This window comes from Pteropus medius, unplaced genomic scaffold (genome assembly GCF_902729225.1).
Source record: "Pteropus medius unplaced genomic scaffold, Ma_sr-lr_union100, whole genome shotgun sequence".
Lineage (NCBI taxonomy): Eukaryota > Metazoa > Chordata > Mammalia > Chiroptera > Pteropodidae > Pteropus > Pteropus medius.
Genome location: NW_024340699.1, coordinates 46635 through 118723, shown reverse-complemented (window position 1 = coordinate 118723; position 72089 = coordinate 46635). Strand labels below are relative to the sequence as shown.

The following is a 72089-nucleotide window of genomic DNA, read 5'->3' as shown; positions in this document are numbered from 1 at the left end:
ATTATAAAATGTAAAAAAGAAAGAAAAAACAACAAAAATTAGCATTTCCTCATGATTTTTTTTTTTGGCAGCTGCATCACACTGACTCATTTCGAGCTATTAACACCTAAGCTATTTTCACAGCTGTGTGACTGGTCCATTTAAAGATCGGAGCTGTACACATCATTTCTGGGCAGGTTTATGTAATAAAACCGGTCACTATATATATATATACAAATTAGAAAAAGCAGCCATATAAAAACTACACATAACATTTTTGTACCCTTATGTATGAGTGTATATGTTATAAAAGTCATCTAACAGATGTCTTTCAAATTCTGACCATTAAGACACGGTAAGATTTTGATACCATGATCCAATACACACTTCTGTGAAACAACACTATTTTACTACATCCAATATGCTCGGATATTTTGTGTTCTTTGTTGATCTTAAATACAGTATATAGACCACATCATAGATTCAATAATCCCTTTAAGATATCAGAGTTCTCAGTTGGAAAAACAGCAATCATTTCTTAGCCACCTCTGAGAATATATGCATCTTGATTTAGTACTTCAATTATTGTTCTAGATGATTAATTTTTGTATTTTATTACATGAGGCCCTTGAAGGAGACTAGTCTGACTTTTTTCTGAATACTGCTTAGGCTCTACCTGCTTCCTAAACCACCATTCCACAACTTAATAGCTCTGGAGGCTTCTGTTCATTCCATAGGTTATGTGAAGGGGGTCTGGGAGGTGCCAATACCCAGTCTTAACTGAGTGTAAACACACATGTTGCCCATACTTTTGAAGTGGTCTGCTTTTCTCTTATCATGTTATTCTTTTTGTAGCAAGGTTTCATCAAATGACTTGAAGAATGGAGCTTTGGAAAATGCAACTGTGGTGCACTACCGAGCAGATGAGAATATCTACTTTGAGAACAATGTTTATGACACGCATTAAGATCCAGTGGCTCTCTAGGGCTTTGTGCCCTTAACTGCAGAAGACAGTGACCATGTAACAGCATGTCAGAGTCTTTTTAAGTTCCAGGATGATTTTTTTTTTTTGGTCATTTGCCCATGTCAGTGGTGTTGGGTAGAGTGTGTCTAGCTCTTCTACTTGTGTAGTCAGCCTCGTTAGTAATATAGTCCTCATTGTTTATATTGAACCGACTCAGCCTTTCTGGTTATGGCAGTGCTCTCTCCCAAATATGAAATGAACACTTCAGAGATGTATATTCTCTTTAGATATTATGAATCCTGCATCCATCAAGAATTATCACTGGGGAGACAAGAAAACTTCACTTTGGTCATCGAAGCTCTCAAGAAGAGTTAATTAGGACTTAAAATTAACAAATCTAATTTGGTACTTAAATGACTTTACTTGGAAGCATTTCATGATTATCTCTTATTTTTTATCTTGCAACTTCAAGTATTACATTTCTTAGGTCCCCCAAGGTTTTTAAATCATGGCAATGCACAAGTTTTTATTTCCCTCATAGGGAAATTAAGTCAGTGTGATTTCACCAGTAGATCTTTTTTTTAATGACTCTGAACACATAAGGTTTTAAATGCTTTCCCTGGGACTAGGATGGGTATTGTAGCAGTTAAAAGAAGCTGGGACAGTGTGTGGACCAATTAGATCGCAGGGTAAGAAAATCCATTGCCATGTGACTTAACACATGTAGCTGTGTCTGCTATATCTGTGCCATAGTTCAGGCACTTATGTAGACAACCATCAGGGAATCTAAACTAATTTTTAGAATGATGTAAGGCAGAGATAGATAAAGGAAAAAAAAGGGGAGAGAATAGGGAAAAAGACTTTCTGAGTTAGAAAAGTAAGTTTGCACATATAACTGAAATTCTAAATTGTCCCCAAATGACTTTGATTTTTAAAATTGTTTTGCAAGGATGAAGTTTTTTGTTTTTATGTCAAATCAATTTCAGTGCTATTCCTTTTCTGCAATTGAATTTTTGGTTTTACCAAGAGAGTTAAACAAAAGTTAAGGATAGTTTTAGCCACCAGAAACATTTCTGTATGAAGAGTTAACAAGGCTGGATATTAATTTCAATTTGATTTAACCCTGAAATAATTCATGCTTGTGGTTCAGAGCTACTGAAACCATTATGGTCTAGGAGAGCAGTCTGCAGAATTCTAAGAAATTAATAGTACCGCTGAATAAAGGTTATACAGACAAATAAGATTGTTATGCATTGTGTTAGGTTCCCAACTGAGGCAAAGCTAGACTGGTCTAAAAAATTTGGTACAACTGTAGTGTTTTTCTTTTAAATTCAAGACAACATGCATAACCATGGAGTTTTCAGATTAAAGCCCAGATTTGTAGCTTCTCTGGAATGTCCTGGCAACAATGGACTGCAGTTGATGCAACCAGGACCCCATTAGATGGCATCTCAACCCCTTAGCGCCCCCCGCCCTCCCCCGCCCCAGTCCTTGCCTTGCCTGCATGCGCGTGTTTGTTACCTACTTTGTGACTTTTGTGGGCCTTTGGATTTATGACGCCTGCTCTATTCCCTGTACCTTTCCTGGAGATTTACGATGGCACATTAAAGAAATCTGGTTAACTTTGTTTAATCCAGCATTTCCAAAATGCGTTTGAAACCCATGAGCGCAGTGACTACTAGCTTGCCCAGTAGCATTCTGTGAAACAATATGCGGGGTCCTGGAGAAAGCAGGTGACACAGAATTAGAACCAGGACTTGAGTTCTAATCCTAACTCACAATAACGCTGATGACATTAGGGCAAACTTTTTGATGCCAATTTTTTTACGTCTGTTAGAGATTATTATTTCCAAACCTACTTCAGAGTGTATGACATGTTACTTGTGAAAGTCTGCAAAGTGAAAATCTCTACAGAAATGCAAGTGGTTTTTTTAGTTGAGTTTGTAGTACTAGCAGATCTAGCATTAGTGCTCAGTAGATAATGTCAAGTGTTGCTTTCATTAGTCTCTTGCTATATAGAACATCTTTTTTTTTTTTTAATCTTTGAATATTTCTTTTATGGAAAACTTTATTGGATAATTTTTTCTTTCATTTTATGCCATAGAAAATAATTGTCAATAACCAAGAAGAAAGGAAGGGAAGGTATTTGGTGAATATTAAATTCTGGCTTTAAATATATCAATCTTGTAGAATGTTTCAAATTTTCCATTTTTTACAATCTGTCTTGGGACATTAGGACACAGGTATAATTAAGACCATCTATTTAAACTTGGGAAATTTTATACATCTTTAAGTAGTAGCAGAACCAATCGTTCACTGATGGCTGTGAAGATAATTTTGTGAGTGTGCCAAAGTGTGAGGGTGTCCTAGGTTCATTATGTGTTCACTGTCCAATAAACATGATTTTCATTTTCCTTTTGAAAACTGACTTCTCTTCTGGGCTCATCTATTCATCGGGGCCAGGCATCTTCAAATCAGTGTGGACTCTCCAGCCAAGGGCAGGGAGGGTCAGGTGTGCCTGGCACTCTAGAACGACCCTGAACTCCAATTCCCAAGGAGCTCCTATCTAGTAGAGAGGAACTGTCCCCCGCCAGAACCATCAATGCTGGTACTGATTAATGCTGCGGAGAAAGGGAGTAGTGAAAGAGCCTGGCTTCTCAACCATGGCATTTGGGGCCAGATAACCCTTTGTTGTGGGGGACTGTCCTGTGCTTTGTAAGACGTTGAGCAGCATCCCTGGCCTCTACCAACCAGGTGACAGTTGTGCCCCTCCAGTTGTGACAATGGCAAATGTCTCCAGACCTTACCTGATATCTCCTGACAGGCAGTGTCACCCAGGATTGAAAACTACTGTGATAGAGGATGCCTGAGGGTGCGAGGGATTTGGAGAGTATGGGAGTGGTACAGGGCTGGTCAGGAGCTGCCTCTGGGAAAGAGGTGACATTTGCATCGGAACCAAGAAAGGCCGCCACTCGAAGGAATCCCACCAAAAGCAGGGGCCTTGGAGCAGAAAGAAGCTGTGTACTAAGAAGGAGAGACTAAGTTGTGTTCCAAGGAGTAAGAAAGCCAGTGTGGCCACAGCAAAGTGAGCGAGAAGGTTGACAAAGAACGAGGCTGGAGGCGTGGGTGCGGCTCCTCACAGGGTGTTTGGGCGAACAGGGCTCTGTGAACACAGCTGTTTGAGGGGAGTCCCATTCTTGAAAACAGCACTTTTGCACATTAAGGGCTAAAACTGCTGTGCATCACCAAATTATATTAACCCTTTTATGTGCTTCAGTGACACTGTTCTAAGTTCGCATGTAAAAGGCCGGTTTGGTTGGAGTGACAGAAGGGGGTACTAGGGGAAGGGTAGGAGGAGAGGGGTACGTGCTGGTGGCGAGGGGCTTTCCACAGGACAGTATGAGGGCCCCCAGGCCTAGAGGGAGGGTTCCTGGAGGAAGAGGGAGAGGGTGCGAGAGTTTTGCTCTGATGTGCCAGGTAGAGCAGCGGCTGAACCCACTCTTCCCAAACTTGCAGGTGGAGTAGTGGAGGGATTCAGGGGCTGCTTTCAGTTGTTACATGATGGATTTAAAAAATAGATGTGTGTTTTGATCTGTATTTTTAGAAAACAATGCATCAAACCCATAATTTAATGGATTAATGTTTGGGGTGACTACAATTTTAAAGTTAATGAATCTGAAACAACTTGTGTGAATAATAACAAAAGAGCAATGTGAATATGGCAGAGATGCTGTAGGTACCTGAAGGAGGGGTGACAATAGGTTAGATCAGCTGGGAACTTGTTAAAGTGTAAATTACTGGGCCCAACTGCGGGAGATTCTGACTTAGTAGGACAGGTGATACCTCTTTTTGTTTGTTTCAATTACAGAAGACAAGCTATTACACACTGTTTTACATTTCAACAAAAACATTGAGACTTCATGAAAAAATATGTAGAAATAAGAGCAAGCAATAATTCTTCATTACTTATTTCAGAAGTAAAAGACATAAAATAAACATGAATACTTTATATTTAGTCTGTGTTGGTATTGCAAAGCTATGTTTGAGACTAAACAAAATTCCTCACTCAGAGTCTCCAAAATATAGGAAAACCCTAAAAATGGTATCAGAAGCATATTTCCACTTTGGATTTCATAGCCTAGTTGTTCAGAAATGTTTCTTCTAAATGCATTGTGCACTCTGGAAGGAAAGCGATAAGTTTGTCTTGTTCTCCGGACCAAGGTCTTTTATCAGTTGGTTGTGTGCAGCTTTGAGGGGTCTCAAGATACACCTCCTCCCAAGACAGTCTCTTCTTTGACTCTTGATCACATCAGATTATCCGAGGAAGTAGCAACAAAGTCACTGCTTCACCAGTGGACAGGTAATGATAGCCAACAAAAGTAATGTGGTGCCTTTGGTAACCCTGACTATGAAATATGAGCCTGGTATGTGTGGGACAGTGGGCCTTAGAGACTTAGAACTCTTGAGAATCTAACTGCAAAGTTCCCTTGGGGATTCTCGAGGTCCCTAAGCGCCTTTCCAGCTCTGACTTGAGTGTGTGGTGGCCAGTGGTGCCTTTCCCCAATGTCCCCTAGGTCCTTCCTCCACACGGCCAGTGGTGTAGTCCCAAAACCAAGATCTGTTTGTGTTACATGTGAGCTGAAATCCTCTCAGTGCTCCGCACTGGAGTAGAAGTCTCTGCTCTGTGGTAAGCCTTTCAAGGCTTCTCCCTTGCCTGCTTCATGCAGCCCTGCCCCGCTATGCCCCAGTGGAGATAACTGCCTCAGACCCCCACTCACCACTCCCCAGTCTAACCCCCCTTTTTGGTATGCTTGTCTCCTGTCTCTTCACTGGGCATGTCATTCTTCAAGGCTCAGCTCAAACGTCACCTCTTTAGGCCTGCTGGACCGCATTCCCCTAGCCAGAATTAGTCCCCTCTTATGAAAACTTCATGTAGCCTTTTTTGTCACAGGCTGGATATGCCAGGCGTGGTGCTAGTGCCTAGCTCAAATCATTCTACAGGAGGCCAGCATGCTACCCAGCATGCGTGGCACCTTTGGGTGAATTACAAAGCGACCCCCTCATTTTTCTGGTTGTCGCATCCCTGAGCCAAGGCAGAGGTTTGTCAAATGGAGTCTGTCCAAACTGCGGCCACCAGCAGGGACCCTGGAACTTGGTCGTTCATGTTAGAGATGGTCGCACTGATGATCTTTGTCCTCTGAGCTTTTGGAGGGCGGTGTCTCCGGTCTGTCAGCACTCAGCGTCCCCATAGTAGGTGCTCAGTACATATCTGTGAAAATCAGTGAATACATTGAAAGCATGCTTGCTAGAACTTTTCTACGTGTGCTGGGTTGGGGCAGGGGAGAGATGAGCGTCTTTCACAGTCTTTCATGAGATAGAAATAACTCTTCACATGACTGGCTGGAGTGTTGGAGTCTGTGTACCCCTCAAGGGCTCTCCAAGACCGGTGATTTGCAGCCCTGGCTGTACGTTAGAATCACCTGGGAAGCTTGGCCCACTACGCATGCCGAGCCCAAATGAATCAGACTCTCAGAAGGTGGGGCCCAGGTAGTGTTAGTTGTTCAGTCTCCCCAGGTGATTTCAATGAGTAGCCAAGATTGAAAACCACTGACCTAGAGACACTTGGCGAGGGAAGGTGACAGCATGTTTTCTTTGTGACCAGAGCTCTGGAAAAGCATAAAAGATACAAACTGAAACAGAATACTGTCAATGATGGTCTGGGACAGGTGAACAACCAGGTCAGGGAAGGGCATGATGTGGGGGACAGCAGATCCGTCCTATGTCTGTCTTTGGTAGGAGCCCTGGGAATAAGAAGTTGGATGCGGCCACGTTTTGAAAAGCTTCTCAGGAAGCCAGCCCACAGCTGTCTAGCTGACTGTCCCTGGGCCTTCTAAGAACTAGATGTTTTCTTCCACAAATTATAAAAATAAGCAAAGAAGAAAGTCCCATTTGGCCTGCGAGGAAATGCTCTAAGGTAACCTTCTCTGTTTTATACTGTGGACTGCTGGGATGGGATTTGCTTTGTCTGGCAAATGCTGCACCTGCTTGAGTCTGAAAAATACTTGTGTGATGACTGATTCACATATTTCACAATAGACTATTTTTTAGAACAGTTTTAGGCTCACAGCAAAATTGAGCAGACAATATAGAGAGTTCCCACATAACTACCCTCCTCTCCCCAAAACACTCAGTGTCCTCCACCATTAGCATCTTTCCCAGGTGAGGTACATTTGGTACAATTGATGACCCATCATTGACGCATCATTATCAACTGAAGTCCATACTTACATTGCAGTTCATGCTTTGCGTTGTACATTCTGTGAGTTTTGATTAATGTGTGATGATATGTATCTACTGTTACAGCCCCATACAGGATAGTTTTACTGCCCTAAAAATCTATGTTCTGCCTGTTCTTGTCTCTCTCCCCCAAACCTATGATAATCCCTTACTTTTTCTTGTCACCATAGTTTTACCTTCTCCAGTACGTCTACAGTTGGACTCATACAATAGGTAGCCTTTTCAAATTGACTTCTTTCACTTAGCACTATGAATTTAAAGTTTCTCTCTTTCTTTTCATGGTTTCCTAACTCCTTTCTTTTTATCATGGAGTGACATTTCGTTGTTTGGACGTACCAGTTTATTGATTGATCTATTGAAGAACATCTTGGTTGCTTCTAGGTTTTTGCAATTCTGAATAAAGTTACTATAAATATTAACACGTGGGTTAAAAAGTGGGATTGATGAGTCGTATGGTAAGAGAATGTTTGGTTTTGTAAAAAACTATTAAATTTCCCAAGTGGCTGTACTATTCATCATTGCCATTGGCAATGATTGAGTTCTTGTTGCTCCATATCCTTGTCAGCATTTGATGTTGGAATTTAACTATCTCTACACAAGCAGTGTATCTCATTTTTATTTTAATTTGTATTTCATTCCCTTATACCATATGATGTTGAATATGTTTCCATATGTTTATTCACCATTTGCATGTCTCATTTGGTTATGTGTCTATTCAGATCTTTTGACCATTTTTATTCAGACTGTTCATTTTCTTATTGTTGAGTTTTAAGTGTTCTTCATATGTTTTGCATAACAGTCCTTTATCTGATATGGCTTTTGCAAATATTTTCTCCCATAGACTGCATTTGATTGTTATGTCTTGTGGGTTCTTCTCATCTAGAATAGTGACTCCTTTTTTCATGACACTGACTTGTTGAAAAATTACATGAGTTGTCCTATAAAATGTCTCATATTGTGCACTTTCAGATTGTTTCATTTCCTGTAAGCTGAAAAAGCTCATGTTTTGATTAGATCCAATTTCAATATTATTGAAAGCAATATTTCATAAGTGGTGTTATTAAAATGCTGTTTCCTATGGTAAAACAAAATTTTGGGGGGGAAATCTCACTATCTAGTAAAGGGAACTAATTTATATAAATTATGCCATATCCATACAATGTGCAACCAATTCTAAAGACATTAAAATATGTGCAACAGAAGAAGATTTAAATTAAAATTTGAGATTATAAACCATGTTCATGGTGCAGTAAAGGAAAAAAGCTGGTCACCAAAGCATAGATATGCTATGTGCAATTATGATCGGCAGGGTCTATGTTACAGCACTATCGATTAGTGTTGGGATCATAAATTAGTTGCCCTGTTTTTCCTATTAGGAAATAAAGAAAAGAGAAATGCATACTGATCATGCATTGCTTTGTAATAATGCTAATATATAACCAACCGAAGTTATCTTGCAGAACCATATTCTAGAAATAAAATGGCGTGAAGAGTGTGTAAACCTCTAGGCTTCCTGCAGGTTTCTCAGCTCCTCCAGACCACTTTCTTTAAAGAGGCAGGGCATGGGGAAGCAAAGCGACACAGGACTGGCTTCAGAGCAATCTTACACTAGGAGCCTGGAAACCGGAAAGGGAGATGACAAGACAAAGGAGAAACAAAATGTAAATGTCCTGTAGTTTAACAAGTGGGGTTGTTAGCTGCTCCTTTTCAACCCAGAGATTCAGGGATCCCTCAACACGTGAATGCTCCACCTCGTGACTGAGATACAGTCCATCCAGACTATCACGTGGGTACCCCTCCCCCATGCCCATGGTAAGGGGCACCAGAGGCCAGCTAGGCCACAAATGTGGAAGGAGAACCTGACTCTGGCGCCTTGCCTTGTCCCTTTTGGTCTCCTTCTCCTTGTGTGGCCACCCCACCTTTCCCACTTCTTATTTCCAAAAGACTTCCTCCTCCCAGACCCCTCACCATCCCCTTACTGTATATTCGAGGCAAGGTGGGTGGTGACCAGGTTTCCAGGCCCTAATCAGACTGAAGAGTCAGACTTTACCACTTATTAGTATGCGTCCTCAAGCAAGTAATTAACAACTCGCAGACTCAGTTTCTCCAAAGTGTCAGAATGTAGACTTGAAGGTTTTCCAAATATTTAACATCCAATTCTGTTTTGCTAGGTTTCCAATGGCAGGATTTGCAGCTGAAGCCGAGGTTTTTTTATCCTCTACTTTCTCCTCTCTATTTTCTAACTAAGTTATTAGCAGAAAACAGTATTAAAATAATTTAAAATATTTTCTCCTGAACTGTTATGTAAAATTTAACTCAGTTAAAAGAAATCAAAGGAACAGATAACAATTATTCTTTTTTCTCTTTGCTTACACCCCCTATCCCATTTAGCAAGGGGAAATTGCCATTACCTGACTATAGGCCAAGGTTGCTTCTCTGTACTTTAATTTTAAAAGAAATGCACTTATGAAAAATTCATTACACTCTATAGAGCCTTACATTTTACAATGTATTTTACATACTTTGTTGAGTAGTATTTTTTTTTTAAGTTCTGATGTGTGCTTTCAAAAATAGCTCTATTGAGGTATAATTTACACAAAATAAAATCCACTCATTTTAAGTATGCATCATATTGGCGAGTGCTTATAATTATGTAACCCCCGTCACATTGACGATACAGACATTTCCATCACTCCAGCAAGTTCCCACGTACCTCTTTGCAGGCGGTCTTCTTCCCTCACTGCCAGCCTCAACCAATCAACTATGACCTCCTTTCTGTCACTTTGCTTTTGCTTCTTTTTAGAATTTTATATAAATGGAATAGTATAGTATGTAATCTTTTGTGTCCAGAGTTTTCATTTGGCATAATGATTTTGAGATTTCATAAATGCCGTGGCATGTATCAGTAGTTTGTCCTTTTTTATTGCTAACTCGTGTTTGGTTGTAGGAACATTCCAATTTTTGGCTAGTCTGTAATGCCATGGACATTTATGTACAAATTTGTGTATGGACATGCTTTTATTTCTCTTGGATAAATATCTAAGAGTAGAATTGCTGGGCCTGATGGCAAGTGTATGTTTAACTTATTGCTAATTGTGGGAGGACTCATCGCAAAAACTCCATTCCAGAGGAGGGCAGTTCTTCTTACCTTACAGGTAATGAAAATGAAGCATGAGGAAAGTTTTCTATTAGACTTGGGACACGCTAAGATTAGGACATAGATCTCTAGTGCTCATTTGCTTTTTGGTTTATGTTTTCTTTTTAAATTTTTACTTTAACACAAGAATGTAAGCTAATTCTTACACAAAATTTAAAAATATGAATTTATAGCAGTAAAGGAAACAAAAACCATCTGTTTCCTCTGCTCAGTGTAGACCATTGTTAACATTTTTAATATCATTTCAGGCTTGTCTGTGTATGTGTGTGTTTCTTCTTACTAAATGGGTTGATATTGTACATAATCTTTTGTGTCTTGATTGTCACACTCAATCATGAAGATCATTTTTCCTCATTTCTATCCTGAAGATCTTTTCATATCAATAAATATACACCTACAACATTCTTTTTAATGGTTGCTGAATCTTTATATTGATGACTCAGTATGAACGTTCACATTAACGGTGCATGACACTCAGGTTATTTTCAATTTTGTATTATTACTATAAATAGTCTTATATTCACTTTTAAGAATTTATTTGGATCTCCACCTATTTCTAAGTCATATTTTTGCATTTTGAGATAATAATTTGATTTTAAGATTTGCTGTTCTTCAAATCATAACTTCAGTTTCTTTCTAAGTTACCCTAGAGATGTTGGTGAGGGAACTGGACCTTCTGTACAGATGGAGAAATGGGACTCAATTAAGTGAAGAAGTATGTTTGTTATGCAAGACACTCAGGTGATGGGTTTTGTCTCAATTTTTGTCTCAATTTTTATTTATTTTTTTGGATATGAGGAAAAAAAACTTCCTCCCTCACAAAAGAGGAACTTTGAGTAAAAATTTGGAACAAAAATTTGGAACAAAAGAGGAACTTTGAGCAAAAGGTCTGAAAGAACAAGTTTCCTTTAGCAATGCAACTCCAGAAGTTTCACTTCTCTCTCTCCCTCCTCTCTTCCCAGACTAGAAAACTTCACATTCAGGGACCCAATTGTAAAGAGCCTCCATATTAAAGTGAGGGTAGAGCTAATGGCAGAGAAAGAACCAGTCAAAATGACACTGTAAAAATAATCCAGTTCCTCTCTAAAATTGTCCATTCACAAATTGTGTTTGTAAATTTATGTGGACTAAATTTACTCCTCTTGAGTTTCCATAAAAAATAGCTGTTCTCAAAGTCTCTTTGCTAGAAAAAAATAATAGAATAGGAAAGTCAATAGGGGAGAGTCATTCATACTTAATAATTTTTTCTACACCCACTCTTCATTGTCTAAAAGGTGTATGTTCAGAGGCTTGAGGAAGATGGAAGTTTAGATATCATTTAGTACAGTTTCCTCATTTTATAGATGAGGAAGTAGGTGGAGAATATAACATTTAGATTTCATCCTGATTTGTTTTCTTTCTATTCTGAAGGATTAGTTTTTCAATTCTTGGCTTATGTAACATTTTTGAGAAGGGTTGTTTCCCTAGTAATTCCTTGTTTCTCAATGACTAAACTGGGTTTTCTAATAGAAAAGCATTTAAGAGATGAGGTTTAAACTCCTGAGAACAATTTCAATTTCAGGAATGAACTGCGAACTTCCTTCACTTAGTCCACTATATTTTTCTCTATCTTTAACCTTTCTTGTTTCTGTCCCTCCTGTTCTAGAGGAACAGATAGCTTTGTTCTGGCAAAGGTGAACTTTGTACGTGTTCTTTTATCCTCCTTTTGTTTTGTAAAAAATTTTTGGGAAATAATTCATATTAATTGAATACAAAATAGAAAGTAGCTAGAATGAGAATAGCAATCTATCTCAGTAATAATTATCTAGAAAATATTAAATTTCAGGTATAGCTCACATTAGCAATAAAAAGCATAGAGTATGTAGTAATTAACCTAATCAAGGATGTACAAAACCTTTATGAAAAAAAATTAAAATTGTTAAGGAACACAAGAAAACCTGGCATACCAAGTTCATGGATGGACAATTTGACATTTGTAAAGATATTAATTCTTCTCTAATCAATCGCATCATTCAATCCAATTCCAATAAAAATCTAACAGTATTATTTCCAGTTTTATTGAGATATAATTGACATATAACATTGTGTTAGTTTTAGGTGTATAGCATGATGATTTGATATGTGTATATGTTGCAAAATAATCACCGTAAGTTTCATTAGCATCTATCACCTCACATAGTTACATTTTTTTTCTTGTGATAAGAAATTTTAAGATCTACTCTCAGCAATTTTCAAATATACGATAGATACAGTGTTGTTAACTTTAGTCACCAGGCTGTACATCATGTCCCCAGGACTTATTTATCTTACAACTGAAGTTTATACCTTTTGACCACCTTCACACATTTTTCCCATTCCCCATCCTCTAACAGGACCATTTTTAGTACTCAAAAACTTATTTTAGTATTTTCATGGAAGTATAAAGTATAAAATAGCTTTTAAAAAACACCAAAGGCAGTGGGAGGGTTTCAACTCACCCTTATGAATATTTAAGCCTGTTACAAGCCATCATAGTAAATAATGTGATGCTGGTATAAGAACAGCAACAACAACAAAATCACCCCAATGCAACAGAATAAACAGAGCAGAATGCACACATTCATATACATATATCTACCTGTCTAATATTCTACATGGCATATGATAAAGATGGTATTACCAATCAGTCAAGAAAGGATGTACTTCTAATAGAAAGCAGTGAGAAAAATAGCTTATTATAAAAAAAAAGTTGGATTCCTAACTCATGCCATATATAGTAGTGAATTCCAGAGGGATTAAAGACCAATTGCAAAAGTACAACTAAAAATTTAATAGAAAAAAAATGTAGGCAACTACAGTGATCTTGGGTAGAAGTGAAACTCTTAAATGAGATCCCCAAAGCAGAAATCACGAGGATAAAGCTTGAAGGATTTTAATATATCATTGTTAAGGATTTGAGTTCAATGAAGTGAATACTGGGCAAAGTTGGCAGAGGGATGATGGAGAAGAAACTAATGTTCAAAGATGACATTACATGCACACACAAACACAAACCAATTGAACAAAGGGCAAAGATAAGTCATCTCACTGAAGGGAAAACATAAACAGTTAACTGATACATTAAGAGATGATTAAACTCACTAGTTATCATAGAAATCCAAAGAGAACGAAGTAGCACATTACATCCATCAGCTTGAAGAAATTTAAAGAGGAATAATATTGTTAGCAAGGATGTAAAGAAACAGAACTCTCATGCACAGCTGATAGGAATAAAACTGGTTGGTTTTTCTGGAGAGAGATTTGGCAGTACTTATTGAAATTAAGTGTGTGACTAGTTTAAGATTTAACAATCCCTTTCCTGGATACCTACCCTTAAGAAATTGTCAGGTCCATGTAAGAACATGTTTGAGGTTGTTCATTGAAATATTTTTTGATGTTGATGGGGAGTTGGAGGCAAACTAGATGTTCATCATTAAAAGCATGGATGAATATAAAAGGGGATATGCCTACAATGATATATTATGCAGCAATTAGAAGCTATAAGAGAATCGCGCATAAGGTAACACAGTTAGATCTTAACATAGGGTTGAGTGAAAAAGGAAGCAGAAGATCTATAGCAAAATATTTTGTAAATTTAAAACATAATATACAAAGCAATACTGTGTATCTTTCAAGGAGAATTACATACCCAGTAACATTTACTGAATATATTGGAGAAAAATTGGAATGGGCATGAAGATATCAGGGGAAATAGAGGCTTAACAGACATGTGATGATATTGTGCCTTAAACTATATGATGAACTCAATTCTGTACCTGTAACTCCACATGCAAAAATTATTCACTCAACAAATACTTATTGAGCACCTGCCGGGAGTGAAAAAAATATACCATCCAAATATTACCATAAAAAAAAAACCACTTTTGACATTTTGTACATTTTTCTCCTATTTGTGAATCCTTAACTAACAAAAATTATACTTTTCTGCCAAAACAGATTTCTCTTTGAAATGATCTTTCCCAATGCTACACAGTTGGCTTTTTTCCCCCCATCCTAAAAGTAACCCATTCCCTTGACTGTCATCATCTGCCTTTCTATTTCTTGTGGCAAGACGACATCTACAAATAGTTAAGCAAACGTACTTTCACATTCACTTTTCAAACTAGAAATGATTGTCATTTCTTCCATTCTTCTCTTAAAACTGTTTTCTCAAAGGTCACCAGTGGTTTCTTAATTTTAATCAAGCGGTCTTTTCTCTGTTTAAATAAATAATATGTGATATATACTTTGATGTATAGTATGATGCTAGGATCTGTGCTAGGTGCTGGGGCTACATGAAGATTTTAGTTTAGTCCCTTTGTTCCAGGAGATGACACTCTGGTTAGAAAGTAGGTATGAAAATGGAGATAATCTTGATGTCATATTCTAAGTTGTGCCCATGTCGCTACTAGAGCTCAAGTGGGCATTTTGGATTCAAGAAGACTTTTTGGAGAAGATTTAGTCTGTGTTGAAGGATGAACCAGTTTAATAAAGTTAAGGAATTCTAGACAAGTGGTTCTCAAACCCAGCTGCATGTTTAAGCTTAAAATACTACGCCTGCCCCCCCGCCCAAAAAAACAATAAAATCATAATGTCTAGGGTAGAAACTAGGCGTGGTTCTTAGAAGTTCCTCTTGTGATTTTTAAGGTGCAAACAGATTTGAGAACCACAGATACAGACTGATTGAGGGACAGGAATGAAGCTATAGGGACGTAGTATAGTAGGCCATACGGCTAGTGAGTGTCAGAACCTCCAGTCCTCACTTCAGAAAATGTTCTTCACCACTCCTCATTATTGTTTCCCCATGACTGAGGTGGTATTAGGAGGCATTACATTAAACCACTAAACAAACAGTTGGTTTAAAACAATAAAACTTTTTTTTTGTTTTTGCTTGCTTCCACCGAGGGTCGTTGGGGAAGGGGTTCCTGCTAAATGCCATTCTCAGAGACTCAGGCTTGTGAAAATTTCACTATTTGGAGACAGGTGTCGGGGAAGGGAAAATAATGAATCGTACACCAATTCTTATAGGTTTCCACTTGCAAATGACCCATGACACTTCTGCCCACACGTGCTGGCCAAATCAGGTCATGTCTGACGTCATGGGGGTAGTAGATGCTACTCCACCGTGTGCCTGGAAGATAAGTGGAATATTTATAAAAACAACTGTTGCTAAGTTGTATGAAATCAAATTGAACTCAATTACCAAAGGCAGCCAGCTATATTTATCTGAGTTTCCACAATATAACGTGACATGGAAGTAGTGATTTCACTATATTTGAACCAACTAGGATATCCCCAGCATTGCTGAATTTGGGATTTTTTTTCATTCTTACATGTAACGTACTTTCAATTTCTTAACCCAAGTCATGGCCTTGCCAAAAGAATAAGAGTCGGGTTTCCAAGATTTCAGCATTTCTCAGATGATTCAGATGGAAACTCTTTTATCTTCAGAGCTCAGTGTAACAATGACTTCTTGAACTAATCAGAATGTGATCCACCCAGGCTTCATTTCTCCTTTTCTATTTGTGGAGGCCCCTACGTGAAGATGATTTTAAAAGCCAATTGATTCATGCCAGCTTCCTCCTATCTTGGTTTCCAGTGCTTATAAAATCAAAACAATATTTTCCCAATTCTTTATGATTTCAAAAAACTTACCCGTCTTGTCTCAAATACCCAAATAAACTTTATGGTGAAGGGATTATTCAATCTTATATTACAGATGAAGAAAATGAGGTTCAGAGAGGTGACACAAGGTCTCACAGAGGTTTCTGAAATATTTCCATCTCCTACAACCACTCTAGTCTTCTTTCTACTTTGTATCAGTTTCTCCCTTTAATGAGTCAAAATATTTGTTGATTCATTCATTCACTTATTCATTCATTTATTTATTCAAAAAGATTTTGTTACCTATTGGAAGCCTAGCATTGGGCCCACCACAGGGCGTGTATATATGGGGTCCCTTGTCCTGTAGGAGTGCTCTGATAAAGAAGATGCTATCCACTGTTCAACCCACAGCCTTTCCATTTCCTAACATAACTCTAATTTTTTTTTTCAGGAAACCAGCATATTTCATCCCTTGCTCTCAAAAACCTTAGGTCCCTATCTCGGGCTCAAGAGATGGCCCTGATTGGTCTCAAACAAGTCATAGATATCTCATAGAATAGATTCAAAAATTGGTTGGCGAATTCGTTCTGGATACTAAGTTGTAAAGAGAAGTCTCTTAGAAGGACTTCTCTTCCCAAATAAGTCAAGGAATAATAATATAAAAGCCCTCATGACTTTCCTGCTCCCTTCCCAAAGGTAAATTTGATGTCCAGAAGCACATCAGCCCTCCTCTGGCCATTTTGTGAAAAAACCAACATGAAGGAACAACAAGAGAAGAGCCTGGATCCTTGGTGATATTTTTGAACCCCTGGGTCGCCTACACCCAGACTTATTGTTATGAAAGAAAAACAAACCACTTAAATGTTTAGGATTTTCTTTTATTCACAGTTGAATAGATTCCTAAGTAATTCAACTGACTATTTTGGTGACTGACTCATAAACAAATTCTTATTTGTACTAGAGTTCTTAATCATTGCTGGCCCTCCCCCCGCCCCCGGCCACTTCTCAGGGACTGCACTCTCTTCATAGCTTCCAGTTCCCAAATTACAAATGGAACGCATCCTTCTCCCCGTTAATATGGCCGATCCTCGGGTAGCCAACCCATGAACTACAAGCTGAGGTCTACCATGGTAAATGAGGACTGGAGGGGCTGGAATTCTGTTTCAAGAATTTAAAATCGAAAGAATGAGTCAGTGAGCTCAGAGAGCTGAGTTGAGGGTCACAGAGATGATTTGGAGCTGGGGTGTATCACATGGACCATGCGTTAACTGAAATCATGAGAAAACTGGCAGGGGAGAGGTTCAGAGAGAGGCAGAAAGGGATGCCTGAGAGAAGAGCAGAGCAAGTGATACCTTGGAGGTTCTTGAGAGGTTCTGTGCTGATTCCAGGAAATAGGTTAAAATGAATGGTTATACCTAAGGCATATGCCCGCCCTACTCATATGCCAGACTGGATCCTCACAGATTGAGCAAGGACTGGTTCCACAAAGGATAGGATGTTGAGCAGACAATGAGACATGCCCACTAAAACAGGTCATTCTGTCTTTTGTACTCTTCTAATACTACCTAAGTAACTACTTGAATAATAGCTAACATTTGTTGGGTATTCACTATTTGCCTGGTACTCTGCTAAACACTTTCCATGGTCCGTCTCATTTAGTGCTCACAGCAATTCAAGATGTAGGTAATATTATCTCCATTTTATAGAGGGGCAATTGAGCACAGAGAGGTTAAGTAAATTGCTCATCACCACATAATTGGAATGTGGTCAAGATGAAACCCAGGCAGTCTCATTTCTCATCTCATAGGAAATCACAGAAAATAAGGAAGTTAATGCAGAGGTTATAGAATAAGAGGAAGATTGCCGAATAGTCCCCCATGATTGACGAAAAGCTGGAGAAGCTACCCTTCTATTTCAACTAAAAACAAAACAAACAAACAAACAAACAAACAAAACTCCTAAAAAAATAGCCCCCTTCCCCAGTTGAAGTCATTTCCTGATCTCAAGAGAATACACAGTCATGGACAGCCCAAGGTAGAGGAGATTTAGAGATTTTAGATTTAGTTGGTTTTGGACACCATTTTAATGAAAATGCTCCTAATGGTGAAATTCTTTCTTTCAGAAGTTTTACTCTCAGGTTCAATAATCATTCACAAAAAATGGGTTCCTCTTTGCCCTCAGACAGCGACCATAAGCCTTCATGTGGACGGTGCCCTTCATGACTGACCCCAGCCTGTGTTCAAGCTCCCTCACTTGGTACTTCCACTTTTTCCTTCCTGATTTGAGGTCACAGTGAAATTCACACACACACACACACACACACACACACACACACACACACACACCACACAATCATAATCCTTGGTTCACTACATGGTCTCATTGTTGGTCTACACATAGTCCTGTTTTACTTTATTCTATTCATTTCTTCATTTACTTTTTTGGGGGAGTGATTACATTTAAATTCTACATTTACCTTTAAATACTATAATAAACACCTGTAAAGCTGAAATTCTTCCGTCAGTCTAAAATGCCTTGTTATTATAACCATTAAACTTTTAGATGCTTTTCACTTTGCCTGAAATTCTTTCCACCGCACTCCAACCCTCTTCAATGTCCTTTAGGTCTGTCTATATTTTAAAACTGTCCTGACTCTCTTCTTCTATCTTCAAGACTGGGCTAGAAATCTACTCCCAACTCTCCTGTAGTGTTCTGACCTTTCCATGTCATGTCTTATCACACATGCTGTCTGTTAACTTGCTTTTCTCTCACTAGGAGGCACTAACCTGTGAACTTATTAAGAATAAGAATGGCTGGTCTAATATGCAGTCTCAGTGCTTATCATAGTGTTTGGTGCACAGCATGAACTCCATAAATCATTCAGGGGTAGGCAAACTCTTTCTGTTCAGATCATACAGTATCTTTGCATTTATATAACTCTGTCATTATAGTGTGAAAGCAGCTATAGACAATATGTAAGTATCTGGCCATGACTGTGTTGCAATAAAACTTTATTTGCAAAGATGGATTTGGTCCATGGGCCATCGTTTGCTGACCTGAGCTATAATTGATAGAGAAATGAACAAATAAAAATAAATAAGTGGGATTACATTTAACCCCATTTATCAGAAAGGAAGTACTTGTTACCGCAAAGAGCTCTTTATCAGAAAACGTGGATTCATTTTCTTCTTATTACTTAACGGTCTTCTATCTATGGCCTTCTCTTTAAAATGGGGCCTGATGAGAACACCTCTGCTTAAAGATTTGAAACTGTCAGGTCCTTAAGAGCAGGATCTATGCCTTATTTATCTTGATTCCTAGAGCCTAGTGGAATTCCCATGTCTTAGAGTATAATAGGTTGATAAGCACTTGCGAATGATTTAAAGGTCAAGGTGAAGCTGGTATTTGGTGAAGCAAGTAGTTGGACCAGATAATAGTTGTAAACTCTTAGGATTGGAAAAAATTTAGTCATCAGCTGAATTACTACTATGTAGAGGTCTTTCTAGGTTTAAGAACTTGGGGTGTTCTGATTTCAAATTAAAGAAAACCCAACACTAATTGGCTTAAGCCTCAAAGAGAATATATTGTCACATTTGTGTGTCTCATTTTAGGGACTCGAACTGTGTTCAAAGACCCAGGCCTCTCTATTTCTCCACTTGCCTTCTGCCTGATAAGAGAACTTATCAAGGTGGCACAGTGGCTAACATTGGATTCAGCCTCATATCCTCACAGCTCAAGAGACCAGTAGAAAATAGAGAGGGTCCCTATCTCTCAAAAGTCCCAGTAAACATGCTTAGATTATGTATCGTTGGCTTTGTTTGGATCACTTGTTCATCCTTGAGCCAAAAGCCATGGCCATGAATGAAATAACACCACCTGAGCTGCACTGACCGAGAATGGGGGAGGACTGGCTCTCCAAAGCAAACCCCTATATGCAAAAAAGAAGGTGGTGAAGACATGAAAAACCTAGAACTGCTATGGACCCTCTCTCAAGAATGATATGATTTAACACAGTAATACAAATCGAGCATTCAACATTAGGATGTTTGTGAATTCTACGATACCTGTCCATGGACCCTAACTTAGGAAGAGAAGAAAATCAAGCTTAGTCTCTTTTTTCAATGTATGACCCCTTCCAGATACCAAATTACTACTAACTTTTGCATTTCTAAAATAAAAGAATGTGTATTTAAAAAAAGTAAACTTTATTTTAGAACAGCTTTAGATTTACAGAAAGATTATGAAGATAGTACAGAGAGTTCTCATATACCCCACACCTAGTTTCCCCTCTTGAACATTAATATGCCTTATTTGTTACAATTAATGAACTGATACTGATATATTATTTTTAACCAAAGTCCAAAGATTTTCTTGGTTTTTAGCTAATGGCCTTTTTCTCTGCCAGGATCCTATCCAGGATACATTACATTTTAGTTGTCATTTCTCCTAGGTTCCTATTGGCTGTTATTCAGACTTTCTTTGTTTTTGATGATCTTGACAATTTTGAGAGTATTTGTCAGATATTTTTTCTTCTTTTTAAAAAAAAAATTTCAATTTTTCAGTTATAGTTGAGATACAAAATTATATTAGTTTCAGGTGTACAGCATAGTGTTTAGAGATTTAATTTACAAAGTGATTACCCTGATAAATCTTGTACCCATCTGACACATACATAGTTATTACAATATTATTGACTATTTTCCTTATGATATGCTTTCCATCCCCATGAGCATTTTGTAACTACCAATTTGTACTTCTTAATCTCTTCTCCTTTTTCACTGCCCCAACCTCCTCCCATCTGGCAACCATCAAAATGTTCTCTGTATCTGTGAATTTGTTTCTGTTTTGTTTTGTCAGATATTTTGTAGAATGTCCCTCAGCTTTGTTGTGTCTGATGTTTTTCTCATGCTTACGGTGGGACTATATTTTTTGAAAGGAAAACCATAGAGATAAAGTGCCATTTACATCATAACATATCAAAGGTGCATGCTATCATGACTTGACTTATCTCTGTTGATGTTGACATTGATCACCTACCTGAGGTAGTGTTTGTCAGGTCTCTCCATTGTAAAGTTAGCCTTGTCTCCTTCTCCATACTGTGGTTTTTGGCAGGAATTCACTATGTCCAGTCCACACTAAGGAGGGAGAGTTATGCTTTACCTCTTTGAGAAGAAAGCAAACTATTTGGAATTCTTCTGGATAGATTTGTCTTTCTCTTTGACTTATTTATTGATTCAATTATTTATATCAATATATATTTGTTTTATACTTTAGGTTATAATTCAGTTCTACTTTACTTATTTTGTTGCTCAGATTGTTCCAGCTTTGGTCATTGGAAGCTCTTTTAGTTGTCTCCTGTGTCCCCTAAAAATCCCATCACTGTGATTTGTTTGTTTTTTTTTTTTAGCACTTCCATACTTTCTAGCACAAGAAGATGCTCTAGACTTATTTAAAACATTTCCTGCCCAGTCCTAGAATTAACCGTTTCTCCAAAGAGCCTTGATTCCCTCTACTGGTGAGTGGTATTTAGAAACTAAGATCTGGGTGCTAAGTGTGCTCAATATGTACATTTTAAAAAGTAAAATTTAAAAGGTTTATAATTTTAAAAAAAAACAATCAATTCCTTTCCCATTCCTTTCCATAAATTTTAAACTCTTTTGAAATTTTTCTTTTGTTTTTTTTTCCCCCCTCTTACTAATAACATATTCATGCTGGTATCGTTCGCTTGATTTGCCTGAGACATTATCTCCTAACCTCCTGTAAGAGTGAATAGGTTTGGCTTTCTTGTACTCCCACCCCACTTCCTCTCTGCCTATCTTTCCAATGTAGTCATATCACAATTTTATGTTAAACCAGTAACCAGAGTTTACATTATTATGATCATATAATTACCAATTCCATATTAAACAAGCGTACCACAATTACATAGTTTCATACAATATTTTATCTTTCCTGGTTATAATAATGATCTCATTTGTTCCTTTTCCTAATTTCCCAAGTGTCCATCAAAATTTAACCCAAATATTCCAATCTATCTGTCAAAGACCTATCAAATCTATTTTAAAATATCTAAATGCATCAGACAATCTATTAGTTACACTCACTACCACCACCCAAAATATTATTCCTTTGTTCTTCTGTTCCACCCTGGTTTGGTTGTTTTGGTAGCTAGCTGCCAAAGATATTTTCCCTCCAAAGGTTCTTCCTGATCCACTTGGAGTGCTCATTTTTGAGAAAGCCAGATCTTATGTAAGAATCCATCTACTTTGAGAATGCCATACCGTAATACTGTAAGGAAGCCCAAGATGCTATACAGAAGGGTCATATGGAGAGAGGGGGTTGCCTGTCCAGCCACTCGCTCTTTATCTCATCAATTGTCTAGACATGTGAGTGAAAAAGTCATCTTGGACATTGCCTTTGTATCTGTTTCATGTTGAAGATTTTGCCCAAATGTCTGGTGATCCTTGGGTATGTATTTATATTTAAAATGACACACTGAAAACAAGTTAGGAGAGGTGCATGTATGATCAAGGTGCATGCAAGGTGACTTTACTGATGAGAAATTGGGTGGTATTGTTGGGGGACTCCCGTATATCAATATCTATAAGTATTTTTGGGGGGCCATTCAGTTTTATCCAGATATTAAATGTTGTAGTTTCCTTGGAATAGCATCCCACAGTTCCGTGGGCATTCAGTGGAAAGATTTTCTCCGAATCCTTCTATTTTCATTCCTTCCCCCTGTTTTCTGGCTTCTCTGAATCCAGAGCCTCACCCAATACTTATATTTTCCGTGTAAGCAATGTTGAATGTTTGGGGTTTGTTTGGTTGCTTACAATCAAATGAAGATTAAAAAAAATCTGGAACATTTGTGCATCCTTAAATTCTCTCTCTGGGGCTGGTTCTGAACTGGTCAGTGATAATAGCTGGTCTCATGGCTGCATCACACTAAGGGTTACGGGTCAAAGGAGAGTCTATTGATTAAGAGCATGGGCTTTGAGATCAGGACGTCTTGACCTTGAGCTGTTTCTTACAACTTCGTAGTTGTGAATATTATTTATGTGACTCTCTTAAGCCTCGGTTTTCTCATCTGTTAAGTGGGAATTATATTATCTATTTCTTAGGGCTATGATAATTAAATAATATATCAGTATTATTTAGAAGAGTGCTTGGCATATAATTAAGCATTTATTAACTAATAATGATGGTTTAAAGCTGTTTTAGAAAACACATCTGGTTGGCAAACATTGATTTGGTTACTCCTCTAATTGGCTCTGCGTTCTTGGATATCTCATTGAAGCCACAGAGTCCAGAAAGGCCATAAATATCTAATTCAAGCCCTAAAATCTGGTTAATGAATTATCTTTTGTGCTCTTCCTTATGAAGTTGCTTCACTAACACGTGATGGAATTGAGCCCAGACCTTGAACTTTTTTGTAATGATCACAGTATACTTCTTCTACTGAACCTCTTTTTCCCTTGCCCAGTAAACTCTAATGGTGTTTTTGGCTTATGTGATAATTGACTGCAGCCCTGCTTTTCTTTCTCCATTATCAGGGCAAGGAGGGCAAGGGTGTGAGTGAGGGAGGACCCAGAATGGGAACAGAGTCAAATTCCAACTTAATTTTCCTTTGGCCCCTATACGGAATCTATGTGTAAACAGCTACCAGTGGAGAGAGTTAATTACATTTTATTACAAGCTGCCAGCCGGCAGGAGGACCACAGCTCATGCGCAGCTTACACAAGCACATACACACAGGCACATGTACCGATGCTCGTGCACAGCAGGAGATCCCCCAAATGCATGGAGTACCTGTGCCCACACCATCACCCCACCTATTTATACACACACACTAGTGTCCAGGAGAAAAGTGGTCAGCACATTTTATCATACATCCCAGATTAAGGGAAGCCATTCAGGATGGGGGAAAGGGAAGATTTTGAGGCAAAAAGAGAAATGAAACCAAAATGTCCCGCCCTGTCAGCATTAACTAGAATATAAGATATGGACTTTGGACAGAGAGACAGACTCCTGGGGTCTGCCAAGAGTCAAAATGTCCAAAGGGCCTCTCATTCTCTGGCTGCTGATTGAGCTATGGCAATTTTATCTGAGTAAGTATCTAAACCGTTCCATGCAGGAATCCCTGGGGGGCTTGGCATCCTGCGATGGGTTTCCATGACTGATTGGGCCTCAGCAGAGCAGAAGCCCACTTCATCTCTGCATCCCACCTCCCTCATCCCCACCAGAGTTTCTTCTTTGGAGATTCTCTTTCTTTCTTGTTACACTGGGTTTATCCTGAGACTAGTTTGGGGGGTTGGGGGTGGGGCAATTTGTGTCCATATAAGAAATGACAATTTAAGAAGAAACACAGAGATAAGGAGTCAGATGAAATAGGGGGGAAAATGTCCTCTGTGGATATTATTAGCACAGTCAGAGCCAGGAGAATTTGTTTTGGTGAGAGCTTTTATCATATTTTTTATTTTGCTCTTTATTTTTAGTTTTTTGTTGGCTTTTTGTTTTGTTTTATTTTGCTGGAGTTGAGACTTCAAAATAAGATTTCTCTCTGCACATTGTTCCCAGGTTTTGGACCATGCAAATGTATATATTCAGTTTGGGTCAGTTTAGACTTTCGTATCTTGGTGGTGTAAAGTGCTGTGCTGAGCTGCAGTTGTGTCTCGGTCACTAATGGTTGCCATTGGGAACATGTCTAAACTGCTCTGGCTCTTCCATGTATGGAATAAGGGACGTAGATAAGACCAGTTTTAACAGTTCATGATTCTAGGACTAGACAATGTCTAATATCCCTTGCAGTTGTAAAAGTCTATAGTTATTTGAGCATGAATCTTGCAAATGTGCTGCATGAGAAAACACCTACATTTCAAAGAAAACAAAGGTGTTCTTTTTACCCCTCAAGCCTCTGTCATGCTGTTCTTTCTGCCTTTTTTCCCTCTCTAACTCCATGCATCCTCAGGTCTCCACCTAAGTCAGGCTTTTCCTGAGCATTCAGGACTGGTTCAGGAGTTTCTGCTGTGAGGGCCTGTCCTTCTGACAAGTCAGAAGACTTGTCACCCTGTAGTAATTGCTCACTGAATTGCTCCTATCCCCAGATACTCTGTAGCATTAATGGAATGAAAGCAATCCCTATCGCTTTCTTTATTAATTTAGTATTATTTTTTTATTAAGTTCATTGGGGTGACATTTGTTAATAACATTGTATAAGTTTCAAGTGTACAATTCCATAATATGTCATCTGTGTATTGCATTGTGTGTTCGCCACCCAAAATCACGTCTCCTTCTGTCACCATGACCCCTTTTACCCTGTCTCCTTCTGTCACCATGACCCCCATTGTCTCCTAACCCCACTTCCCCTCCAGTAACCACCATACTATTATCTGTGTCTATGAGTTTGCTTTGTTTGTTCATTTGTTGCTTCCTGTTTTATATCCCACATATGAGCGAAATCATACAGTTCTTGTCCTTTTCCATCCGATTTATTTTGTTTAGCATGATTCTCTCAAGATCCATCCATGTTGTCAAAAATGGAAATATTTCATCCTGTATTAGGGCTCATACAATATTTTATCTTTCCTGGTTATAATAATTCTCTCATTTGTTCCTTTTCCTAATTTCCCAAGTGTCCATCAAAATTTAACCCAAATATTCCAATCTATCTGTCAAAGACCTATCAAATCTGTTTTAAAATATCTAAATGCATCAGATAACTATTAGTTATACTCGCTACCACCACCCAAAATTTTATTCTTTTGTTCTTCTGCTCCACCCCAGTTTGGTTGTTTTGGTTGCTAGCTGCCAAAGATATTTTCCCTCCAAAGGTTCTTCCTGATCCGCTTGGAATACTCATTTTTGAGAAAGCCAGATCCTATGTAAGAATCCATCTACTTTGAGAATGCCATACCGTAATACTGTAAGGAAGCCCAAGATGCTATGCAGAAGGGTCATATGGAGAGAGGGGGTTGCCTGTCCAGCCACTCGCTCTTTATCTCATCAATTGTCTAGATATGTGAGTGAAAAAGTCATCTTGGACATTGCCTTTGTATCTGTTTCATGTTGAAGACTTTGCCCAAATGTCTGGTGATCCTTGGGTATGTATTTATATTTAAAGTGACACACTAAAAACAAGTTAGGAGAGGTGCATGTATGATCAAGGTGCATGCAAGGTGACTTTACTGATGAGAAATTGGGTGGTATTGTTAGGGGACTCCCGTATATCAATATCTATAAGTATTTTTGGGGGGCCATTCAGTTTTATCCAGATATTAAATGTTGTAGTTTCCTTGGAATAGCATCCCACAGTTCCGTGGGCATTCAGTGGAAAGATTTTCTCCAAATCCTTCTATTTTCATTCCTTCCCCATTTTCTGGCTTCACCCAATACTTATATTTTCTGTGTCCTTAATTTGAGAACCCTTTGAGAACAGTGTTAGATCTATCGTATATGTGTAGCACATCTTTACCCAATCATCCATCAATGGACATTTAGGTTCTTTATCAATGATTTTAATGGTCTTTATCTTGTCCTGGGAACTTGCGGTGTGGAGGGTTTTGTTATGTTGAAAGCTGCCAGAGTCTAAGTTCACATTTCTTGCTAATGGGTGGGCACTGACTGAGCTGCTGGTTAAGCTAGCGCAGCTTCTTGGAAGAGGCAGCACCTGGTGAACTGTCTGTTTTTCATTTGTGCCTTTTCTGAAATGACTAATTTAGAAGGGAGTGACTGCTCAGAATCACTGAGGATCAATCAGAGCTGCACATGTTCTTAAAAGATGCCGAATCAAACACTTCACTCTGTAGATGGTGAAACTGAGACCCAGATTGGGGAAGGGCGTTTCTTTAAGGACACCAGCTGGAGAAGGAACCAAACTGGCATCAGAACTTAGGTTGTACCCACCATCCTGGGTAATTCCCAAAAGGAGAATTGACTTGATACCAACACTTTGCTCCAGGATACTTTTATAATTGGAAGGAACAGTTTTCTGTCCTGTTTCTAAATTCTGAAGTGCTTGGTTACTTACCTGTACTAATACTTTATTAATTCCATGTGACATCTGATACTTCATCTCATGAGAAACTTAGAAACACTTTCTGAGGGGAGTTGTTATCTGTCCCCTTTGTCGTATGATGATAATGCAGTCAGGATTATTGTGGTTTTCCTCTAAGAACACAAAAGCGATAACTGACAGAATGAGGGTTACAATGTAAGCCTAATGAATGTTTTTCTACCTCACCAAATTTTCTGCTTCCTTTTTTTTTTTTTTAACATTAATGTTTAATCAGATGAGTAATACAGAAACACCCTTGGCGAAAAAAATAAAAATGTTATAAAGCTAAAAATCCCTTTTGATGACTACCCCCAGCCCCTCCCTGTTCCTTTCCAATGATCATGAAGGTGACTGACACAATGACTTGGGTGAATATCCTACTTTTCTGTGCTTTTACCTTCATACATCTGTGCCCGCCAAAAATTACAAACTGCTTGGCTTATTTTATCAAATAGTTTTATATTTTATGTGTTGCTTTGAAATTTGCCTTTTTCATACATTAATACGGCTTGGAGTTTTCACGCCAACTGATATAGATCTATCTAATTCTAACCGTCTTCTACACATGATTCCATCAAGTAAATATGCCATAGTTTTGCCATTTTCATATACACATTGTTCCTTCCATTCACGTGTATATGAGGGCCGCAGTGAACATTTACAAATAGGTTTTCTTGTGCATGTGTGTTTTTCTAGGGTAAATAAAACATGAAATTGTGTAGGGTAGCTAGCACACACACAGACTGAGTATAATAGAAACTGTCAAGTTGCCCCAGAATGTGGCTGTACACATTCACACCTCATCTCATTGCTGTTTACTCTGGTAGGATATTTTTCCCTGGGTCCCTGTCTGGCCAACACTTGACGTTAACAGCATTCTAAATTTTTGCCAGTCAAATAGGTGAAATTTACTGGCCACTCATATTTCCTCTTCTATGAATTGCCTGCTATCTCCTTTCCAACTTTTTCTATTGTGTCTTTTCTTATTGAATAATAGGATGCCTCCTTCTATACTATGATACTTGGGAAAATAAACAAATTATTTCTCCAGTAGAAATAATTCTTATATATATTTTTTATTAATTTTCCAAATATTCATAGGAACAAGCTCATATTTGAGAAATTACAAGTTTTAGGTGAATGTGTTCTGTGTCGCTAATGCAGCTGAGGGTTGTGACAATGAACTTTTTATCTTCTTCCCTCGTTTCATGATGAGCAAAATGAACTTTCACAGCATTTATGATCTGTGAAACATTTTCACTGTAGCTAAGTGAAGAGACTGTGAGTTCACGGAAGGCTCCAGGCTGGTCTGAATTTAGAATGTCCTTCATCGTGAGAGCCAACTGTGAAAAACCCATGTGCTTACCCTCTGGGTGTCTCTTGGGGTTCTTGCTCATCTCTAAGACAGAGACACCTGTATGTGTCTGATACTTGGTCAGGGAGGAGCAGGGGACTGCTGGACATGTCTTATACAACTTAGGTAAATGAGTCCAAAAAGTTAGTAAATGGAGAGTCTTAAGGGGGTGTTTTTTGAGGAAAACAATAAGCAAGGACCGAGGTACCCCAAAAAGTTGTTGCTGGATATAGTTCTGATGATCTGGAGCTTCAGCTTGCTTGGCCTTCACATCAATAGCATTCTTTTTTCTTTTGGTTTAGTACCATCACTGAGGTTCAGCTAAACCAGTAGGCTTAACATTTGCAGCAGCTGAAAATGTTTCGCAGCGTCTCAGAGATGGATATAATCTTAGAAGAGCTCGTCCAGTGCTCCTCAAACACTGGGTGAGTGGCCAGTGTCTTCAGAATGACCTGAGGAAATTGATTATGTCCACCTCTGTGGGCTTTGCCCTCAGAGATTCTGACTCAGGATTGGACAATAAAATATATATTTTTAACAACCTTCCCAGGTCATGCCAATGAGGAGCTGAAGTTGAGAAACACAGATACTTAACTTTAGAAATAGTGATACCTCCAATCTAACCCTCCAGCATTTTTGTATGTCACAGCTGCCATTCTACATAATTCTCGTGGTCCCTTTCAGTTCTAACATTAAAAAAATACTCAAACTCCACCTGACTTCATATTGTCTAACAGCAAATAAATGATCCAGAGCGATTAATTTCTATTTCTAGTACTGAAAGGAGAGAAAGACTATGGGATATATTCCAACAGCCTATCTTCCTGCCATAGCACTCTCTCGCTTAGAAGACAGAGGGGGCCCATTTGAGGCATTCAAGTCAATAGCACATGATCACTGCTTGTTGAGATACAGTGGGTACAGTGCTGTTTTTAGACCTGTTTATATGAGTTAGTAGAGTCGACTTAAAGGGTTCTTTTCATTGGAGTCAATTTTCCATTGGAGAGTTTATTGGCTTATTGAATGGTACTCAAGGTCAAAGTTTTTAAATCGGCAAAAAGGGCTTGATGTGGAAATGAGTTCAGAGACTCAGGTGGGTCAACTGTCTCTACTTGGAAGGATACAGAGTTAGAGTGTGGCTGTGGTGAAGGGCACATCAGAATTTATACTAAAGAAACATATACACTACAACTCTTCATCTTCCTGGAAGCACCTATTTATACAATCACTGTGTAGCATATCCGAGAGATTTTAATAGTTCACGCCGAGTTTTTTATCCTTCTTTACAGCTCCAGCTGCATCAGAGACGGTCGTGAAAGCGTTTTTGGGTGAGTCGGTGACCCTGCCCTGCATATACGCATCTTGGTCTCACAGCAGCAACAGCATGTGCTGGGGCAAAGGCACGTGTCCCAACTCCAGATGTAACGAGGAGATTCTCTACACTGACGGGACGAAGGTGCTCTCAAGGAAGTCGACAAAATATGAACTTAAGGGGCCGATCTGGAGAGGTGACGTCTCCTTGACCATCTTCAACACCAACAAAGATGACGAAACTCTGTACTGCTGCCGCATAGAGGTGCCCGGCTGGTTCAATGACGTGAAGAAGAACATTCGTTTGAAGTTAACACAAGGTGAGCACATGGAGGAGCTCATGTCTGTGGAAGGAAAGAGTCAGCAATTAGTGGGCAATGGATTCAGTGGGTGGTGGTGGAGAGGCTTTAGTTCTTTAAGCAATGAGTGGGCAGATTAAATCGGGAGGTGTTGCCTTTACTAGAGGAACTATGGTATAAAGCAAATGCTCGCGGTGGCCAAGAAAGCCACAGATTGAGTGAGTGGAGTGTGTTGGGTGGGGAAGGGAATTGCAAGGTCAGTCTGAAGAAGGTAGCTGCTGCTTATCTAGGGGGTTGTCAGTTTGCAGGAGTTTGGGCCCAGTGTTTCAGATCTGTCAGTTTGCGTGTGTGTGCGCGCGTGTGTGTATGTGAGCTGTGCTGATTTTTGCATGTTGGCAAATATTTCAAAGTTTAGAAAAATGTATACTGTGTAAACTAAAGCGTCCGTGTGTCAGCTTCAGCCTGTAGGCCAGTAGTTTGAAACTTCTGGCAAAGGGGAAGAGGTGTGGGATTTGGAGATACTTATAGTCGTTTTTAGGTGTTCTTTCCTTCTGTGACTGTCAGTTGCTTTTGGTGAAATTTGGAATATAGTGAAACTTTAAAAGATTTGAACTATATGGAGGGAAGCCTATGTTTGAAGGATGCTAACAATAGCCACCTTTCCTGTTTGTCTGAAATGGAGCCTTTCAAAGTAAGCCCAGTGTTCAACTTGCCTCAGTTGGAGGGTTCCTGGGCTCCATTCCTAACTGGATGGGCATCTTGGAAGGCAGGGTGTGGATATTCAGATGCTTAACAAGCTTCTCAGGGGACTCCACTGCACTCTAAAATTTAAAAGTAACTGATGTGGATTCTTCAATTAGAGAACTTTCATATACATTAGCATATTTTTCCCAACAACTTTGTGAGATAGAAGTTACTACTATTTTGATTTATTGAAGTTAAATGATGCCTATCCAAGTCTTCTCTTTTCAAGCCTGGTATAACTAGCTATTATTTTATAAAATATTTGTTGACCTCAATACTCTATGGGGTCATTTCTAAGTTCACTTGAAACTAATGGTATCTTTCTGGTCCATTAGAGTTCATGGAAATCTGGCATATTTGAATGGGTGGTGTCTATAGAATAACTGTGACTAATGAACCCAAATTCAAATGTTTAGGGAGCGACTGGTACTGGTGTGAACCAATCTTTAAAATCTGAAATAGACTACATTCTCTACCTATGTTGCACACTTTGGGCCGAATTTTTTAGATTGTAATTTTATTTTATTTTGCAAAGAAAACCCAGTGTGAGTTCAACCATCTTAACACATATTCAAGACTATGATACATTATCATTAACTGTAGATACAAGGTTGTACAGCAGATCTCTAGAGTTTATTCATCTTGCTTGACCAAAACTTTATGTTTGGGCTCACTTTTGATGCAGTCCTCTATTTACTCATTGATGTTTTTGGAATACCTACTATGTGATCCATACTGTGGCAGGTATTAGATTTGTATCAGAGAACAAAATAAATATCAGATTTTCCCTCATGGGGCTTACCGTCTAGTAGAAGAAGTAGATATTAAACAATAATCATCAAATCAATATATAGTTATTTGTGTAGAAATGCAACAAGTACTGTGAAAGTAAAGTATGAGAATGCAAATAAATTGCTATTACAGAATACAGATGACCTCAATGCAGAGGTGTCCTTTTAGCCGAGATTTGAGGGTTAAGTAGGAATCAGCCTAATGGAGAGAGATACTAGGAAGCAGCAGGTACAAAGTTTCTCCACCCAGAAGGTCACTAATGTGTTCAGAGAACTGAAGAAAGGCTGGGGAAAATGAGAAGAGCAGAGTGGAGACATGAGATTGGTCAGGTGGAGCCTTGCGGGCAAGGTTGGAGGGTTGGTTCTTTATCTTAAGCCAAGGAGGACCCAGCAAAAGGTTTAAGCAGGAGACAGATAACTAGATTTGTCATTTTAAAAGATTACTCTAGCCAATGTGTGAAGAATAAACTGGAAAGGCCAAGGCTAGTGGCAAGAAACCCTATTTTTATGAGCATTACAATGGTCCAGGCCAGTGGACGAGGTGAGGGCAGTAGAAATAGACGGGAATGAATGGATACCACATATATTTGTGTTGTTTTCCTCCTCCTCCATCTCCACATGGTACCAGACATATCTTCTGTTGGTTACAGCCCCAACAACCACTCATCGCCCAATCACCACTACTGAGATGACAACAACCACAGCTGTGCTTCCAACAACAGCCATGACTACGCCTGACCTCACAACCAGAACGACGCTTCAGACAAGAACCACTGCCGCCCTCACAACAGCTACCACATGCCCTCTGACCACACCGAGATCCCTCCCTGAGACAACCACAAGTCTTTTGACTGCTGAGCCTTCCACAGAAGGGTCCGCCGATGCAGGTACATGGTACCATGGCCATTCTTTCCTTTCTGCTGGTCGGATGTATCTTGAGTCCCTTGGAACGGGGTACTTCCACTGAATGGGCAGCCCAGAGACTTGCCTTCAGGTCTGCGTGTGCACGTGTGTGTATGAGTCCGTCGTGTTAGTTTTCTAGGACTGTTATAACAAACACCACAGACTGGGTGGCTTAAACAATTAAAGTTTATTTTCTCGCAATTCTGGAGGCTACAAGTCTGAGATCAAGGTGTCTGTGCAGTCGATTTCTTCTGAAGCTTCTCTCCTTGGTTTATAGACAGCCATCTTCTCACTGTGTCTTCACATAGTCTTTCCCTTGTGTGTGTCTGTGTCCTAATCTTCTTTCTTTGTAAGGACGCCAGTCCTCTTGGATTAGGGCCCATCCTAATGACCTCATTTTACCTTAATCACTTCTTTAAAGGCCCCATCTCCAAATATATTCTGAGCTATTGGGGATTCGGGCTTCAACATACGAACTGGGGAGGAGCACAATTCAACTCTCATAACAGTGCGTGTGTGTATTGTGTGTGTGTGTGTGTGTGTGTGGTGTGTGTGTGGTTTCACTAAACTGTTCCTTTTTTTTTCTGCTTTATCTGGTTTCTTTTTTCTCTGTTTTTTCTTTTCCTTTGTGTATTTTAAAAAGTCAGCTTTTTTTTGCTTCTCCAGTTGACCTCCCATGAATCTTAGAGATGTTTATTGAAGAACCAGGTACTCAAGTTCTAGCCTGCCAAGGGTTCAGTCTCTGCCTAGGCATTAGATTGATTGAGAAAAGGCCTCCGGATGCCTTACAATATTTTCTGATGGTGAACTCGTTCTACCCTCTTTCTTTTTTCTTCCTTTCCCCCCGCCCCTGAATCCTTCTTGATCCTATACCTTGGAACTCTCACTGAATTACTAGCTCCATTACTTATGGGGGCTTATTAAAGCTCCCACCATGTTTCAATCTCATATTCTGAGGATAAAATTATTAGAAAACAATCAGAAGATGGCTTGAAGGCTTTCTTCAGCATTTCATCTGCATCAATTAGGCCCAGATAATTTAAGTAGCTTTATAATATTCAATTGGCTAACTCTATTATACTCTGAGTAGTCACCTAAAATCCATGAACCCTAACCCAATAAATTTTATATGTATTTTTTATTCCTTTTGCCTTTAAAATAATCATCTTAAAATGCAACATTTGTAGTTTTTGCCTAGATTCTAAAAACTAATTATAACCTTTGAAGAAAACCTGAAATATATAGAAAAGCACAAAGGCTTTTCTATAGTCCCATATCTCACTACTCAGCACAAACATTTATTTTTTAGCTTCCTTTTATCAAACTTTTTTTCTCTTCCAGAATCAGAAACTTTCTTTCTCACTAGTAACTCTCCGAGAAGCACTGAGGAGACTTTTGGAGGCACTGCCTTGCCCACATCCAAAGGTTCGTGGACACTTGTTCTCTTTTCTTTCCTTACCTTTTCTTAGATTGAGGAGAAAGAAACACTGAATAGAGTGTCATTGAATCAGATGAGTAGAGATGACTTTTTGACCCTGTGTGCCATGACGTCTACCTGGGACAAACTGATGTCAAGGCAGCGTTCGCTTCTATGGGGGAAGGAGAGGGAGAAACAGAGACGGACACAGAGAGACACAGAGAAGTACTGATTTTGATTCATTTCTGCAATTCTCCATGGCAACACATCTCTAAAAGTTTGCCTTTCCACTCTAGGCAAGGGGGTGCTTATCTGTGATCTTGATTTGAAGCTCACCAGTCTTTGTTGAAACCCCTAAAGGGTGTACCACCTTGACTGGTTGGCTTTTTATAGTGGAGGGAGGAATCTTTCATTCATGTCCTTTCATACATCTATCAAGCCTTCTTTAGGTATTTTCTAAGACCCAGGGGGCAGTGGCTACCCTAAAAATAAGATGATTTATATCGTTGGGTGCTAGAGAGGACTTCCTGGGCTTGACTCCCAGTTCTACGACTTTTTGCTAGGGGTCCCTGGCCTCGGTTTATTCTCAGCTTTGTTGTGGACTTGTGTAACTTCATGCATGTAAAAGATCTAGCCGAGTGCCTGGCACATTAGTAAGCACTCAAATGGTAGTTGTTACCTTAATGAGGCTTATAATCAAGTGGAGGAAAACAGACATGTGAGGGGTAAATAAACCAATGCTTATGATAGTACAATACAGCATGGTAGAGTGGTTCATGTGTGTGTACTGGTGCCATGCTGGCTGGGCACAAAACCTCCCTCTTACCTGCTGTTTGACTTTGAGAAAGCTACTCAGCCTCTGGGACTTGGTTTCCTTGTTGGTAAAATGAGAATAATAATAATACACCTTTCCTATATGTCTCTTTCTGAGGATTTCGTGAAAATATGCATGTATATCACTTAGAGCAGTGTCTGGCATGTACTAAGTGCTCAGTAAAAATTATGGGTTTTGTTGTTGTTATTTGTTTGTTTGTTTGTTTTATGACAGATGTCAGTTTAGGGGACAGAGGGGCACCAAAAATAGGAAGACAAGCATTTACCTAATTTTATTCTCTCTTTTCCTTTGCTTTTTCCAGAGTCCAAAGCTTGGGCTCTCCAGTCAACAACCCAGGCATCGACATGGGAAATGAATGACTCAGTGACTTTTCCTCAGCCAAGAGGTACAGGTCTGTGCTCTTATGAGTGGTTTTGTCTTTGGCGGTGGGAACAATCTGTGTCTGCCTACTTGTCTTGGGATTCAGTTATTTTGAACTTACATCCTCCCGCAAGCCAGGATGAAAGTGAAACATGCTAACAGCATCGGGCCTGGCTTCTTCCCTCTTTGGCCTCATTTCTGAACCCCTCTTCCTTAGCCATTTTGACTTGAAGCTAGGAATGCTAGTCGCAGAATCACCCATCACTTTTCAAAACCTTACTAATTCATTTTAAATTACACAAATATTATACTGATGTATTTTTGTGAGGGATACATTTTTAAAAAGTAGAAATAAAATTCTCTTTGATTCTCTTTTTTCCATTCCCTTATATGTGTGTATAGATGTAGAAATATGCAGAGTTTGTGTGTGTGTGTGTGTGTGTGTGTATGTGTGTGTGTGGCTATTTTTTTTAATGGTGACATTGGTTAACGAAATCCAGTAAGTCATGGATTTCAATTCAACAGTAAGTCATGTATTTCAATTCAACAGTAAGTCATGTATTTTGCAATGTATGTTCACTGCCCATAGTTGGATTTCTTTCTGTTACCACATATTTGACCCCTTTTACCCCATCTATCTCTCCCCTCTCCCCTCCGGTAACCACTAGTCTATAGTCCATGTCCATGATTCTCTGTTTGTTTGTCATGTTTGTTTATTGCTTTTAGGTTTATATCTGTGATGTAATATAAGCTATGTCATGTGGTTTTCAACTTTTTCTGACTGGCTTATTTTGCTTAACATAATTATCTCAAAGTCCATCCATGTTGTTGCAAACGGCAGTATTTCATCTCTTCTTATGACTGAGTAATATTCCATTGTATATATTACCACATCTTCTTTAGCCAATCATCTGTCATAGTACATTTCGATTGCTTTCATGTCCTGGCCAAGATGAATAATGCTGTTATGAACATTGGTGTGCAAATATCTTTTCGGACATGAGTTTTCAAGTCTTTGGGGTAAATACCCAGTAGAGAGATTGCTGGATCATATGGTAGACCAATTCTTAGTTTTTTGAGGAAACTCCACACTGTTTTCAATAGTGGCTGTACCAATTTGCAGTCCCACCAGCAGTGTATGAGGGTTCCTTTTTCTCCACATCCTCTTCAGCATTTGTTATTACTTGTCCTGTTGATAATAGCTAGTCTAACAGGTGTGAGATGGTATCTCATTGTGGTTTTGATTTGCATTTCTCTAATAGCTAGCGATGTTGAGCATCCTTTCATATGTTTGTTGGCCATTTGTATGTCTTCGTGGGAGAAGTGTGTGCATGTGTGATTTTTTAAAAAATGCTATCATACTATATGAAGCCTTCTGCATTTTGTTTTAGTCACCTCATATTATATGTTGGATCACTTTCTCCCTCAGTCCATGTAGATCTGCATCAGTATGTTAAATTACTGTATAATATCTTATACTATGGATATGTATAGGATCCATTGTCCAAAGAGGGGCATTTCAGTTGTTCCAACGTTTCATTATTGTAAATAGTCTATAGTGAACACTCCTTATGTGAGTGCCTGCTTAAGCGTTTACGCAAGTGCTTCTCTAGCTAGGGTGGTGACCAAAAAGGAGAAATCCTAGGCTGGAAGAAATGTACACTTTTAAATTTAATAGCTATTACAAAATTATTCTCTGGAAGGGCTGTGCTGTTTCCTTTTCCCACCCACAGACTATCTGCTTTCCCATATCCTCCTCACACTTTGATATGACCATTTGTTTAATGTTCTTCAATCTCCTGAGAAGAAAATGTCATCTCATTCTTTTACTGTTCCGATTAACAGAGAGTTGTTTATTAGCCATTACATGTCTATTAGCCAGACAACAGCCATCCTTTAACTCCATGAGGGAGTCCATGTAACACCACTTACAAAGTCTCAGAAGGTAGAATGAGAGGGGATAGACAAGAAGAGTGGAAGGGGGATAGGTTTTAAAGGAAGACTATAAATCTGGATGAAATGCAAGCGTGAACTAGTGTTGAAAAGCTTCGGCATGCACTAACTCATACAGCGGGAAGACAAAAGCTGGACTAGATATAAATAATTTAAGCAAAACTAGGTGCCAGAGAGCCAAACCTCCTTTGTCTGTGGGATGGGCAAAGTTGGGGGGCTATTTTCTGTCAGAAGAGAAGTTAGCAACTGAAAAAGTGATGGAGGGTGGGCAAGGAGTTGTCAAAATGTTATTTATTTCATTTAGGTCTTAGACTAATTTACACTGAATTGTGTTAGATCTAAATGAAATAAATAACATTTGTGGTAGATCTAAATGAAATAAATAACATTTTGAAAACTCCTTGCCCACTCACTCTCCATCGCTTTTTTACCCTCTTCTATAACATCCCTGATGTTTCATTTCACTCCTCCTTGATAATTCCTGGGAGAGAGAGCACACCTACTCCCATATCCAGAGGCTGCTCTGCTGAAGAGGAACTTTTCATAAGAAGGTTGCTCAGTCTCCATGTAACATGTACTCATTATGGAAGAAACCAGGGTTCATTGAGTACATATCGTGTGCTGGCTTAGTGCCCAGCTCTTCGCATGGGCCACTTCATTCAATCCTTTTTAGCAGGTGTTCACATTCCTATTTTATGTAGCCTTCCCAAGACCACACAGTCTCAGGTGCCAGACCCTGGAAGTCTAGCTCTGATTCCATGCTCTTAGATATTATTTTATTGCTTTCCAGTCTGAAATAAAAGGTTGTGTTCTTTCATTTGCTGTTCTCTCTTGGGTTTGGTAATAAAGCATTCATAATAATAATGACAGTTACCTTTGACTAAGGACTTAGCTGTTAGTTGCTGTGCTATGGATTTTTAACATGCATTTTCTTACTTAAGTCTCACAATGACCTCCTAGTCATGTACAGATATTACCCCCATTTTACAGATAAAGAAACAGAGGGCCAGAGCATTTATTAGAGAAGCTTACACCTACTAAGGTCTATCTTCGTTTTAACATTATACATTTACGTCCATTACAGCCTTTGATTTTTCACAAAACCCTATGAGATAGATATCCTTATCACCTCCATTCAAGAATTTGTGATGGTTCTAACACTTGTCTAGGAAATGACGAACCTGGATTTAGCCAAGTCTGCTCCACTCTGATGCCCCTGACTTCCTTGCTGGAGGCTCTTATAGAATAAGGCAACTTCTTCATTTATATGTAAGTGACTTCAACCCATTTCAAAGGACCTGCATGCCTCTGTGGGTTTTTCCTTCCTTGGCTAAATATCCCCCAGTCCATCCTCATTTCTTCATGTGAATTTTGGATGGCAAAGCTTTTTCCTTGGTTGAGGGCTGGTTTAAATCAAAAGAGGATCTTGTCAAAATTACTATTCCTTAAAACTAGCATTACCCAGAGAGGCCTAGAATTGAGTTCAGAGATGTGGGGTGATTTGCCCAAGATCACACAGCTGGAAACACAAACAACAGTAAAAATGACAATAAGAACCCTCACAGGTTCTCACCCCAGCTACAAGCTCTTAACCCCTCCAGGTACCTAGAAATTTAAGTCTTTCCATATAACCTGAGGATTAATTCGTTTCTTGCTGGGCAGCAGGAATGTGTGAAATGGTTCCAGAGTGTTCCCTAAAGACCCAATCTCCACTGGGTAGGGACTCTGCAGCCAGGGCAAGCAGAGCCACATCACTATGTCATTTCTTAAATAAAATCTCATACATGGAAGTGTTTTATAAAATAAATAACACAAATCTTAATTGTTAATCCTCTGCTGATTATGCCTCAGGCTCACATTTGCCTTCTTGATAATATCCGGAATTCTTTCTTTCTGGTCGTTTCTTCTCACACTCTCCTGTGTAGCATTGGGTAGGGGTTAGAGGAGCTGTGTTGGGGAGTCCAAAGCCTCAGGGTTATAGTCCAGCTCTGCCAATTTGTGCTGTTTTTTCCCCTTATAGAATTTCAGGTGAGTGACTTGTTCTATCCTCTTCTAAATCTCAGAATTTCTTCAAAATGTAAAATCGAGACAATAGTAGTACTTACTTCATAGAGCTGTTAAGTGAGGAATGCATGACAAAAACCTAATATGTGATTACTGGCTAATAAATTATAATCATCATGATGAAATCCTATTTTTCTCTTCCATACATCTCTGTGCTATTCCTACACTTCATTTTTAGGCCAATCCAGCTAGGTACCCAGTGGCTACTTCCAAAAGCTCCCAACTGACTTGCTCTTCCTTATAAGTACATGAGCACTTTTTGGCTTTATGATTTTTTTCAAACTGCTATTCATACCAGAGAAACAGCTGATGAGTGACAAAATTATAAACTTGGGGAAGCTACAAAAGTTTTTAAAATCTCGTGGTAATAATTCCCTACTCAGTATTAGAATAAATCTGAGATCCTGAAAGCTTTTTGCTGACTCTTTTTTTAGATGGCTCTACAAAACTCTCAATTATTGGTTTTATTCCTGTGGGTGAATATCTTTAATCTTCTGCTGTCTCTCACTTGTTTTGTCCTTCTCATGTTGCTCGGGCTACGGAGGCTTCAGTCTATAATTTAGGCTTGGAAATCTAGTTATGGTTGAAAAAGGGCTGTGGTCGAATCTGCCATGCAAGGCTTTCCAGGTTTGTGTCATTCATTTTACAAGACACTTCCAAGTACATCTCTCCACTTCAGTGCCCTCTTCCATTCTGAAGGTGTCTGGTTTGCAGACATCATCTGACAAAGACCTACCCAGGGGTACAGACCTCTCCATAGCTGCCTAGAATGGAGCTCAGAAATGTGGAATGAGGGGGTGACTCCCTAGTGTAGTGGTTAGCACGTCTGCTTTAAAAAAAAAAAAAAGAAATATGGAGTGACTTTCCCAAGACTACATGGCTAGACATAGGGAGAAAGGGAACTCACACCCAGCTTTCAATTTGTGTCCATGAACTCTTGAGGAGTGAAGGATCGTTGTCTACGGAAAACTGGGAAACTGAGGCCTAGAAAAGTCCAGCAAGGTGAGAGAAGACTTGTAGTGAGTTAGGAAGAAAGCTGAGACCAGAGGCCAGCTCTCCTGATCCCATGTACAGTTGGCTTTTGTTCCAGGACTGGCAGCCACTGTTTCTCAACAGAGCTTCCCTGAGGGTAGATTTTCACATTTTATTCTAAAGTATTAGGATTCACTTTTTCTCAGCCCTTAGGTGGATCATTATACCCATCAGCAGCATGAAGTCAAAGCTGCAGACAACTTCAAATTTAATGCACCCAAACATGCATGAGGACTTTGCTGTCAATCCAGTAAAATTGAAAGAAAAAAGAAAGAAAGAAAGAAAGAAAAGAACATTGCTCTTGTAATAATAACATTTTTCTTTCCTTGAAATTTTTACAGTAGTTTCTGTTGGTTCCAGGGTTAAGATGGTGAAAAAGCAGGGAGGGGCTGCTTTCAGTAATATTCATTCTATTACTGTATGTTTTTGTTTTATAAAGCCAGCCCCTGTCTCATGGTCCAGAGCAAGCTGGCCTTTCCATGGAGTCAAAGGATTCTCAGAGAGAAAAGTGGTTGGAGATGGCATTTTTTATCTTTTCTTTTCTTAAAAGGATCATACTTTAGTGGGATAGAAAGGCTTGTATATTCCAATCAATCATCCAGTATGCTTTGTTTTGGCCAGAAGTATGAAAAGATGTCTTGAGGGCCCGAAAAAGAAAGAGATAGATTCTATCTTTGAAAAAAGGGCCAGGACAATTTCATTCAATGACCTTTGAATTGGTTCTTCAAGGAGAACATTTCACTGAGGAGGGAGTATGGAGGAGTGAATATGGAGGGAGAACAGCATGAGCAAAGATAGGGGGACTCGATAAGAACTTGAAGTCTTTAGAGATTATTAGTTTAATCTAATGGAGACAGGAAGCTCGGAATGGTCTAGGTTCCTGAAGGACTTGACTGATGGACTGAAGAATTTAGATGTCGTTCCAGGGTCATAAAGAACCATTCATGTGTTTTGAGCAGGGAATGACATTGTCAATCCTGTTTTGGGAAAAATTGCTCTGGCAAGAGTGTGGAAGATGTATTCGAGGGGAGCCAGCCTGGAGGTAGAGAGGCTACCCAGGGGGCTCCCGCAATAATTCAGGCCGGAGATGAGTCTGGACAGGTGAGAATGATGGCAGCAGTAATAACAGAGGGTGGACAGAGTCAAAGCCATTTAAGAGTTCAAATCAAAAGGACTTGGTAACTGAAGTAGGAATGAAGGATGACCGATTCTCTGTACTTGGGAAACTAGATCGATGTGATGGGTTAACTGATAAAGGAACACCAGGAGGAAGAATTAAATTTGTTTGGAAGATCTGTTTGGGAGTTCAAAGAACCTCTGGGAAATATCTAACAGGCAGTTGGAAATGTGCGACTGGGCAGACTTAGGGAATGCCTGGGTGGGTGGGCATCTTTGGTGATGGGCACCCACCTCTGATCAAATAGTAATTACTATGATGGTTCGCGTAAGTGCCCAGTAGGGACTGACCACTATACCAGTACTTTCATACATATTATCTCATAAGGGAAGGGACAGTTCAGGGCTGTAGATATAATTTTGGGAGTCAATGATAATAAACGACACTTAATTGAGTGCTGATTATATGCCAATGCTTTCAATGCATTGTCTCATCGTGAGACATTGTTGTCTGGATCTGTGAAGAAGATTCTATTATTAAATCCATTACAAAGGAGAAGAAACTGAGGTTTGGAGACATTACGAAATTTGCCAGAGTTTGAACCCCATGTCTCTTAGCTCTTGAAACTGAGCTCTTAAACTCTTTATTATATTGTCTCCTCAGCAGAGTTAAGCTCTAATTGAAATTTCTGTGGGATCACCTAAAAATATTGTATGAGATGAAGGGAGGGATGATGAGGTGCAAAAGGAGAGCACCCCACCCCCTGCCCCCCAAAAGGAACCACTGCACTGGGAGAAGGTGTGGTGGAATCAGAAGAGCCTGCTAGAGAGGCAGAGAGAGAGACCCAGATGTAGGAAAAGATCCAGGAGAGCGTGGAGGCAGAGGGAGCTGGGCTAACACAGCTTATGGAGGGTGTAGTTAAATATTAAAACTTCTGAATGCTGGTCAAGCAGGATGAGGCATTTAGAAAGGTGGCCATGAACTGTGGTAGTGGGGGCCACTAATTGAACAATGCTGGCTCTGTGAGTGGATGCCCTGGAGTCCAAAGGTGAGCAATGGTTAGAGAATGAATGTTAGGTGTTCTTTCAAGAAGTTCAAGGATGAATATTTAGAGGGGAGGCAGAGCAGAGAGAGAAGGGAATGGTGAATGGAGCAAGGTTTGTCTTGGTGAGAAAGGGATGTGGTCAAGAATGGGGGAGGTGAGATTTGGTCTAGAAATGAAAATAAGAGAGAAGGGAGTAAGGAGAGAATAAATAAGGGTGTGAGAGCAATCAGATCTCATGTTGGCCTCCAGGAAAGGAGAAGACTGGAGAACAAAGACTTTGAACTTGGAGATCATGTGGTCCGTGAATACCAGACCTGGCCGTGGGCTGGATTCACAGGCAGCTTAGTAAAACTAGAGATTGCTCTACTCTACCAAAGACTTGCAGAATTAGAGCCTCTGTGGGTGGGCCCAAGAAATGTATGTCTAACAAACTTCCTCAGGAGATGCTTTTGAAGCTAGCCCAGCCCTGGCCCCAAGAAGGCGTTGAGGAATTTCTGTGGTCGTACACTCTCTTTATTCTATGTAGAAGGAAACTGACGCACAGAGGCATTAAAAAACTTCAAAGAGAAGTGGGAACTAGGCCTTAGATATGACCCTTTTCTGATTGCCACATCACAGCTTTTTCCCATATGCTGCACTGTTTTATTAAAGACAAAACTGAGCCCCGTTAGAACTTGACACTTTCCTGCGTCCTCCGTTGATCAAGGACATAAAGAAGTTGCAGGAGGAATTGCCATTCTCAGTACAAGTTCAGCAGAAGAAACAGAGGAAGGCAGGGGAATGAAGCTAAGCTCATTTTCACTCACAAATGCAGTTGTTAGGAGAAAAGAAATTGGACGCAGTTGATTTCAAAGTCAACATCTTTCGCGAGGCATTAGCTGATTTGTTTTATCTCTCATTCTCAGTGCTTTTCACAGGCTCGAATCAGTTGATAGGCTGGCAGTCTGGGGATAAGGAAAAGGACAAAAAGTGGATTCTCATCATTCTCGCAATAGCATTCTATTCTACCAACCATACAAATGATTTTTTTTTTCATTAATAACTGGAATCGAATCCATGTAATTCTAGCATCTAACAGCTCTCCTTCAGAAAGGTCAACCAAATAAGATCAAAGAGAGTTGCCAAGCTTTAAGAGAGCCATGCCCATGGTGAGACAAATAGAGAGCAGAAAAGAAAGCATCAGCCACTGAAATGGAACATGGAGCCAGCCCTAAGAAATGCCCATATTAATGGTTAACCAAGTGAGCTGGGTGACTCATTCTGCAGACCATAACATCTCTCTGACACCTAGCCAGGCACCGCAGAGACATTTAGTTTCTCAGAAAAAGACGAAAGGGTGAACCTCAGCGAGTGCTGTGATGATGAGGTGTCTATTTTCTCCACCGTGAACAAGTCAGTTAACAATGGTACCAACACCCTTTGGCAAGGGCCTGTCTGTACTTGTGTACCATTGAAGCTTGTGATGCTCAGCGGCCTGGTAGAGGGGACAGATGTGGAATTTGGACTCAGATGTCACTGCTCCATCATTTACTAGCAATCCTCACTAGGTCGGCAGCATTGGGCAAGATATGGGACCTCTCTGGGCCTCAGTTTCCACTTTTTTCCGTAATTCTGTCCAAGTGGACTTAATTCACCTTAAGTTTACTTACCTCGTGCATTCATTTGGAAGTTCAAATGTGATACTACATGTGAGTCCTTTGTGCTTTCAGCTGCTTCCATTGTGCTCATCATTGTCATCGTCAACAATAATAATTATTAGGATTTCTTTCCCAGAACTGCATCCACCTAGGTAGTGGAGGGCTGGGGGTCCATTTCAAACGGCTCTATTCCACTCTGCCATGAAACAGCATGGTCACTCACTCTGCAGCACTGATCCTTCCAGAGCAGGTGTATGGGAGCTCTTGCCACATTTCCCAAAGGCCACAGAGCCCAGAGGATAAGAGCTAGGTTCTTAGCTCTGAGGTTTGTTCTCTTCCTTTGCAGCTGTGTGACTTCTCTGACATCTCTCGGCCACAGGATTCCCACTGCGAGATGAGGACAATAATGTGCTGACTGTAGAGCATTTTCTGAGATCAGACATGGAAAGTACTGTGCACTGTGTACTTGGCACGTAGAAAGTGCTTGGTATAGGGTATCTGTTTATTGTTGTTGTTGTTATCGGTAATTCTGAGGTTTCATAGTAAAATGTGCACCTTGCCTCAGTCAAGGTTTATGGATCAGCTGGCATGGGCAGAGCAATGCTGGACATTGCCCTTCGGAGAGGGGTCCAGTAAGGGAAGATCGGTGATGAGGTCTTGTCCGTGCTTCACAGAGACCCTCAGATATCGGCACATGGGAGCAAGAGGCTGGGGCGGTGACTCTGGGCTCTCACAGGAGGATGAGTTGTTTTTTTTTTTTTTTTTTTTTTTTGCCGGGACACCTCGGGGGTGGTGGAAGTTTGAGACAAAGTTCAGAACTGGGGTGAGTCACTCAGGTAATGGTGTTCTAGAGTCTTTGTTTCCCTCTATTACCGCATCAACGTGAACTGTGAAGTCATCTCATCATTCCTTCCTCTTTCTGAATCACATCGGGTGCCAAAATGATTTGCTCTCTGTTCCTTTTCAAAATTAAAAAAAAGGACCTCACGCAATTTTGCCCTTCCAGCCAAAGAACACCTGACTCACGTATGTAACGCCCTGTTGATTGTTCGATTTAAGTGTAGAGTTGCTCGCTCTTTTTGGTCATTCTATATATTAAAAACACATGGAGGTTCCCAAAATTTAAAGGAAGGAGGTGAATTCAATAAATGTGTGTTTCTACTTTCCAAAGGCATTTTGAAATTCCAGATTTGCTTTAGTGCTGCCAGGCAGAGTCAGAAAACATGGATTCTAGTCTCTTTCTTTGTAACTCATTACTGTGGAACCTGGAGCAAGTGAAATGCTCTCTCTAGATTTTAGTTTTTCTATGGATTACAAAAAAAAAGGAATCAGAGGAAATAATTTCAAATTCTTCACAACTCTAAAATATTCAGATTGCGATTTTTGGATCCTTTTTGCTAGCCTTTGGATTTTTAAGACCATTCAACCAGTGATCCAGAAGGGGGCAGCATAAGCCAATGCTAACTACGAAAGAAACTCCGAAGGCTTCTAAATTCACTTTTAAAATTCTAGGATTGTGTTAAGATTGTATCATTGAATTGACTTATTTCGGACCTAAATTTGTTTAAAAAATGGAGACAGATGAGTCCCAGTGTCTATGAATTTAATGACGAGTCAACATATATAATATGAGTTTTAAAATTTATCCACTGAGGAGATAGCGAGCTTTTATTTCCAGTTGATTTCTGGCATGAAGCCCGCTGATTAGAGTTTGTGTTTAAAACAGGATTGTAACATGCTCTTTTTCTTTTCTCTCAGAGTGCTTACAATCATGATTTTTTGAGTCTGTTACAGTTGGGTTCAAATTTCCTTGATGGTTTATGTTACCTTGGGCAAATGATAAAAACTTTTTCAGCCTCAGTTTACACATCTATAAAATGAGTTTTGTAAGCATTAAATGAGACAATTTATGTGAAGTGTTTATCACTGTACCATGCACACAGTAGTGCTCAAATTGATTTTGAGAGGGAGTTTCCAGTAATTTTGAAGCAAATTTCCACTAATGGAAAAGGAACAGCAGTGATATTCAAAATGGATTCTTAAAAGATTTTCTAAAAATGCAGTGCCAATCTGAAACCGCATATAACAAGTGATTTTATTTGAGTGAGCGAGAGGGTGGGTTTTAGTCTACCGCCTTAGGCATAACCGTCTTGAAGAGAAAATCCCTCACCACCCTAAGGTCTGAAGATCTGAGGGTCTTAAGAGTAAAACTGAGTTCAGATGTAACACATTTAATTCCCTGACTCCACAGGTGTTGTTTTTGCACCAGTAGACTATACCAGCAAACTTTTCTGTAAAGGGCCAAATAGTATATATTTTAGGCCTTGCAAGCCATGCAGTCTCTGATACAACTACTCAATTCTGCCTTTTTAATGCAAAGGCAGCTAGACACACACATAAACAAACAGGCATCACCGTGCTTCAATAAAACTTTATTAAATAACACTGAAATTTGAATTGCCTGCAGTTTGCATGTGTTATATGTCATTCTTCTTTCGAATTTGTTCCTAACCATTAAAATATAAAAATGATTCTTAGCTCTCAGAGCTCTCAGGTTGTACAAAAAGAGGCCGCAGCCAGGATTTGGCCCTCTGGCCAACCCTTGACCAATACCATCCAGATACAGGACACATTCCTTAGAAAGGGCAGAGATGAGTCTATTTCAATAGGGCTCTTCCTGAATATTCACTGAGTATTGCCTCCTGCCCTACTAGATTATAAATCCTTTGAAGCTAAAGATGGTCTTTTTATACTATAGTTAGAACATTTAAACATTTTTTTCCATATTATGAAATAAATACATGCTCTTGTAAAAGAAAAAGTTAAAATACTATAAAGTGAAAGTTCCTTGTATTCCAAACATCGCTCACCCTCCACTGTACCTCCACCCTGCTCCAAATTACCAAGATAAAGAGTTAATTACTCTAAGTTTGAGCCATATTCTCTCAGATCATTTTTTTAATAACATAGTAACATCGATCACTATTATTTTACAAAATTTGTAAATTTTTGCAAAATCATTCTATACTGTTTTAAACTCATTTTAAAATTCATTCAGCAAATCTTGACTGCAAAGCTACTATGTATCACGTATATATTAAATTGAACCATATGAAGTGGCTGATACTTAAACTATTTTTAAAAACCTTTTTATTTTGAAATAATTTTAGACTCATGCGTACTTGCAAAAATAGTACAGAGAGGTCTATATATATTCCTCTGGCTTCCGCCACTGGTAAATCTTACATTACACCATCAAAACCAGGAAATTGACATTGGTACAATGCAACCAACTAGTCTTTAATCCCTACGTGGACTTCACCAGTTTTTATAGGTACTTGTTATTTAAAACAAACAAACAAACCCTTTTTGATCCACAAAAACAACCAATATATATCTATTTCCTGTATGTTGTTACAGGTCAGCACTCTTAGATCTAGGTAGGTGCCTGTTTTCTAGTAGTACCACCCAGCCTGTCTTTGGTGGCGAGCCAACGTGTTTTTAACACCTATATTCAAAGTTTCGCTTAGAAGGTCACTGTGGCACTGCTTCAGAGAAGTGACACACACCCTGAGAATTAGCTCTTGACGCAGGCATCTTAGAGAGTTTCCAGTGATTAACGCATGATACATAGAATACTTTATAGTTAAAATTTTTACATTTGAGAAAATTTAGAAATTATACAAAAATACTACTAAGAAAAAATTTAAATGCCTACAATAATTCTATTCAAAGTCAGATGTATTTTGCCTTTGGCATTTCTTTTTAGTTTTCTTTGGGAAGTAGGAGGTATGCAGTTATTTGTGTACATATTTTTAAGTGTTTACATACTCATTTTCTATTCTAAGAGTAGCTTTATGTCCTTTATAAAAATTACGATGTAATGATAATTTTCGCAGGTCATTCAAATTCTTCATAAAGCATCATTTAGAAATATGAAGGTTAAAAAAGATATAGAAGATCAGTTGGTAAAAATATCAGCATTTTCAGATGATTTAACTGTGGCTCAGAGAGAGGAAGCATCTTGCCCAAGGTCACAGAGTCAGGAAACCTGCGATAAATGCTTAAGAATGGTAAAGCATGGGGAAGGCCAAGTGACAACCTCAGAGTGTTCCAAGGTCAGGGGTTAAGTTTCACAGAAATTTTATTTTGCCAGAGTACCCATGCCCACAAAGAACTCAAGAGCCTAAAACGAAACCAGCAAGCTAATTTTCTAATTTGCAGCGAGAACTCTATCTTCCAAGGGGTCCATATTTTGGTATTTTTATGTAAATGCATTCTTACTCTGTAGGAAAATCTAATATTAAGCAGAAGTATTGGTGAATAGTACATGAACCTGGGAAAAGTGCGATTGATTTTAAGATTCTTTCATTGTTGTTATTACATTTCAATTAATTTAAAATTGATAATATGCATTACATGGCAAATGTACAAAGCATACAAAAACTATTAAATGATATCGGTTTTCCTTTCATTCCTTGCGCCCATCCCCAGAGCCACTGCTCTCTTGGAGCATCTTAGTGACCAGCATGTCTGTATCAGTTCCCTGTTGCTGCTATAACAAATTACCAGAAACATCATGGCTTAAAACAACACAGATTTATTACACCTTACAGTTTTGGAGGTTAGCAGTCCTAAAATCAAGATGTTGGCAGGGCTGCATTCCTTCTGGATTCTCTAGGGGAGAATCTATTTCTTTACCAAATTTTCAAGCTTCTAATGGCCTGCATTCCCTGGCTTGGGGCTTCTTCCTCCATCTATAAAGCTAGCAATTGAGCATCTTCAAATCTCTCTCTCTGACCTCTTCTTCCATCATCACATACTCAAAATTTGACATTTTGCCTCCCTCTTAAAAAGATCCTTCTGATTATACTGGGCTCACTGGATGATCTAAGATAGTCTTCCCATCTCAAGATCCTTGACTTAATAATTTCATTGCAAAATCTCTTTTGCTCTTTAAGGTAATATATTCACACATTCTGAAGATTAGGTTGTGGACACCTTCAGGTGTCATTATTCTGCCCACCATAGTCTCCAAACTGAGAGACAAATGACTCATTCTTCTCTATACGAGATGTATTCTTCTTAGTAAAACATTTATTGATAATTTATTCATACACTTTCATATTAATATATACATTTTGAAATGTATCCCTCCCAAATAAATGTTTAAAGGGTGAAATTTAAATAAATATAAATAGGTGCGCTCATCTTCCCCACGCCCAGTGGACGGCCTTGCCCACTCAGGGTGAGGACCGAGCCCTCCTTGGAGACTACTGTTCTGTACCATCCCTTTTCTAGATTCAATGCAAATCATGGTACCAAACATTTCTTCTTGCATCCTTCTTGCATACCATGCTATGTACATGGTACAGTTGTGCTTCAGCTCCAGGGTAATGAGGTCCTTAAGAGCACAGGTGTTGATGTCAATCAGACGGGTTCAAATCCCAGCTCCACTATCTACAACCTGTCTGACCTGGATCATGTTCCTAAACCCTCTGAGCCTCAGTCTTTTGACTGGCAGTATGCGGTAGTGTCTGCCTCACAGGGTTGCTCCTGAGGAGTAAGTGTTCAACAGAATGTTCGTAATAATATGGCATTAGGTTAATACTCTTGAGTTCAATGCTAGGCCCTTCGATTGGAATTAGTCTTCTTAACCTGTGCTCAGCACCCATTTTCTGACTCTTTCTTAGGCCTGGTTACCCCCATCAAAGGCCACTCTCATCTTTTGTGTGTCAATTCCCTTTAATTCCCATATTAGTTTCCCTGGGGTGCCGTAACAAAGTACCACAAAGCAGATGGCTTAAAACACAGAAATTTATTCTCTCACAGTTCTGGAGTCTAGAAGCCTGAAATCAAGTTGTCAATGGGGGCCAAACTCTCTCCCAAGGCTGGAGAGGAGAACATTTCCTTGCCTCTTCCAGCTTCTAATGCCCCAGGACTCCTTGGAGCAGCATCACTCCAATTTCTGTCTGTCTTCACATGACTTTCTCTGTGTCTCTCTTTGTAGCCTCTTCTTATAAGGACACCAGCCATTGGATTTAGGGCCTATTCTAAATCTAGGATTATTTCATCCCAAGATCCTTAGCTAATTACATCTGCAAAGTCCCCATTTCTAAATAAGATCATTATCTGAGGTTCCAGGAGGACACGATGGGATGGGAGTTCGGGGGGACAATATTTAACCCATTACAATTTCCTTCTTACGGAATCGCTTTTCTTGAAAGTTCTAGGGGGCTCCTGCCTTTGCCTGAAGGTATTTATAGTATCAAAATCCAGGGCCTTGAGCATGTAGAGGCCAGGAGAGCACAGACAACAGACAAGGAAACCAATAGTCTTGACTTGTCTCACCTCCGCCCCTTCAGCACCACCACTTTTCACGAGGAGGAAGACACCATTGATTTGTGTTTCTCGTTGCTATTTGGTGTATAACACTGTGGCCCTTGCAGTGCTTCCCACTGGGGCTTTTGGCATTTTCTGAAGAGAAAGAAGAAGAAAAAGTGCTACTAGGTATCACTTGGCGGTGTTTGTGTTTGTAAGATGTCTTTGCCGTTTGACGGTTCCAATTTAAAATACAGATTAGCTCTGACAAAACTGACCCAGGCTGGTGTTTCTCTTTGATAGTTTCAATTTCAGGCTTATCCATCACAGATGATTGTAATACAACAAGATTTTGACAGAAAAGGGGTAGGAGTTTTAAATTCTTACCTGCAATTTCTAGCTCTAAGGGATAATAGCAGAGAGAAAAACAACCATAACTGAGTTAGGATTTGAAAACATGCTGAATTTCTCCCTTGGAGTTTTATGCTCCTAGGCATTCAACAAGTCACTTTTCTTGTCCAACAAATAAGCTCTCTTGTACCAAACTATGAGCCTTACAAAACTGATCACACTTCTCCTTTTGCCTTGAGTATGTGGAAACTTGGGGGAAATGATCAGTTTCAGTATTTATTAGCCTAGATATTTATTCTCTTCAGGCTTTATCTATATGCGCCATTATATTCTGTTTCTATCAGAAGGTTTTATTGCACATATGATTTTGCATCTTTCTTGGATTTCCTGGACATTTTCTCCTGCCCTGATTTCTGTGACACTGCTCTCATTTTCTGTCCGTTTCTTCTGCTTCTTTCTCTGCTTCCTCTGCCTTTTAAGAGCTAGGTTTTTCAGGATGCCTGTTTTTCTCTGTCTGGACATGTGGTCCTTGGATTTCTTACACACTCCGAGGATTTTAACTGTTCCCTGGATACTGATGACTCTCAAATCAGTATCTCCAACTAAATCTTGATTCAGATTCAAACCCATCAACTACTTGTTAGGCGAATAGTGTTTGCGTGTCTCCCTCAGGTACCTTACGTGCAATGACTCTAAATTTGAACTTGTCACCTTTCCCTCCCACATGTACCTTTCTGCTCTGTTTCCACTGTCCCCGGTCTTAGGGACAGTCAGGCAATGAATCAGCATCTCGGATAGGAACCTGTGAGTTATCTGAGACTGTTGTCTCTTTCTCATCCCCATATTCAATGTCCATATTCTGTTGATCTCCCTCGGGTATTTCTGGAATCTCTCTCTTCATTTCTACTAGCTCTGAATTTCAGACCCAGAAGCAAATGATAATCCCATCTTGGCTGATCAATCCTCATCCTCCTAACTGGACCATGACATGCTCAAAACATTTCTGTGGTTTCCCACTTCTTACAGAATTAAATAGAGATTTACCGGCACACACACAAAAAAGGCCTTCTTTGCCTGGTTCCTGCCACTTCAATCTGTCCCCTGCCACTCCCAATTCCTCATTTTATATCTTCACAGCTGCTTGCCGTTTGACATGGAACCAAACTGTTTCATGCTTTCATAGCTTTGCTGATGCTGTTCTGCCTAAAAGGCCTTTACCATCTTTCTTTGCTAATTCTTATACAACTTTAACTCAGTTCAGGTGCTATTCATTTGACAAACATTTACTGAGCACCAAGTATGTGCCAGGCAGTGTCAGGGTCCCACTGTTGAGCAGGTAAAAAGGGGCACTGTCCTCATGGAGCTTAATTCCAATAGTTCTCACTAAACTATAGCATTGGCCTATGCGCCTCTTCCTCTGCCCACCCTCTCCAGCAGCTTGTCCACACTCCATCATTACCCTTGGCCTGTTAGGCTGGAATAACCTTCTGGTCTCCCTTCTCTAATGTACTATAAATTTTGTGAGGGTGGCATCATGCCAAAGGCATCCCAGCATTCTTGGTGCCTAGAACAGTGCTTAGCACTTGGTAGAGCCTCAGTGTGTTTCCCTTGTTGAACTCAACAATCAGTATAAATGACTCCATGTCTTGGCTTAAACTCCACATTCTCAAGGACGCTTTCCTTGACCACCCATGAGAGGGCAGCCATCCTCGGGGTATGTCCCTATGGTACCTTATACTATTTCTTCTCAGAATTTTGCATAATTGTAACTAATCATTTTTCAACTATTCACATTATTTGTTTAAATTTTGTCTTCTGCACTAAGTTGTAAATTTCATTAACAAGGTCAATGGTACAGCTAGAATAAGTGCATGGCCTATGAATAATATTCAATAAATATTTGTTAACTGATAGAATGACAAATTTTCTTGCTGGATAAACATCCTGAATGCATTGCTGGGGCCTACAGAAAACTTAGACCCCATTGCCTGCTGGCCTAACGCCTCACTCTACCTATCTATAAAATGGGCATGTTCCAGTGGGATAATGTTGGGTAGCAGATGAGCTTTTAGATAAAACCACGTCATAACAAATTGTATTTAAAAATGAGATTAAAAGATTAAGCACATCAACTGACATTCCAGATAAGCTTTCAAATGCCTATTTCACAATGCAGTATTTTATTCTCCCACAGGAAATGTAAACATTTCTTCTCTTTTTCTTCCCAGCATCTGAGACGGCAACTGTTGAGCAAAATAAAGTCGAAATAGGACAGGTAAACATTTTTGCGACGTGTTTGAAGTATATGACCTAGATGTTTAAAATCTCAGTAGAGGTTTGCAGAAATGGACGAGGGAGAGCAGATATATCTAAGTGGCAAAATGCATCACGGCTGTTCCGAAATAGCTAAGAAATTTGTATACTTGTACTTTTGGCAGAAATAATGTTGATATTGTTACTTCTATATGTGCAGATGCTTTGAAAAGAAAAAAGAAAAAAAAATACAAAAACATGGAAAACCACTGTGCGTTCCTTTCTGTGTGGCCTGGGGTTGGTAACACCTTGCAGAATCGACAGCTGCCACCAGGGTTCCTCTGATTTTTTGAGAGTACCCTTCATTAATGTTTATGATTACAAAGTGATTCAAGCCCCATTAAGTAAAAACTTTAGGCGGTATAGACATCTATAAAGGAAAGTGAAGGTCCCCCATCTCTTCTTTCTTTTTCCTCTTTTCTCTCCTCAGAGAGATTGTTTTCCTGTCCTTGCTGCTGTGTTGGGAATGTGACAGGGAATGGAGCATGGCCTGGGCAGTGGGATATGGTGTAGCCCCCACAAGGGCTGGGTGCTGCCTGCCAAGCAGTGCGTCTCAAACCGTTTGGTGTCAAGGCCCTTTTATACTCATTAAAATTAAAACTGAGAAATTATAAACAATATTTATTCATTTACAAAAAAAATAACAAACCCATTACACGTTAACATAAATAACGTGCATTTTTATAAAAAATAACTACATTTTGCCAAATGGAAACACATTAGTGAGAAAAGTGGCATCATTTTATATTTACGAATCTCAGTGTCTGGCTTAATAGGAGACAGACGGAATATATCTGCTTACATATTCCATCATCAGAGCGATGAGATCCTCACATCACACGTCACGTAACCTCTAGGAGACAAACTCCATCGTACATCTCGTGAGAGAATGACAGTCAAAAATAGAACATAATGTCTCATGAAAGCCATTTTAATCTCATGAATCCCTTGGCCACACTTTGAGAACCACTGCTGCAGAAAATGTGAAATTGAGTTCTGTTTGCTCTTTAATCTTGTTGCCTATAGATGGCTAAGTCAGCCCTGAGAAGAACTGCACAGGGCTAGGGAGAGCTTAGCCCTTAGAGGATTTAGGTGATGGCCAGCAAAGTGACTTGATAATGGAGAACACCGCTCGCGGCAGTAATTTTTTACCTTCAGATCCCTGCAGCCCATGTGCCTGCCTGATGTCTAAGATTTAGGAAAATTTGAGGGTCTGGATAAAATGTTTCAAGATTTCAGAGATGAAAAAAAAAATTGTTTTTTGATTTGTAAGGTTAGCTTTGTTTTGATCTTTAGACACATTGGGCAAAAGATAGTTAGGAGCAGTGAAGCTGCTGGTCATCGGAAAGTATGGTTGGGACGGGAAACTCAGTACGGATGGCATTCCAGGTGGCCCAATGCTCTTCCCTGTGTCTCACCAGAGCATAATGGCTGACAACTCTGACCTGCTGCTGATCATTGTTCCCTCCCTGGGGTTCGTGCTGTGTGTACTGACTGTGGCGTTCTTCCTTCGAGGTAAGGAGGGCAGGACCAGTTGGGATGGGGCCTTTCAGAGCTGTGGAGACCCCAGGAGGATGCAGGAGTAGATTGATTCTGCTTCCCTGCCCCTTTTCTCCATTCCCCAGAGTCCAAGTTCTGTTGTTGTCCCCATCCTGGTCAAAGAGGTGACAGGTAAACTCATTTTCTCTAAGGTGCTAAAGAATTCTGTATCATCCTCCTGACAGAGTTATATTTTGGAAAAGAAAAAAATTAAGAGCGTTTCATTTGTTGGACAGTATTATGTGTCAGTCCTGAGGCTACACTTGAGGCACCTAACTCATTCCGAGGTCATTACTGCCGTAGGGGAAAGTGTGACTATTGTCACTGTTTTGGGGTGGAAGAAACCCTAGCTCAGCCTCCTCCTCTGGCTAGGATTGCCCCAGGAAGAAAGCCATGAATAGCCCCCAGTCCTCTTATTTGTTCTCTTAAAACGTGCTTTCTTAACCTAGGGTCCACAGATAGAACTTAGGGGACAAATGAATCCCTCGACATCATGTCCAAAAGTACTTTTATGTCTTTACCTGCATTTTTCAAAGGCAGAGTCCATAGTTGTCATTAGATTCTAGCTGGTCCATGACCTTGCACTTCATCGCTCTCCCCCATGCTTTAAAAGAAGTTTTAAAACATTGAAAAAAAAGGAGTAAAGAAGCAGAGTTTATAGTTTTCATGCGAGGTATAGGTATGTGCTCCTGGTCCTGTTGTAAAATGGGGATAAAAATTGTTCTGTAGTTGTTAACGGAAACTGTCCCAAGGAAGTAAGAGAGGAGATAAGACCATCTCAGCCTGTTTGAGCAACATAGTGAAACATGTATTTCAAAACCCGCCCCTGGTGAGTTTGGAACTTAGTGGAAGCCTATCATTAGCCCTCACACAAAGGCATGTCACGGTTTTGGAAATTTTGGGAACATCTCATAAAGAAATGTTTTCAATCCATTCTGGGTGGGCAAATGACTCAAAAGTAAAGCAGCTTAACACCATTGCCTATGATGTTGGAACAACTTTGTAATTGGTGGGCACTGCCTAGAAGCCGAAAGATGCAGTCATCTGATCCAGGAGAAGGAATGGCTTCCCCTGCCAAAGCCAGTTCCTAAATTCTCACCTTTGGACCACCTCTTTTCTTTATAAGGTAGTTTTGGGCTTCCCCCAGCATTTCAAATGTTCTAGCATAGCACTCTGCTTATACTGTGGCCTTGTCTTTTCAGGGAAAGTCATGAAAACCAATTGCTTCCAGAAACACACAAGGTAATTCATCTTGCATGACTGATCGCTGTAATGATAGTACAAGCTGTTACAAATGATTAGCCACTACTCAGTGGTTTAATGACTTGTGCTTGTGTTCTGATTAACTACAGGGTTGAAGAGATGGGACATTAGAGGTGAAAAAGACATGGAGATTTAGCTCACCCTAACCTCAGTCTTGGTTAACACTATTATGTTTGTCCAAAGTGCAAATACAAAGGCAGGTTGCATTAATAGAAGTATGGCATACAAAAGAAAGAAGGTGATATATCATTCTATTCTCTGCTAGAAATTCTTTGTTCAAATCTGATCAACTCACTTTAAAAGGACATTGTTAAACTACAGTTAATGAAGGGATGGAAGTATGGAAAATGAAAAAAAAATAGTGGACTAGCATTCTTGGAATATGGCTTCCTCTGCCCAGTTAGACCATAGGTTTTTGAGTCTTTTTTTTTTTTTTTTTTTTTTTGTTTGAAGAGACCCTACAAAAGGATTTTCGGATATCTATCTTGTTCTATAACTTTTTGGAAAAGATGAAAAGATTTGGTGTAAACCATGATGAAGACCTTGCCTTTGCTTAATGATTGCATCAATGCTACACTATCTGTTAACAAATAAATATTAACAAGCTTTCAGGGAAACCGAGGCTCAATGAGATGACTTTCTAAGGTCATACTTGGTGATCTTTTTTTTTTGTAAATAAACAGTTAGACCATGATTTTATATTTTCTAATATAGAAACTTCTAAATTGCCTCTTAGGACAGAATAGCAAAAGCCCTTTATCCCCTCTGTGGCCTCAGTTTTCCCATCTGAAATGAGAGGCTTGGACTGCATGAACCCTGAGCACTTTTAACTCTAACAGCCTTAGTTAGTTGGGTTGTAATTTAGCAGCATCCATTTACTTCCGGTCTTGGTGGTTCCCATTATCAGCCTCTTTTCTCTTTGTAGGCTAGACAACGTTGAAGAAAATAAAGATGTCCTAGATGACATACAGCATGGAAGAGAAGATGAAGATGGTCTTTTCGCACTCTAATGTGCCATTTTTTCTTAGGATTGAAGACAGAGGCATGATGTGTGAATTGTTAAAATAAGTCTTAGAACGTTTGTTTGTTTGTCTGTTTTAAAAAAGTCAGTCTATTCCATTGGTGTTACTGAGCCAGCCTTGCTTTAGTTTCGCAAATGAAAGGTACTTTAGAGGCCACACCTTCTCTGCTCTGTGCTTTAATCTCCTCTGTAGCATCACCGTTAAGTAATCTTCCCAGTATGCTCCAACACGGTCACTGATGGTGAGCTCATCACCACACCTAAGGGAGTTCATTTAATCTCAGGACAGTTCCGAGATTTAGAAATATGTAAAACAGTGTCTCTCTCCAGATAGCATCTGCCAGTGGGTCCTAGTTGAACTCATTGTGCTTACACAGAATGTGTCTAAACCCTCTTCTACCTAGTAGTGCTCCAGATATTGGAAGGAGAACCCTATGTCTCACCCAAATCGCCTTGCCTCTGGGACACAATTTCTGGTCTCTTCCGGATCCTACTTGCCTTTGCCTGGCATGCATTTGTCTCCTTTTTTTGTGTCAAACATTCAGAGTTCAGTGGCCCCTCTGGGTTTGGCAGGAGCAGCCCCGGGCCTGGGCGTCATCAGTAATGCAGGAAATAACGTGGAACTGCACCACAATCTTGACTCTCCGCTAAAACTTCTTGGGTTTCTATTCTTTTCTGTTCACATTTGGGTGTCTTTAGAGATGACCATAGTGTCACATCTTAATTCTTCCTCGAGGAATTTAATTTTGGAAATGAGTCCATCAAACAAAATGTGGTGAATGACGTGGACATGTGACCAGGGCCAGCGCATGGATGTAACAGTAAGGCAGCCCAGACCAGTCCCCCTAAATGTAATTCATGGAAATGAGGTCCTCATTAGAAACAGAGTTATTTAAAAATTTTAATAGCTGGTAGCACGAAGAACTGGGGGGAGATGGATTAAAGCAAACAGTTGTTGAAGGAATGGATGGAAAGAATGTGTAAGAGTGAAAAAGGCCTCTGGTTGGGCAGAGATGTGGAAAGTCGATCAGACCTGAAAGCAATTTCCCTCATATACTTCTGGTATGTTTAGGGCAATAGCAGCAATAATGAAATAAGCACACAGTCTCTCAAAGAAACTGCCTTTTGTATTTCTACCCTCCCGACATCACTTTTAAGAGAGGAAAAAATTAGTCTCATTACTTCACTAGTACAGCCTGTAGATTCCTCGCACGGATCTAGCAGTTAATAAAAAATCCTCCTCTCACCTGAGCCCTTGGAAAACAACCTGCCAAGAGCAGCATGTCTTCTGGCTCATTCTTTGGGTGCTGAGCAGAGTGTCAGGTTGGGCTTAAGTGAAGGAAGCAACAAGCAGCATGTGGGTAGCTTCTTGTTTTGGCTTGACTTGCTCCTCCATGTTAGCCTAAGACACTGGAATGACTTGACTAGTGTGCTAAACTCAAAGGTGAAAACTGAGTGGGAAAATGGATTTAGAGGCAGGTTCAGAGCCTCAGTTTCCCCATCTGAAAAATGGAGTTGGACTAGATGACTTTGTGTAATAGTCAGGTTCTAATATTTTGTGAGTCAATGATACACCCCTCCCACACTTAGCTCATGCTCCCTGATGACCTGAACCACCACCACCATTAGTGCCACTATTAACTTGGGTCTGACTAGAAAAAGAAGAAGGCATATACTTCCTAAACAGAAAGTAAACTCAATAAATATCTGTCTGTTTTTATAAGAGGGGCATCTTCAGTCTTTTCCCTAGTATATTCCTGAAGCTCCTTGGTCAGAATAAGAAACATTTAAATGAGTAATCAAAGTATTTTAGAACTGATAATGGCCTCTGGGAGCCTCTCACCTAGTAGTTCTTATTAATCTTAGCTGGACATTGCAATTAACTTGGAGAGTTTTTAAAATGCCAATTCCAGAGTCCCACTCTTTAAGAGATTCTTCTGTAATTGGTCTAGGGTATGGCCTGGGCATCTGAATTTTTTTTTTTTTTTTAAATGCCCCAAGTGGTTCTACTGTGCAGCCAGAGCCTAGGAACCACTGCTCTAGCTCAGTGTTTCTCAAACTATGCACTTCAGACCAGCAGCCTCAAAATCATCTGGAACTGGTTTGACACACAAATTCTTGTCCCCACCCCAGACCTACTATATCAGAAACTCTTATAAATGGGGAAACCCTGCAATCTGTGTTCTAACAGGCCCTCCAGGTGATTTGGATGCATGTTAAAGTTTAAGAACTATTGTAGTGTAATAATCCCTAAAAGGGAGATTAAGATTTCAAGAAAAGATTCTCTTTTACCCAGAGCTCTGGTGGCGGGTGTGGCCACACACCAGGTGGGGAGTTTCCAGCTGCAACAGGCAAAGGTCCAGGTGGAAGTAGGTCGATGGCACAGACTGCACAGAAGATAGCATTGCTTTCTGCCTGGGCTCCTGCAGCAGCTTCCTGACTATGCTCGTTAACCTTGTTGTAGCCGCCAGCCCCCGAAAGACACACGGACCACCAGAAATCAGTGAGTTATAGGAAACACGCTCTTTATTCAGCCAGCTGGGTCTGCCAGGGGTATGCAGACCCCAAATTAAGCAGCCCTGAAATGTAGAGGTACAGGGTTTTTAAGCCCTAAATCCCATTCCTCATTCTGTCTTAAACACAAAGGTCTATTTTTCTCCTATTCGCTACCTGTCAACCCACAAGTCGGCTGTGCAAGCGGGGGTACAGAAGCAGAAAGTTTATTGTTAGACTGTTATATTCCCATGGGTGATAGCCTATGTTCCCATGGGCGATAGCCAAGCAGTAATTTTCCAGCCAGCACAACCTCACTTCTTTCTCTATCCAGTTTGTTCTCCATGTTGTAGCAGAGGTATCTGTTCTAAATGCAGATCTGAGATTCCTATCTCTGACTTCCACACTGGGGCAGAGAAGCAGCACCCCAGAAGAAGGCTAGGTTGACAGATGCCTATGACTTCAGAAACCAGGCAGCTGATACAAATGAGTGGGGTGATGGAAAGCGATGTGGCCTGTAACAACGTGGAATGTGTTGTGTCCACTTAAAGGCATTAACATTCAAAGTTAAAATAATGTTCTGGGCAAGCAACACTTGGCTATGGTGTGGAGCAGCGGTCCCCAACCATTTTGGCACCAGGGACCGGCACTCCTATGAGAATCCAATGCCTGATGATCTGAGGTGGAGCTGAGGTGGTGATTCTAGTGTTATCGGAGATTGGGGCCGTCTCTCAGCACGTCGTCCAGGTTCTTGATGTCTCGAACAAAGAATTGAGCAAGACACCAAAATGCAATAGAAAATAAAAGTTTTGTTAGAAGGGAAAGTACACTTCCAGACGTGGAAGCGGGCCTGAGCAAGAGAAGCTGGCTCAAAAGGCCTGGTAACAAAGCCTTCAGGGTTTTTATCCCATTTTTGCTGTGAGTGCTTACTTTTCTTAGAGGAGTGGGCTTCCGTGATTGACAGTGAAGATTGACAGGACTCAGTGATTCATTATTTTGCTTTCTGTGCATGTTTGTTCCCAGAATTCAGTCTGTCAATGATATTAATGAACTTCCGGGTATATACGTATTACGATGGTACAATGAGACTCAGGTGAGTTGAAGGTCTTTGAGGTCTTCATTGCACAGTTGCGAGTGACTAGCTTAAACTGATACCTAATTTCTGCCTACTGGTTTCTTTGTGTGAGTTAAAAAAAAACAAAAAACAAAAAAAAAAAAACGCCTTCTGGCTTGCCTAATTGAGGGCAGATTAGGGCGGACCCCTTCTGAGATAGGATGACCTCAGTGTCTTTGCAGGCAGACCCAAAACCCCCTAACTAACTTCCTGCCTACCTCTCTTCTAAGAGCCATGAACCCTCTTATTATTAGTATGGATGTTGAGCGACAGGCGGTCTCTTCTTCTGTATCTGCTTCCTGCTGAGAATGGCTGTAGTCCTTGACTGCTGGGGTTTCATGGAGCTCTTTTCCTTTCTGCCCCAGTCAGGGTGGGGTCTTGGGTTTCCTGCCAAAGTGCCACCTCAGTTCCTAGACAAGGAAAAGAAAACACAAACTTGTTATTTAAATCATACCTCTATTAATTTCTTTATTGATTTTTCTATTAAGTGAGTAAAGAGAAACAGGCTTGGTTAATACATTTCTTAAAGAGGAAAAAGAAAGACCTTTGGCTTAAAGTCCCCTCCCCTTGAGATTCTAAGGGCCCTGCCTGGCTTAACATCATTTCTTCTTAAAGATGGGCTGATGACCCTTATCAATAGCCAGAGGATTTGAATCGCCAGGGCAATTATCAAGATTTGAGGGAGAGGCCCTTTTTCCAAAGAAAGGAGGGAAGAAAACTTAACTAGGTTTACTAAAAAGATTAACCCTGCCAGAGATGTCCCACTTCATTTCCTGCTAAAAGATTAAGAATTTTACAAGTGATATCCTGTCTCGCTAGTGCTGGGGAGCGGCTGCAAATACAGATGAAGCTGTGCTCTCTCTCTGGCCGCTCACCTCCTGTTGTGCGGCCCAATTCCTAACAGGCCATGGACCAGTACTGGTCTGTAGCCTGAGAGCTGAGGACCCTTGGTCTAGAACAAGACAACCAGTTTGAGACTCAAGGTCTGGGAGTTGGGGGTGAGGTTTTACGAAATGATGAATTAATAAATATCTAATTCTTGTACAGAGACTCTTTGGTCATAGGAGGTTTTTGATGAAGCTGTTTCTCTCTTTCTATGTGCTATCGGGGTGAATGGTAGCCATCTACAAACAACTTCCTAGTATCTAATGTGTGCAGTAGCCCAGGAGAGACTCTCTTCCCTTAAACAGATTAAAAACCTAAATGAAACAAAACACACACAAGAAATGCATTCGAATAGAAGCAGTGTTGTTATTCCATTGCCACAAGGAAGGTTTTCTATGGAGGCTTGGCTCATACAGCTTTGTCCACAAACTTTGAGGATTTAGAGCTATCTTATTCTACAACCTTGACCTTAATCTTTCTAGACTAAATGAAAGATAACGTACAATTCTTCAGGATCATTCGCTATGTTCTGGGTACTCAGTGTTTCAAGGCAATTCCTCATTGAATCCTCACCGTAGCCCAATGGGACAGCTTTCGGAGCTGAGGAAACAGAAGCACAGATAGAGGAAGGAAATTACCTGAGGTCATAGAGTCCCACCCCCTGTGACAGAGCCAGACCTTGAACCAGGCAGGAAGGACTCCACACTCTGAACCACTGCCTTGTCCTTCACCATGAGGGCCCTAATTAAAGACTTCATGCATGCAGAACTGCAGGATTAACCTGTGGTCCCAAATGGATTTTAGTTTACTCAGATCCGCAGAAACCTGAGTGTTTTAATGGTTCTCCAATCCCCACCCCTTTATAGTTCAGTCTTCCCTTGTCCCCATATTATTTACTCAGAATCTTATTTTCATTTGCAGAGGAAGCGGTGAGTAGAGAACCTGGCAGGCACCTTAATGAAGCCAGGTGGGACACATTTAAATAGGAATGTGTTGAACTGACTCATGAAGAGCAAAACCAGCTGTCACCAGGCTTAAAGAAAGGTTAACAGGAACGTGCCAATGGCTGGCTGGGGAGACTCTTTGTCTCTCTAAAGAAAACAAAAAGTTGAGAAGTAGTCTCCTTGAGTGGAAGCAAGAGCAGAAGGAAGAAGCCACTTAAAACCAAAGACTGGGTCCAAAACAGTTTCATTTAGATTTGTAAACATGTTACAGTCTTAAAATATATAAAAAAAAGGCACGGTGAATTCTCAGCTCTCTGAGCAACAAAAGACCGAGAGGGGGCATGCTCCTGAAAAAGACGAAGGCTGATGCTGTTCCCAGGAAGCCTGGGCGCAGTGGAGGCGGGGGCCCACCAGGTGAGGTGGGTTCATTTTCTAACTGAGCAGAAAAGGTGCCATTTTGCTGTTGTATGCTTTGTCCGTGTTGCATGTACAGTTGGGTGAAGGAGTGTGGAGGAGAGCAGGAAAGACCCTTACACGTCCTTCAATTCAACTCCCATATTTTAGCTGGTGAAACTGAGGCCCAGGTTGAGGGAATTTGAATTACCCCAGGCTACGCAGTAAACCAGTGCCAGAGCGGAGACCTAAACCAGGTACCCCAGGCTTAACTGTGGCCGAGTCGTGACCTTGTTCTTGGATTTTTCTGAGTCTACGCAGATCTGGCTGATTATTTACCCTTCTGAAATCATATGCAGTAGGTTCTTTTTGGTATGTATGACTCAGCATTTCTTTTCCTTGAACCACCTTGTCAAGCACATTCTTGACCTTATGGTGAACTGTTTTTCCCAGAAAGAGGAATTAGAATGAGGAAGTGCAAAGCTTGGGTGTTCTACTGCTGTTTAAAAAACACCCCCATAACTAGGGTGAGCAACTCGTCCTGGTTTTAAAACTCATAGTCCCACATGCTGGGGACTCCCTCAGTCCTGGGCAAACACTGGTATCATTGGCCAACCTAGGTCCATAATTATACTCAAGATCAAAAGCAACAGCTCCCTGAGCTCTTTCGTTCACAGCCCCTGCTCCTGACTTTATTGCAGTGATCATTTTTTTCTGTGACTTTGCAACTGGACCCAAGTGGAATTTCATTTGTTCAGATCCAGCGTTGGAGTAGATAACTAAATCTAGATCCTAGACCCTGGGGGGCTCAGAGTAGCAATATTGTCATCACTTAGGAGCTTGTCAGAAATGCAGAATGTCAGTCCCCATCCTAGACCCTCAATCTGCATTTAAACAAGGTCTTCATGCAATTCATACACACATTAAAGATTGAGAAATACTAATCTAAAACATTGATTTTTCAAACTTGGCTTCACATTGGAGTCATGTGGGGAACTTAAAAAATACTGATGCTGGACTCCCTTCTGAAGTCCTGATTTAATTGGCCTGGGGGAGACCTGGGCATCAGGCCTTTTTAAAGCAACTCAGGTAATTCTAATACAGAGCAATGTTTGTAAACTACTTCTTAAAGGAAGGTACCTTAGCACCAGAAAGTAATGTTGTTAATTAGAATAACTCTTGGCCAAAGTTACAAGTTTTTGTGGGTCTAGTACCCCCAAATGATTTCGGTCAAAGAAATGATCAAGAAAACTGCTCAAGATCTGGGGAGACAAGATAATGGACAAGACCCATTAAAATACTTTAAAAACCAAGATATAATACAGGCATACCTCATTTTTATTGCACTTCACAGATGTGTTTTTTACAAGTTGGAGGTAAGACCCTCTGCCAGCAAAATGATTAGGACTTGCTTTATTATGAAACTTGCCTTATTGCTGTGGTCTGGAACCAACCCGCAGTCTCTTGGAGTTATGCCTATATTTGGTCTGTGGAAGGTGATAATGAGAAAACAGAAAAGATAAACGGAGAAGGAATGTCTGGGGAGTTAAGGTGATGTCTCTGTTTAGCGACATCAGAGGGGTAATGAAGAGATGACACCAAGATCATAAGAGAAACAAGATCTTAAGAGAAATCCTATTTCAGGGTCAGTTCCGAAGTTTACTAAGATGAGATAATTAGAACCTCTGCGACTTTCTTGGTTCTTCCCTCATGGTTGCATGATGGCTGCCACAGCTCTCATCTGGACTCCACAAAAGTATCTCAAGCAGGAAGGAAAGAGGTGGATGGTAATGGGACTTTTTCCCTTGTATAACTCTAAATCTTTATCAAAATGGTCAATTTTTCATAGAAGTTACAGAAGAGTCCCCCATATATTTCATTGGCTATCTAATGGGTCACATGTCTACCCTTTGGCAAAGGGAAATGAGATTTCTAGGGATGATTTGCACCAATCATTACTCAGCTCCTAGGCTGTGTACACTGCCATTCAGCCAAAATTTAGAATCAGCACAGAAGAAACTGGGAGTGGCTTGATTTTTAACTTGAAATTTTGATTTTCACTCATCCCAAAAACGCTTACTGAGTGTCAACCGTGGGCCAAAGGGCCCCGCTGGGTGCTGAGGTATAGCCATGATCAAGAAAGACCCAATCCCTGTTCCCAGGCAGCTCACAGACTGCAAAGCCATTTCTGTCTTTATTATGTATTTTATGACTCCGAATATTTGGGTTGTTTCTAAAGTACCTGAGAAGCAAAAAGAATGAAGGGATAAAAAGGATAGAGGTTTAGAAATTCTGCACACGAACCTTCTTGAAGCTGGGAACTGTACCTGTGAGGCAGTGTCAGGAGTCAATGGAAGAATGAGATGGAAACATTCAGCCCTTGGAGCAAAAACTGTTAGCTACAGTGAAACTTTATAAGCTTGGCAGAAAGTGGCCATCTTGATAAAAGCGCAATGTTAGAGTAATGGAAATAACCACTTCTACATTACTATGCTGTCTCATACTTTTCCAAGCATTGTCAAACATATAGTACTACTCTGTGTCAGACGAAGGGCACATCTCCATTTTATAGAGGAGAAAAGTAGAAACAGAAAGCGGGTAAAGTGACTGTCTGCGTTCCTACAATAAAGAGTGAGACAGGACTAGAATTAAGCATCCCGATCCTTCTTCAATCTAACGGACTTCTATTTTTACGAGGCGGCTACCAAGCACACCCAGCTATGCACTAACAACAGGGCTCGTAGTCATTGCTAATATGATTTGAGCACTTACTGTATGCCAGGCACTATCTAAGCACTTTACCTGCATTATTTTATTGAATCATAACGATCTATGAAGGAATTGCCAGTTTTATCCCTGTTTGACAGATGAGGAAATGCAAGCTTTGATAAAGTAGCTAGTCTGCAGTTGAGCTGGGATTCAAACTCTGGAGCAGCTCCAAAACCTGGGGCCTTACCCCTTGTGCTCTGGCCCCTCCGGGAGTATAAAGTACCTCGGTGATCTCTCAGTGATTATACTCCAGGGCAAGGTAGAAAGGACTGTTCAGTTGAGAGTTTTAGGTTTCCCTTTAATTGTAAAAATGTGTTCTCTTTTAGGTGTTCTCTTTTCCTTGTTCGTCTGAATATGACCAAACTGGAAATGGGTGGGGGAGTATGAAGGACATGAAGCCAAAGGGTCTTTGGGCTTGGGTCTCACATTCTTGAACAGATTTTAGATTTACCTCCAAATGAAGCATACAGGTTGAATGATCAGCTTCAAACATTTAAAGTATACTACAAATTGGGCCTCTTCCTCTCCTTTAAAATATACCCTAAGAGACTTAAAAAAGAAAAAAAGAAACTGGCCTGGGCCCCACTCTCCTGCAGAGAACCCTGGTCCCGCCATCCTCCTCCCCGGCTTTGCCCTTGTGCTGCCTCTTATCTCTGTTCCCTTCCTGTTTATCTCTGTTCCCTTCATCCTGTTTCTTTCCTTCCCCTCTCTCCTCCCTCTGAGAGGCCCTTGGTGTCTTATCTCCCTTCAGCAGCTCCATCAACAAAGTCCTTTCATTTTTTTCCTCCTGATTCAGGGTGCCTCTGCATCATTTTAATCTGTTCCTCTGAGCTTTGGTTTTCGATCTCTTCCCAAACTTAATCTCAAATACTTCTTCACAGAGATGGAAATTAAAAAAAAAAAAAAAAAAAAAGGCTCGAATGAGATGACACAACCTGACAATACCTTCTGGCTTGGGGATCAAGATGATTGATTAGAAAAGACAGTAAAGTCTTGCTTCACCTCAATACCCTGGGCATGCTGTGGTGAAAACGAGTTTTATAATTAACCAAAGACTCACCATCAACTAATGCTACAGCCTCCTCCCACCCCAGCCTTTTCTTTTTAAACTATTATTGGAAAAGTTTGCAATGCGTTGGTGTTTGGACGGAGCACAGTTCTCAGAGTCAGACTGGCCCAGAACCTGAAGCTGCTCTTGCGCAGCCAGTCAGCCTAGGACCAGTCACTTGGCTTCTTAGTCTCGACGTCATCATCTAGATTTTGGGAATAATAATCAGACCTTCTCGTAAGCAAGCATTAAACGTAGCAGTGCCTGTAAAGCAGTTGGCACAGTGCTTGGCACAGGTAGGCACTCCGTGATATTGGTGCTGTTGTTAATCCATTCTCCAGCCCCAGCAAGTTCAGAGTGAGAAGTGTGTGTTTACTGAAACTTGCTGGCAGGACCGGTAGAGCCCCCAGCGAGGCTACATCCAGTGCACTTGGAGAACTGGAACGTTGAATCTGAGGCCTTCTGGTCTTGCTCAGAAGCTGCATATATGTCCTTTGGTTTGCGGTTCTCATCTGTAGAGAGCTTAAGAACCAACTATGTTAAAATGCATATACCTGGTCCAACCCCACAGATGCTGACTCAGAGTCTGGAACTGGGTCCTACAACTTGCATTTCTTATACCCTCACACAGTGGAGCTCTGTCGCAGGAGGCAGCAGATCCCCTGACAGTGTGACTCACAAGCCCAGGTTCAAACAGTGCTTATGTTAGCCTCCCCGATTCCTAACCACTTTGTCTTGCTATCCTATTCTGAACTCACACCCTGCTTTACTTTTGTTTGTCTTTGGACCCAGTGCTCAGGTTTTGCTCTTTCTTGATCCACCATGGTCAACCTCAGCAATACTGCCCAATTCATCACTGGTTCTCATCCTCAGCTGTAGCTCCTGGTTCACAGCTAATTTTCTTGCACCATTCTGTCTGCCTGAGATTTGGCTCTGGCTTAGTTCTACATTCCATCCTAAATTCTTCTGAGGTGATGCTAGCACTCTTGTGGCTTCTACACATCTGTTATAGTTGTCATTTACCATCCTTTCCTGCCTCTCATTTATGCTGTTGTTTACAAACACCCCTTTGTACTCCCAGTATGATGAAGGATCTTGGAAGATGTCAAAGGCACTATTTAACTTGAATTATGATTGAAAAAACACCAGAACGTGGCATGTAGACAGTGCACTGAATGTTTATTGTTACTAAGATGTGTGCTGGATTATTTTTTATTTCAGTTTTAAATCCGTCTCATTATATCTTGGTTCGTTGTTTTTCTACTTCTGCTCTGTGATGAAGAATATAAGGAAAATGCTCTGGTTTCTATCTGGATTCTGGTTATTTAAGGTTTTGCTGTACCTTGAATGCGACACCATGCAATCATTTAAACTCATATCTTCAAGCGGACCTAAAACAAAAGTAGCACATAGGTCAAGTTGGAAGGTGCGAGCTTAAATGGGTCAGGGAATGTATCTGTCTTGTTCTCTCAATATTCCCATCAGCTATCAGTGTTTGGCTCATACTATACTGTCAAATATTCATCAAATGAATGAAGAAAGATCTATTTCTATTTTCATGTTTTGGTCCATTTTACAACACCCTTCACAGGTAGCCATCCATTATAACTGGTAGAAAGTATATCTTAGGAAAAATCTGCCTCTCTGTGGCTTCCACTTCTTAGTCCATTTTCCCTATGTGGAATAAAAAAGGACAGTTCTAGTCTCTCTTTCATATGGCAGCTTCAGATGTTTAAAGATAATGGTCATGTTTCTCTCTGCCTCCAAGTCTTCTCTTTGCCTGTTCCTAAAACACTGTTTTCCTTTCTCCCTTATCTGTGTTCTGCTTTGTCACTGCTCCCTCTACAAATGGGTTACTAAGATGATAAATAATTCAATTAAAAATGAGCAAAGAATTTAAATAGAAATTTCTCCAAGAAGATATACAAATGACCAATAAGGACATGAGATGCTCAACCTCATTAGTCATTAGGAAAATGCAAATCAAAAGCATAATGAGATGCCTCTTCACACCCACTACGGGTGGTCGTAATCAAAAAGACAGATAATAGCAAGTTGACAGAGTGATGGAACAGTTTAAACCCTCACACATTGTTGGTAAGAATGCAAAAATGGTGCAGCTGCTTAGGAAACAGCTTGGTAGTTTCACAGTGTTCAACATAGTTACCTTATGATCCATCAATTCCTCTTTGAGATATCTACCCAAGAAAAATAATATATGATCACATGAAAACTTGTACACAAATGCTCATAGTAGCACTATTTATAATAGCCCTCAAGTGGAAATACACCAAATGTCCATTAGCTGATAATGGATAAACAAACTGTGGTATGTCCATACAATGGAATTCTGTTTGGCAGTGAACAAATAAGTACTGGTCATGCTATAACAGGTACGAACCTCAAAAGCATTATGCTAAGTGAAAGAAGTCAGACACGAAAGACCACATATTGTATGATTTCATTTCTACGAAATGTCTAGAACAGGTTAATCTGTAGAGACAAAGCTTAGTGGTTACTTAGGATTGAGGGTGCAGGTTATTTAGAGTTGAGGGGTGACTGCTAACGGGAACATGTTTCTTTGTGGGGTGATGAAAATGTTCTAAAATTAGGTGGTAGTTATGGTTGCACAACTCTGCAAAATATTCTAAAAACCATTGAACTGTACACTTACAAATAGGTGAATTCATGGCATGTCATTTATATCTCAGTAAAGCTGTTAAAAATAAGGTTGTTTGAAATGAATGCAGGGGCCTGACCACCATAGAATAGAAAGAAGCCATTGTGTTTTTCTGCGATGCAACCTAAGATCATGTTCATTTATAAACAGCAATATCTTACTCAGTTGCTTCACACTGAGCGTGTGGTGATTAGTTTTCCGGGCCTGTATTGCTGGCTGGCATATTGTTATAAGTGTGAATAGTTCACGAGAGGATTCTGATATTGTCTGGAGAAGGAAGACTTTTGTGGATGATCTGTATGAGTGTGAGTGTGAGTGTGAGTGTGAGTGTGTGTGTGTGTGTGTGTGTGTGTTGTAGGCAGAAAGGGAAAATGAGAGGGCAAAGGTAATTAATGTCTTAGCCAAACGGGAGGCTTTCAATTGCAAAACTTCTTACCACGTCCAAAGAAAAATTTTAAATTATTTTGTATTATTTTATCATATAACAATTGGCTATACAATTAAATCTTTTTTATCTCTTTCCCTTCCTCCTGGAGAAAATCACTGTTGCCTGTTTTGTGTATGTGTTTGTATTTTTCCCAAACGTTTTATTCACGAACAAGCATTATATGTGTGTGTGTATGTGTGTGTGTATTCCTTCTATTATACAAAAACGGTTTATAGTGTACAAGTGTTTGGCATCTTCTTTTTTACTTCATAATAAATCTTGGATATCTTTTCCTATCAGCACAGAAAAATCCACTTACTTTATTTTTAAGTGTTGAATACCATTATAAATATTATTATGAACGTATCATATTTGTTTAACCAGATTCCATTGGTGAATAGATTGTGACCAGTCCTCTGCTCTTACAGACTACACGCAATGAGCATTCTTACACGTACAGTTCTTTGTACTAATGGGAACACAGCTGGAGAGTAAATTCCTATAAGTAGCATTAGTGTTTTAAAGTCTATTTTTAATTAAAGTCTTGGTAGATTAGTTATTGCCAAATTCTCCTCCAAAGTGTTTTCCCAATTTATACTTCATTAATTTTGTTATGAAAATGCCTATTTTCCTTGTAAATAACATTTAATTAGATTTGTTTTCCACCCCGACAATGTTTAACTTTAACTAGAGCAATTTGTTTATATTTAAGTGAATGACTGATATGATTTTGGTTCAAAACTACAGTCTTATTTTGTGCTTTCTATTTGTTCTGCATGCTTAATGTTTCTTTTTTCTCTTAATCTCTTTTGGATTGATAGTTTCTAAACTCGTTTTTTCTCTATTAGGTTGAAAATTATACACTGACTTTAATTCTTTTAATGTTTTTTCTGGAAGTGATAATATGCATCTTCATCTTATCAAAATCTGTTAATACCATCACCCTTCTCTTAGACCATCCAAGACCTTAAAACACTTATTTCCATTTAGTCCTCTCTCTATATATGCTGTTATCGTGAATTATAGTTATGTGTAAAATTATTAATTCAACATGATAATGTTTTCTGCATTCGACATTTTTTTTTTTAGTTTTACCACTTTCTTTGCTCTTTATTTCTTTCTGAATTTCTGACTTTCCATCTGGTTTTATTTTTGTTTTTCTGCCTAAAATACAGCCTTTAGCATTTTCTTAGCACAGGTCTATTTGTAGTCATCTCTGATAGGTTTTATGTATCTTAAAATGTCTTTATCTGGCTTTCATTCTAGTGAGAATATTTTCCCTGGATTTAGACTTCTAGGTTGGCAGTTTCTTTTAGCACATTGACAATAACTTAGTACTCTCTTCTGGTTTCTATTATTGTTGGAAGAAGCTTCTTTCAGTCTAACAGTTGCACATTTAACTTACTTACTTACTTACTTACTTACTTACTTACTTACTTACTTACTTACTTACTACTTACTTACTTACTTACATCTACAGCACCTGGTATTCCTAGGTGGTCTCTCATCCAAGTACTAACCAGGCCCAACCCTGCTTAGCTTCCGAGATCAGACAAGACCGGGCACGTTCGGGGTGGCATGGCCGTAGACTAACAGTTGCACTTTTGAAGTTAATATTTTTATCTCATACTGTTCAAAGATTTTTTTTCTGTTTTTGGTTGTCTGCAGTTTCCTTATAATGTGTCTAGGTCTGGATTTCTTTTTATTTATCCTATTCAGGATGTGCTTGACTTCTTGAAAGTATACATTCGTGTATTACATCAATTCTGGAAAATTCTCTGCTATTATTTCTTCAAAATTTTGCCTCAGCGCATTCTCTCCTTTCTGTACTTGAATTAAAGAAAACACCTCACCATATCCTCCCTATTTCTTAGTGTCTCTGCTGAATCTTCCATTGTTTGTCCTTCTGAGTAGCATTATAAACAGTTTCTTCTATCTTTTTAAAGTTCAAATTCTCTTTTAAAAGTGGAATGTAATATGTTGTGTAACTCATTTGTTAGATTCCTAGTTTTAGTTTTTTAAACCAGTTCTTGAATTTGTATTAGGCTCTTTTTCGTATTTGCTGTGTCAATTTTTATAGTTCCCAGCCAAAATTTTCAAGCTTAGCTTTTTTTCACTTCAAAATTTATATAGTTACATAGAGATATCATATATATTTACATATATATATCTGTCATTTTAACTGCTTTAAGTGTATAATTTGTTGGTATTAATTACATTCACATTGTTGTACAACCATCATCATTATCTATTTCTACAACTTTTTCATCATCCCAAACAGAATCTCTGTAACCATTAAGCGATACTTCCCCATTCCCTGTCCCTCAGTCCCTGACAGCCACCATTCTACTTTCTGCCTCTATGAATTTGGCCTATTTTATATAAGCAGAGCCATACACTATTTGTTCTTTAAGCCAAGAATTATGGCTTTTTTCACATAGTAGGTTTTCAAGGTTTATCCACATAGCATACAGCAGAACTTTATTTCTTTTTATGGGTGAATAACATTCCATTGTGTGTATATACCCGTTTTGTTTCTCTATTCATCTGTTGATGAACACTTGGATTGTTTCCACCTTAGGCTATGGTAAACA

The 72089-nt window shown here is 39.7% G+C and overlaps 2 protein-coding genes and 1 pseudogene across 6 annotated transcripts in view; 2 read left to right on the top strand and 1 right to left on the bottom strand.

Moving 5' to 3' along the window:
• The window catches only part of HAVCR1 (hepatitis A virus cellular receptor 1), a 34849-nt gene extending 31482 nt beyond the window's left edge, over window positions 1-3367 (top strand). For all 4 annotated transcript variants that reach the window (XM_039876457.1, XM_039876453.1, XM_039876451.1 and 1 more), the window contains one exon: window positions 835-3367. In XM_039876457.1, the coding sequence (XP_039732391.1) occupies window positions 835-946 (112 nt within the window). In that variant the 3' untranslated portion in view covers window positions 947-3367. The remainder of the gene's footprint in view (window positions 1-834) is intronic.
• A 20640-nt stretch (window positions 3368-24007) lies between these two features.
• TIMD4 (T cell immunoglobulin and mucin domain containing 4) lies at window positions 24008-56897 on the top strand. Of its 2 annotated transcripts, XM_039876436.1 has the most exons (10): window positions 24008-24127; window positions 29716-30057; window positions 30719-30802; window positions 32222-32458; window positions 33816-33899; window positions 35028-35111; window positions 52835-52881; window positions 54341-54434; window positions 55661-55700; window positions 56647-56897. In XM_039876436.1, exons 1-10 carry the CDS (start codon window positions 24070-24072, stop codon window positions 56729-56731), a joined length of 1155 nt encoding a protein of 384 aa, XP_039732370.1. In that variant the 5' UTR covers window positions 24008-24069; the 3' UTR covers window positions 56732-56897. The 2 variants fall into 2 exon arrangements, with proteins under 2 accessions (XP_039732370.1, XP_039732380.1); XM_039876446.1 differs by lacking the exon at window positions 30719-30802.
• A 14069-nt stretch (window positions 56898-70966) lies between these two features.
• Window positions 70967-71085, bottom strand: LOC120617178 (uncharacterized; annotated as a pseudogene).
• Window positions 71086-72089: the final 1004 nt, after the last annotated feature.

Bases quoted from the DNA above. Each gene is read 5' to 3' on its own strand.
- TIMD4 (XM_039876436.1), top strand. From the start codon at position 24,070: ATGTCCAAAGGGCCTCTCATTCTCTGGCTGCTGATTGAGCTATGGCAA. The intron at 33,900-35,027 runs GTTCGTGGACAC...TGCTTTTTCCAG, and splicing joins TGCCTTGCCCACATCCAAAG to AGTCCAAAGCTTGGGCTCTC. The intron at 55,701-56,646 runs GTAATTCATCTT...TTCTCTTTGTAG, and splicing joins TGCTTCCAGAAACACACAAG to GCTAGACAACGTTGAAGAAA.